The sequence below is a fragment of the Balaenoptera acutorostrata genome, chromosome 15, assembly GCF_949987535.1.
Source record: "Balaenoptera acutorostrata chromosome 15, mBalAcu1.1, whole genome shotgun sequence".
Classification (NCBI taxonomy): domain Eukaryota; kingdom Metazoa; phylum Chordata; class Mammalia; order Artiodactyla; family Balaenopteridae; genus Balaenoptera; species Balaenoptera acutorostrata.
The window spans coordinates 62,304,655-62,376,743 of NC_080078.1; the positions used below are offsets into that span (position 1 = coordinate 62,304,655).

At 38.2% G+C, this 72,089-nt stretch overlaps 1 protein-coding gene across 1 annotated transcript; it reads left to right on the forward strand.

The window, feature by feature from the left end:
* Window positions 1-13,783: 13,783 nt before the first annotated feature.
* LOC114239253 (beta-defensin 115) lies at window positions 13,784-54,674 on the forward strand. Its single transcript, XM_028169359.2, has 4 exons — window positions 13,784-13,877; window positions 21,672-21,788; window positions 29,721-29,731; window positions 54,651-54,674. Exons 1-4 carry the CDS (start codon window positions 13,784-13,786, stop codon window positions 54,672-54,674), a joined length of 246 nt encoding a protein of 81 aa, XP_028025160.2.
* The last annotated feature ends 17,415 nt before the right edge of the window (window positions 54,675-72,089 follow it).

Here is a 72,089-nt window from a genome sequence, read left to right on the forward strand (position 1 = left end):
TACTTTTGTGAATGGTGTTAGGGAGTGTTCTAATTTCATTCTTTTACATGTAGCTGTCCTGTTTTCCCAGCACCACTTATTGAAGAGGCTGTCTCTTCTCCATTGTATATTCTTACCTCCATTATCATAGACTAGTTGACCATATGTGCGTGGGTTTATCTCTGGGCTCTCTATCCTGTTCCATTGATCTATTTTCCTGTTTTTGTGCCAGTACCATACTATCTTGATTACTGTAACTTTGTAGTATAGTCTGAAGTCAGGAGCCTGATTCCTCCAGTTCCATTTTTTTTTTTCTCAAGATTGCTTTGGCTATTCAGGGTCTTTTGTGTTTCCATACGAATTTTAAGATTTTTTGTTCTAGTTCTGTAAAAAATGCCATTGGTAATTTGATAGGGATTGCAATGAATCTGTAGATTGCTTTGGGTAGTATAGTCATTTTCGTAATATTGATTCTTTTAATCCAAGAAGATTGGATTGTATGGTATATCTCACCATCTCTTTGTGTCATCTTTGATTTCTTTCATCAGTGTCTTATAGTTTTCTGAATACAGGTCTTTTACATCCTTAGGTAGGTTTATTCCTAGGTATTTTATTCTTTTTGTTGCAGTGGTAAATGGGGTTGTTTCTTTAATTTCTCCTTTTGATATATTGTTGTTAGTGTATAGGGGCATAAGAGATTTCTGTGCATTAATTTTATATCCTTCAACTTTACCAAATTCATTGATTAGTTCTAGTAGTTTTCTGGTGGCATCTTTAGGATTTTCTTTGTGTAGTATCATGTCATCTGCTCTGATAGTTTTACTTCTTCCTTTCCAATTTGTATTCCTTTTATTTCTTTTTCTTCTCTGATTTCTGCAGTTAGGACTTCCAAAGCTATGTTGAATAATAGTGGCAAGAGTGGACATCCTAGTCTTGTTCCTGATCTTAGTGGAAATTCTTTCCATTTTTCACCATTGAGAATGATGTTTGTTGTGGGTTTGTCATATATGGCCTTTATTATGTTGAGGTAGCTTCCCTCTATACCCACTTTCTGTAGAGTTTTTAATCATAAGTCGTTGAACTTTGTCAAAAGCTTTTTCTGCATCTATTGAGATGATCATATGGTTTGTATTCTTCAATTTGTTAATATGGTGTATCACATTGATTGATTTGCATATTTTGAAGAATCCTTGCATCCTTGGCATAAATCCCACTTGATCATGTTGTATTCTTTTTAGTGTGTTGTTGGATTCTGTTTGATAGTATTTTTGTGTCTGTATTCATCAGTGATATTGGTCTGTAATTTTCCTTTTTTGTGATATCTTTGTCTAGTTGTGGTGTCAGGGTGATGGTGGCCTCATTGAATAAGTTTGGCAGTGTTCCTTCCTCTGCAATTTTTTGGAAGAGTTTGAGAACGATGGCTGTTAGCTCTTCTCTAAATGTTTGGTAGAATTCACCTGTGAAGCCATCTGGTCATGGACTTTTGTTTGTTGGAAGATTGTTAAACACAGTTTCAATTTCATTACTTGTGATTGGTCTGTTCATATTTTCTATTTCTTCCTGGTTCAGTCTTGGAAGGTTAGACCTTTCTAAGAATTTGTCCATTTCTTCCAGGTTGTCTATTTTATTGGCACAGAGTTGCTTGTAGTAGTCTCTTATGATCTTTTGTATTTCTGCAGTGTCCATTGTAACTTCTCATTTTTCATTTCCTTTTTTACTGATTTGAGTCCTCTCCCTCTTTTTCTTGATGAGTGTGGCTAAAGGTTTATAAATTTTGTTTATCTTCTCAAAGAACCAGCTTTTAGTTTTATTGATCTTTGGTATTGTTTTCCTTGTTTCTATTTCATTTTTTTCTGCTCTGAACTTTATGGTTTCTTTCCTTCTACTAATTTTTGGGTTTTTAAAAAAAATTCTGCTTTCTCTAGTTCCTTTAGGTGTAAGGTTGGATTGTTTAGTTGAGATTTTACTTGTTTCTTGAGGTAGGATTGCATTGCTATAAACTTCCCTCTTTGAACTGCTTTTGCTGTATCCCATAGGTTTGGGTCATTGTGTTTTCGTTGTCATTTGTCTCTAGGTATGTTTTGATTTCCTCTTTGGTTTCTTCAGTAATCTCTTGGTTATTTAGTAGCATATTGTTTGGCCTCCATGTGTTTGTGTTTTTTACAGTTTTTTCCTTGTAATAGATTTGTAATCTCATAGCACTGTGGTCGGAAAAGGTACTTGATATGATTTCAATTTTCTTAAATTTACCGAGGCTTGATTTGTGACCCAAGATATGATCTATACTGGAGGATGCTCCATGTGCTCTTAAGAAGAAAGTGTAATGTGCTGTATTCAGATGGAATGTCCTATAAATATCTCTTAAATCTATCTGGACTATTGTGTCATTTAAAGCTTGTGTTTCCTTATTAATTTTCTGTCTGGATGTTCTGTTCATTGGTGTATGTGAGGTGTTAAAGTCCCTTACTATTATTGTGTTACTGTCAATTTCCCCTTTTATAGTTGTTAGCATTTGCCTTACATATTGAGGTGCTCCTATGTTGGGTGCATATATATTTATAATTGTTATATCTTCCTCTTGGATTTGTCCCTTGATCATTATGCAGTGTCCTTCCTTGTCTCTTGTAACATTCTTTACTTTAAAGTCTATTTTATCTAATATGAGTATTGCTACTCCAGCTTTCTTTTGATTTCCATTTGCATGGAATATCTTTTTCCATCTCCTCACTTTCGGTTTGTATGTGTCCCTAGGTCTGAAGTGGGTCTCTTGTTGACAGCATATATATGGGTCTTGTTTTTGTATCCATTCAGCCAGTCTGTGTCTTTTGGTTGGAGTGTTTAATCCATTCACATTTAAGGTAATTATCGACATGTATGTTCCTATTACCATTTTCTTAATTGTTTTGGGTTTATTTTTGTAGGTCTTTTTCTTCTCTTGTGTTTTCCTCTTAAAGAAGTTCCTTTAGCATTTGTTGTAGAGCTGGTTTGGTGGTGCTGAATTCTCTTAGCTTTCACTTGTCTGTAAGGCTTTTTATTTCTCCATCGAATCTGAATGAGATCCTTGCTGGGTAGAGTAATCTTGGTTGTAGGTTTTACCCTTTCATCACTTTAAATAAATCCTGCCACTCCCTTCTGGCCTGCAGAGTTTCTGCTGAACAATCAGCTGATAACCTTATGGGGATTCCCTTGTATGTAATTTTTTGCTTTTCCCTTGCTGTTTTTAATATTTTTTTCTTTGTATTTAATTTTTGTTAGGTCGATTAATATGTGTCTTGGTGTGTTTCTCCTTGTTCTTATCCTGTATGGGACTCTGTGTGCTTCCTGGACTTGTTTCACCGTTTCCTTTCCCATGTTAGGGAATTTTTCAGCTCTTATCTCTTCAAATATTTGTCAGACCCCTTCTCTTTCTCTTCTTCTTCTGGGATCCCTATAATTCGAATGATGGTGCGTTTAATGTTGTCCCATAAGTCTCTGAGACTGTCCTCAGTTCTTTTCATTCTTTTTTCTTTATTCTGCTCCACAGCAGGTGTTTCTACCATTCTATCCTCAAGCTCACTTATCTGTTCTTCTGCCTCAGTTATTCTGGTATTGATTCCTTTTATAGTATTTTTGATTTCAGTTATTGTGTTGTTCATCACTGTTTGCTCTTTAGTTCTTCTAGGTCCTTGTTAAGCATTTCTTTTATTTTCTCTATTCTATTTCTGAGATTTTGGATCATCTTTACTATCATTTCTCTCAATTCTTTTTCAGGTAGACTGCCTATTTACTCTTCATTTGTCTAGTCTTGTGGGTTTTTATCTTGCTCCTTCATCTGCAGCATATTTCTCTGTCTTCTCATTTTGTTTAACTTACTGTGTTTGGGACTCTCCTTTCTGCAGGCTACAGGGTTGTAGTTCCTCTTACTTCTTGTGTCTGCCTCCAGTGGGTGAGGTTCATCCAGTGACTTGTGTAGGCTTCCTGGTGGTGGTGGAGGGACATCTGCCTGCGTTCTGGTGGGTGGAGCTGGATCTTTTCCCTCTAATGTGCAGGAACATGTCCAGTGGTGTGTTTTGTGGTGTCTGTGAGATTCGTGTGACTTTACGCAGCATATCTGCTAATGGGTGGGGTTGTGTTCCTGTTTTGCTAGTTGTTTGGTTTGAGGCATCCAGCACTGGAGTTTGCTGGCCATTGGGTGGAGCCGGATCTTGGTGTTGAGATGGAGACCAGGTGAGCTCTCACCAATTAATATTCCCAGGGACCGGGTGTTCTCTGGCAGTCCAACATCCTGGACTTGGCTCTCCCACCTCAGAGGCTCAGGCTCAACCCCTGTCCAGAGCACCAAGACCCTGCAAATCGAACAGTGCAGAAGAATTGGGGGGGGGGGGGGAAGGAAGAAAACAAAAAGACAAGCAAAACCCAAAGACAAGTGGTAAAAGCAAAACCAAACAGACAAAAACACACAAAGAAACACACACACACACACACACAGAAAACAAAAAAGCAGAGAGCAACCAAACAAATAATCAAACCCCCAAATGAAAATCAACACTAAAAACTAAACTAACAAAAACAAAACCTGAAAACAAATCAAAACCAGAAAACAATTCTAGGTAGGTCTCTGGACCTGGTGTGGGCACTGTGGGGCCAGCTCAGCCTCTGACCTGGCCCAATTCCTGCATGTACTTGCCCCAAATGTCCACAGTTGCCCTCAAAGTCCACAACCTCAATTGTGGGAACAATCGTTGTCTCTTCAGATATTCCAGAGATGCAGGGTTTACCAAGCCAATTGCAGGGATTTAATCCACTGCTCCCGTGGCTGCACAGAGAGATTTCCCTTTCTCCTCTTTGGTCGCACAGCCCCTGGACTTCAACTTTGGTTTTGACCCTGCCTCTGCATGTGGGCCACCCTTAGGCATCTGTTCCCCACCTAGGTGAGAGGGGGCAAAAGCAGTGGCTGATTAGGGCTCACTTGCTCACTCAGGCCAGGGATGTGGAGGGATATGGCAGCCACAATTGGGATGTGTAGGGAGTGCCTGCAACAGCAGAGACCAGCAGGAAGTTGCAACTGCCTGAGGCAAGCTGTTCACTCTCCTGGGGAAGTTGGCCCCAGGTCACGGGACCCTCAGCATTGGCGGGCTGCACAGGCTCCCAGAAGGTGTGGACAGTGATGTGTGTTTGCTCACAGGATCATTCGTGGCAGCAGTGGTAGCGGTACCCATCGCTCCTGCCTCTAGGGTCTGAGATAGCGGCCACAGCTTGCACTCACCCCTGGAGCTCATATAGGCAATGCCCTGCCATCTGTGAGCACATGGAGCAAGAAACTCCTATGGCAGGCCCGCCCCTCTCCTCGTGCACCCCACAACAATGGTCCCTTGCCTCTCTGGCAGGCCCAGGCTTCTTCCCCGACTCCCTCAGCTGTGGCATACTCACCCCCTCAGGCTGTCTTCATGCAGTCAACCACAATCCTCTCCCTGGGGTCTGACCTCTGAAGCCCAAGCCTCAGGACCCAGCCCCCACCTGCCCTGGCAAGCAGAAAAGTGTTTCAGGCTGGGGAGTGCTGGTCGGCACCAATCCTCTGTGCAGGATTCTGTCTGCTTTGCCCTCTGCACGCCTGTTGCTGCACTCTCCTCTGAGGCTCCAAAACTCTCCCTTGTCCCCACCAGTGAGGGGGCTTCCTAGTGTGTGGAAACTTTTCTTCCTTCACAGCTCCCTCCCAGAGATACAGGTCCCATCCCAATTCCTTTGCCTCTTTTTTTTTCCTTTTTTCTTTTGTCCTACCCAGTTATGTGGAGATTTTCTTGCCTTTTTGGAAGTCTGAGGTCTTCTGCCAGCATTCAGTAGGCGTTCTGTAGCAGTTGATGCACATCCACCTGTAGATGTATTTTTGATGTATCTGTGGGGAAGAAGGTGATCTCCATGTCTTACTCCTCTGCCATCTTCCCCAAACTCTGCTTTTGCTTTCTTTTTGTCATTGCTGTTCCGGGTCCCCGGTAGCTTAATGATCCATCAATTCTCTCAATGGAAATTGACCTCCAAATTGATGCTAACTTCATATAAAATGTTAAAAACAGTATTTTCATTTGCTTCCTTTTTCCAGCTCCAGTCTGAAATACCCCATCTCTAGAGTTATGTTGTCCATGTTAGATATATGATTTGGTATGTTAGACATATTTTATATTTATATATATCTTCCATTCTCTAGGTTTCTTTTTCATTTTATTGATGGTATCTTTTAATGTGTAAGTTTTAAATTTCTATGAACTTCCTTTTGTTGTCACTTTTGCTTTTGGTGTCATATCTAAAAAATCATTGCTTAATTCAAGATCATGAAGATTTACTCTTGTGTTTTCTTCTGAGAGTTTTAATTTTAACTCCTACATTTAGCTCTTTGATCCATTTTAATTTAATTTGTGTATGATATAACACAGGAGTCTTAATTTGTTCTTTTGTGTGTGGTTCTCCAGTTTTCTCAATTCTATTCATTAAAAAGATGATTCTTTCTTCATTGAATTGTCTTGAAACCCTTAGAGAAAATCAGTTGACATAAGCATTAAGATTCATTTCTAGACTCTCAATTCTATTACATTGTTACATATGTCTAGGTATTTTGGAGTGTCCCCATCACCTCTCAGGTTTGATGATTCACCAGACCTAGATAAGCTCATGTGTACAATTTATTACCTTTAAAGTATACATACTGAAATCAGCAAAGGAAAAAGACATAGAAGGAGTCTAGAAGAAACTAAGTATAAGATTCCTAGTTGGGTCACATGGTCCCAGCTTAATTCTCCCAGTCATGATGTGTGATAACATATGCACAGTGCCGCCAGCCAAGGAAGCTCACTGGACCCTTGGTGTCTAGGGTTTTTGTTGGGGATCAATCATGTAGGCATGGTTTCACAATCATTTCACATGCATGAAATTAGCTACCTGTCTTCAAATCCTGCTTCTAGAATTCAAAATGATACAGCTTAGCCTAAAATCATATAAACCAGGTATTCACTGTATATCACATGGTTAGGATAAAATATCTGGCATGGTCCAAGTCAGGTATGCAAAGACAGTTTCTCAGGTGGGATATTTTAAGGGTTCAGAGGTTATTTGCCAGATGCTGGTCATGGAACAATTCTGATGATTTTTGAAATGTGTAGATTTGGTCAACCACAAGTCTGCTGTTAGTCATTTATTTCATAGTTTACACCCATGGCCTTTTGCCTAGGCTCTCTTAGAGAAAAATGATCCTGATTGAGCATTTACATTTAGTATAACATTTATGTAACATATATAGCAATAGTATCAGGGTGAATATGTGTAACTTTTGGAGAAGCCAGTGTGGGGTAGGAATAGACTTCAAGAAAACTTATCTACTATATAAAGCCATTATATGCATTTTAAATGTTTTTTTACATTATAATTTGATTACTTGTTTCCCCCTTGATCTACAATTTTACCTTATGATAAATGTGTGCCGAACTACTTAGTATAGAAATTAGTTTATGGTTGGGCAGAGCCATGAGTGACTGTCTCATATACAATTATAACAAAGAGAATAAAATACTTAGGAATGAATTTAACCAAAGAGATGAAAGACCTGTACCCTGAACACTATAAGACATTTTTAAAAATTGAACAAGTTGATTCACAATGTGGTGTTATTTTCTGTTGTACAGCAAAATGATTCAGTTATGTATGTTTGTTTTCTATGTGTCTGTTTCTGTTTTATAAATAAGTTCATTTGGATCATATTTTAGGTTCCATATATAAGTGACATCATATTGAGGCAGGAGATAGATGGGTTCCAGGTTAGGCATGTACAACTGGCCTCCTGTTTACATTTCATGGGGCAGGAAAAATGTGGGCTTCAGGATGGACACTTAAAACTAGCCTCCTGTTTGCATTGCCTGAGACAAGAGATAAGTGGGTTCCAGGTTAGGCATTTACAATCAGCCACCTGTTTGCTCTCCAAAATGGAAGTAACAACAGAAACAGGGTAAATAGCCAGGTTTCATCCCTATGGACACCTTAAGATAACTGTCATGGCAGGAACAAAGAGGGGCTAAACCCTGCTTGAGTAAAGGATCAAGAGATCACATATTTCCCCTCCTTGGGGCAAGGGAGACACTACACATGCACAGAAAGCCTCCTTGGAGGTCAAAAGTCAGGGGATGCCAGGTCATAAGTTGTCTTGCTTCTTTTCTGCCAGATGCCTTTGCATTGAAATCCATCTTGGCTGAGGGGTGCGTGTGCACCTAGGGGAGGGTCCTGAGACAAATTAGCCAGGTGGGCAAAACAAGATGATTGGCCAGAGGGAAGACAAAGACCCAGAAAACTGCCTCCTCATAAAGGATTTAAACTTCCCAAAGGCGTGACTCTCGAGCCTCTCTCGCAGAGTTCACCCGTGCGTCTTTCCACATCTACTCTCCTTTTCCAATAAACATTTTTCTTTTCTCTGTACTTTCTGCCTCCTCATCAGAATTTTTTCTTGTCAAGGTAGGCAAGGACTGGGGATTTAGGCCCTAGCTGCTGGCCCCTGTGGTATAGTGATTAGGACTCCTGATCAGGGAACTAAGGTCTCACTTCCAGATACTACTCACTGCTGCATGCATCCAAAATCAATATGATTTTCGTCTTTCTCTGTCTTACTTATTTCACGTAGTATAATAATCTCTAGGTCCACCCATGTTGCTGCAAATGGCATTATTTCATTCCTTTTTTTATGGTTGAGTAGTATTTCATTGTATATATGAACCACAATTTCTTTATCCATTCATCTGTTGATGGACATTTAGGTTCCTTCCATGTCTTGGCTATTGTACATATTTCTGTCATGAACTTTGGTGTGCATGTATCTTTTTGAATTAGAGTTTTCATTTTTTCTGGATATATGCCCAAGAGTGGGATTGCTGGATCATATGGTAACTCTATTTTTAGTTTTTTAAGGAACCTCCATACTGTTCTCCATAGTGGTTGCACAAATTTACATTCCCACCAACAGTGTAGAAGTGTTCCCTTTTCTCCACATCCTCTCCAGCATTTATTGTTCGTAGACTTTTTAATGACGGTCATTCTGACGGGTGTGAAGTGAAAACTCATTGTAGTTTTGATTTGCATTTCTCTGATAATTAGTGATGTTGACCGTCTTTTCATGTGCCTATTGGCCATCTTTATGTCTTCTTTGGAGAAATGTCTGCTTAGGTCTTCTGCCCACTTCTTGATTGGGTGTTGTTTTTTTGTGTGTGTGTTGTTTGAGCTGTTTGTATATTTTGCAAACTAAGCCCTTGTCAGTTGCATCATTTGCAAATATTTTCTCCCAGTCCATAGGTTGTCTTTTTGTTTTGTTTGTGGTTTTCTTTGCTGTGTGAAAGCCTATAAGTTTGATTAGGTCCCCTTTGTTTGTTTTTTCTTTTATTTCTATTGCCTTGGGAGACTGACCTAAGAAAACATTGCTACGATTTATGTCAGAGAATATTTTTCCTATAAAACACTGTGGAAAGAAATTGAAGACACAAATAAATGGAAAGATACTCTGTGTTCATGGATGGAAAACAGTATTATTAAATATTGTACAGCCACTATGGAAAACAGTATGGAGTTTCCTCAAAAAATTAAAAATAGAACTACTATATGATCCAGCAATCCCACTTGTGGATGTAATAAAATCACTGTCTTGAAGAGATATTTGCACTCTCATGTTCATTGCAGTATTTATCACAATAGTCAAGATATAGAAACAACCCAATTGTCTGTCGATAGGTGAATGGAAAGAGAAGACATATATATGTATGTATACACACACACTCACACACACACACACACAGTGACATATTAATCAGCATTTTAAAAAGAAAGAAATCTGCCTTTTGTGACAACATATATGGACCTGAAAAACATTATGCTAACTTAAATAAGTCAGATGAAGAAAGAAAAACACTGCATGATTACATTTGTATGTGGAATCTCGATAGTTAAACTCATAGAAGGCGAGAATAGATAGTGGTTACCAGGGTCTGTGTGGAGGGGGAAATGGGGAGATGTCAGCCAGTGGTACAAAGTTTCAGTTATGCAAGATGAATAAGTGCTGAAGATCTATTGTACAATAATGTTTCTATAGTTAACAATGTTGTATACTTCAAATTTGCTAAAAGAGTAGATCTTGTTTTCACCACAAAAAAGAAACAAATAACTATGTGAGGCAATGAATAAAAAAAAACATGAAATGGATTAAAAGAAAAAGCACAGACTGAGAGATATTATTTACAAAAAAATATCCAACAAAGAACTCATATATAGAGTTTATAACATTTAGGAAAATGAGGAAATGAAAAGACATTTCACCAAAGATGGTATGTGGATGGCAAATAAGTACATGAAAAGATGTTTAACATCACTAGCAATTAGGGAAATGCAATTTAAGATCAGGATGAGATAGTACTACATATCTATTGCAACAGCTAGAATTAAAAACCATGACAGTACCATATAGTGATGAGGAGAAACTGGATCTCTTGCACATTGCTGGTGAGAATGTTAAGTGGTGCAGGCACTCTGAAAAATAGTTTGGCAGTTTTTTTAAAAGCTAAATTTACAAATATCATGGAATTCATCAATCAAACCCCTAGGCATTTATCCAGAGAAATGAAAACATATGTTCACAAACAAACCTGTATGCAAATGTTCATAGCAGCTTTATTTGTAATAACCAAAATCTGGGAACAACCAAAATGTTCTATAATATGTTAATGGTTAAATAAACTGCAGTACATCCATACTATGGAATACTATGCAGCAATAAAAGGAACAAACTATTGATATACACAGTGATCTCAAAAGTCATATTCTGTATGATTCTTTTTATATAACATTCTCAAAATGACAAAATTAGAAAGATGGAGAACAAACAGTTTGTTGCCAGGGGTTAGGGATGCTAAGGAAGTAGGGGGTTGAGTGTTACTATAAAGGGGCAGCACAAAGAAAATCTTTGTGGTGATTGAATAGTTTTGCATATTGATTGCTTACACTAATCAACACCTGTGATAAAATGACATTGAAATATACATATATATTGTACCAATGTCAGTTTCCTTGTTTTGACATTGTACTATAGTTATTCAAAATGTAATATTTGGGGAAACTGCGTAAAGTGTACACAGGATTTCTTTACTATCTTTGCAAATTCCTGTTAATCTATAATAATTCCAAAATAAAAAATTAATAAAATAAATAAATAAAGACATAATTACAGCCAGAAGATTTATGTGTTTGGTGAGACAATATTCTCTGTTGTAGAGCAATGGCTTGGGAGTCAGGTGGACTAAAGTCCCATTCCTGACTCCATGGCTTACCAGCTGTGTGGCCTTCAGAAAGTCGACTGACCTCTCTGGCCTTCAGTTTTCTCTTCCAAAGAATGGTCTTTTTCAATTTTGTAGCCCAAACTTTAGCCATTTATATATCATCTTACAATTTTTTTGCATTATCATCCATAAGCTGTAGAATCATTTACTTAATATTTTTTATAGAAACCAACAGACCATTTTCTTAAATCTGTATTTGATCACATCCTAAGTGATGTTATCTGTAAAATCACCAGATCAAAGTCTAGTGATTTTTTTTCTCAAATAAGCATTAAAATAAAAATTATGAAAAACACATACTGCCAGTGACATGGGCAGTGACACATTGCAGAAAACACTTGTTTGGCCCAAATACTTTACTTTAACAGATGGAGAAAGTGATGTCTTACAGGCAAAAAGACAAAAACAAACTTTCAGATTTAAATGATCTCTTAAAATGTAAGTCACAATTCCCTATCATATATCAAATAAATTACAAAGTCCTTAATAGAGCCCTGCAAGATCTGACATACTGTAGTTCTGCCTGCCTGTATGATTTTTAGCTTCTTTTATTCATCCCCTCACTCATTCTACTGCAGGTACACTTGACTTTTGCTCTTCCTAACACACCTAGCACTTTCTTTCCTTAGAGCCTTTGCTCTTGCTGTTCTCTCTGCCTGGAGATTCTAGATATCCACGTGGCTCACTTCCTCAGTACATGTAGTTTTCTACTCAATATCACTTCCTCAGAGAGTCCTTCCCTGGACAACCTGTTCAAAATACACACACACACCATATATCATATTATTCTGTATCCCTTATCCTGCTTTATTTTTCTTTATAGTACTTGTCACCATCTGGCATTATATGTTTGTTGTCTGTCTCCCTAACCAGAGTGGCAGGACATTGCTCTGTTCTCCTTTTAGACCCAGTGCCTAGAACTGTGCCTAGTAAATAGATCCATATCCAGCGAACACAGCAGTGCTTCCTACAGAATCTGAGAGAAGTGGTCATACAGACTCAGTTTGCAGCATTTGGACATTGGGAGCCACCACTTCTCCCAGACTGCCCAATTGTTTCTGGATGACTTCAATCGTCAGAGGTCTTTCCAATTAGCTTAAACCTGCTCCCCCACAGTTTCCACCCAAAACTTTTAGTTCTGCCCTCTAGGCTTGCACAGAACATGCCTTTTCAGAAGATAACAATGATAACTCTCTTCAGCCCATTACTGCTTTTCAGGTTAAACAGGCCTCTTCTTCCTTCATTACGCAGGCATTGATCCTCTGGGACGATAGAAAGAACATATGCTCTGGGGACAGGTAAACCAGATCTAAATCCATACTTCACTCTAAACACTATGTAACCCTGAGCATATCGCATCTACCTGCCAGGGATCCTGTGAGGATTCTAAGGGGTCAAGTATGTAAAGTTTTTATCATAGTTACTGAGAGACAGGGAGATTCAGTGGATGGCTCCATGCTCACTGCTTTCCTGGACAACATGCTCTCTGGATATCAAGGGAAAAAGACTTCATGAACCCCATCAGGCTGTCCCTAATGCCTGCTAACTTCACAAAGAAGAGAGTATAATAGAAGAACACTGGACCTATTAAAAGATGTAAAATAACCATAAGACATACCAAGGACTCAAAAAAGAAAATCCAGTGGACTCACAGACAGACTTCCTGATGGGGCCAAGGCAGTGCCCCCTTCTCTACCATCTTTGTTGCTCTCTTCTTCAGAGCCAGAGTCCAAGAAAGGTCCCAAAGTGCTAATATCAAGGATTTGGAGTAGGTAATAAGGAGAAAAATGCAGAGTTAAAAAGAGCTGGACTACGAGTTGGGTTTTGAGAGCTCTCAGTCTTTTCTTTCTTGCCCATAGTGTAACTCTAGACAATTCTCTTCCACTCTGTGGGCCTGCATTTTCTTAGCTGAGAAATGCCAATTCTAAGATCTATGTGGCTATAAGTGAATACCATAATGCATTTATTCATTCATTGTTTTCAACAAGTGTTCACTGCACAGTCTGGACGTAAAGAAATCACAGCCAGTTCCTACTTTCAGAGGTCTCATGGTCTGTAAAAGTTGCCAGTGTCATCCAATAGAGGAGATAAATTAAAAAAATACTTAGTTCCAACTTATCATGATAAACATTATGACAGAAAAAAGGAAGCAGAGAGGCTGTGAGAATATAAGGGAGGGGGCTCAACTACCCAAGGAGAGGAGTGGGAAAGGCTTCTTGGAAAGTGGGTCCATTCTCTTCACAATGCCACAGACTTGTAGGACTTGTATGTCCTCTGCTAATGTCTTCCACCTTCCCAGATGATGTCAAGAGAAGGACTCTGAATACTGGATGATCAATTTACATTGCTGACCTATAGGTTGGTGTCCTGGGTGAAGGAACATGCTGTCCTTCTCTGATTTATTGCCTGTGACTCAGCCCTACCCAAGTCAATAAAGCACAGAGTGAAAACCTACCCTCCCTAGCACAATCAGTATGCTGCTGGATGGTTCCTCACCCCTCTCAGGATATATTAAACTCTTGTTCCTGGCCTTAGCTGTCCTTGTGGTCCTGACTCAGGCTTCCCCAGGTAACGAGATCATGGAGAGGAGGGAAAAAGGAATAACAGTGGGGTTCAACTCATAGAATCATCGGAAAACTAAACATATATGGGAATGAGGACAGCTCAGAGGGATGGTGCAGATCTGGTGAAAAGCCTTATAATGAATATGCCCCATCGTAAAGGCAGACTGTCACCTCGACCATGATGGTGCTTCTCATTGGGGAACCTGGCAAACATCAGCAGAGTCCAGGATTTCTTTTCTTTCTTTTTATTGGAGTATAATTTCTTTACAATGTTGTGTTAGCTTCTGCTGTATAACAAAGTGAATCAGCTATGCGTATACATATATCCCCATATCCCCTCCCTCTTGCATCTCCCTCCCACCTTCCCTATCCAACCGCTCTAGGTGGTCACAAAGCACTGAGCTGATCTCGCTGTGCTATGTGGCTGCTTCCCACTAGCTATCTATTTTAGTTTGATATTGTGCATACGTCAATGCCACTCTCTCACTTTGTCCCAGCTTACACTTCCCCCTCCCTGTGTCCACAAGTCCATTCTCTATGGCTGCATCTTTATTCCTGTCTGGCCCCTAGGTTCTTCAGAACCATTTTGCTTTATTTAGATTCCATATATATGCGTTAGCATATGATATTTGTTTTTCCCTTTCTGACTTACTTCACTCTGCATGACAGACCCTAGGTCCATCCACTTCACTACAAATAACTCAATTTCATTTCTTTTTATGGCTGAGTAATATTCCATTGTATATAGGTACCATATCTTCTTTATTCATTCATGTGTCGATGGACACTTAGGTTACTTCCATGTCCTGGCTATTGTAAATAGTGCTGCAATGAACATTGTGGTACATGACTCATTTAGAATTATGGTTTTCTCAGGGTATACGCCCAGGAGTGGGATTGCTGGGTCATATGGTAGTTCTATTTTTAGATTTTTAAGGAACCTCCAAACTGTTCTCCATAGTGGCTGTATCAATTTACATTCCCACCAACAGTGCAAGAGGGTTCCCTTTTCTCCACACTCTTTACAGCATTTATTGTTTGTAGATTTTTTGATGATGGCCATTCTGAGTGGTGTAAGGTGATACCTGATTGTAGTTTTGATTTGCATTTCTCTAATGATTAATGATGTTGAGCATCATTTCATGTGTTTGTTGGCAATCTGTATATCTTCTTTGGAGAAATGTCTATTTAGGTCTTCTGCCCATTTTTCTATTGGGTTGTTGGTTTTTTGGTATTGAGTTGCATGAGCTGCTTGTATAATTTGCAGATTAATCCTTTGTCAGTTGCTTCATATGGAAATATTTTCTTCAATTCTCAGGGTGTCTTTTCATCTTGTTTATGGTTTCCTTTGCTGTGCAAAAGCGTTTAAGTTTCATTAGGTCCCATTTGTTTATTTGTGTTTTTATTTCCATTTCTCTAGGAGGTGGGTCAAAAAGGATCTTGCTGTGATTTATGTCATAGGGTGTTCTACCACTGTTTTCCTCTAAGAGTTTGATAGTGTCTGGCCTTACATTTAGGTCTTTAATCCATTTTGAGTTTATTTTTGTGTACAGTGTTAGGAAGTGTTCTAATTTCATTCTTTTACATGTAGCTGTCCAGTTTTCCAAGCACCACTTATTGATGAGGCTGTCTTTTCTCCATTGAATATTCTTGCCTCCTTTATCAAAGATAAGGTGACCATATGTGCATGGGTTTATCTCTGAGCTTTCTATCCTGTTCCATTGATCTATATTTCTGTTTTTGTGCCAGTACCATGCTGTCTTGATTACTGTAGCTTTGTAGTACAGTCTGAGGACCAGTTGCCGATTCCTCCACCTCCGTTTTTCTTTCTCAAGATTGCTTTGGCTATTCGGGGTCTTTTGTGTTTCCATGCAAATTGTGAAATTTTTTGTTCTAGTTCTGTGAAAAATGCCATTGGTAGTTTGATAGGGATTGCATTGAATCTGTAGATTGCTTTAGGTAGTAGAGTCATTTTCACAATGTTGATTCTTCCAATCCAAGAACATGGTATATCTCTCCATCTGTTTTGTATCATCTTTAATTTCTTTCATCAGTGTCTTATAGTTTTCTGCATACAGATCTTTTGTCTCCTTAGATAGTTTTATTCCTAGGTATTTTATTCTTTTTGTTGCAATGGTATATGGGAGTGTTTCCTTAATTTCTGTTTCAAATTTTTCATCATTAGTGTATAGGAATGCAAGAGACTTCTGTGCGTTAATTTTTTTTATTGAATGGTTTTTTTTTCTTTAATTAATTAATTAATTTTGGCTGCATTGAGTCTCGTTGCTGGGCTTTCTCTAGTTCTGCTTAGTTGCAGTGTAGGGGCTTCTCATTGCAGTGGCTTCTCTTGTTGCGAGCACGGGCTCTAGGTGCGCAGGCTTCAGTAGTTGTGGTGCACAGGCTTTAGTAGTTGTGGCACATGGGCTTATTTGCTCTGTGGCCTGTGGGATCTTCGCTAACTAGGGATAGAACCCGTGTCCCCTGCATTGGCAGACGGATTCCCAACCACTGCACCACCAGAGAAGTCCCCTGTGCATTAATTTTGTATCCTGCTACTTTACCAAATTCATTGATTTGCTCTAGTAGTTTTCTGTAGCATCTTTTTTTTTTTTAATTTTTATTATTATTTTTTTTTAATGCTATTCTTGTCTGCTTACATTATTTTTATGTATGTATGTATGTATGTATGTATGGCTGTGTTGGGTCTTCGTTTCTGTACAAGGGCTTTCTCTAGTTGTGGCAAGCGGGGGCCACTCTTCATCGCAGTGCGCGGGCCTCTCACTATCGCGGCTTCTCATTGCCGAGCACAGGCTCCAGACGCGCAGGCTCAGTAATTGTGGCTCACGGGCCGAGTTGCTCCGCGGCATGTGGGATCTTCCCAGACCAGGGCTCGAACCCGTGTGCCCTGCATTGACAGGCAGACTCTCAACCACTGCGCCACCAGGGAAGCCCTGTAGCATCTTTAGGATTCTCTATGTATAGTATTATGCCATCTGCAAACAGTGACAGCTTTACTTCTTTTCTGATTTGGATTCCTTTTATTTCTTTTTCTTCTCTGATTACTGAGGCTAAAACTTCTAAAACTATGTTGAATAATAGTGGTGTGAGTGGACAACCTTGTCCTGTTCCTGATCTTAGAGGAAATGGTTTCAATTTTTCACCATTGAGAATGATGTTGGCTGTGGATTTGTCATATATGGCCTTTATTATGTTGAGGTATGTTCCCTCTATGCCTAGTTTCTGGAGGTTTTTTATCATAAATCAGTGTTGAATTTTGTTGAAAGCTTTTTCTGCATCTATTGAGATGATCATATGGTTTTTCTCCTTCAGTTTGTTAATATGGTGTATCACATTGATTGATTTGCATATATTGAAGAATCCTTGCATTCCTGGGATAAACCCCACTTGATCATGGTGTATGATCCTTTTAATGTGCTGTTGGATTCTGTTTGCTAGTATTTTGGTGAGGATTTTTCCATCTATGTTCATCAGAGATATTGGCCTGTAGTTTTCTTTTTGTGACATGTTTGTCCTGTTTTGGTATCAGGGTGATGGTGGCCTCATAGAATGAATTGGGGAGTGTTCCTCCCTCTGCTATATTTTGGAAGAGTTTGAGAAGCATAGGTGTTAGCTCTTCTCTAAATATTTGATAGAATTTGCCTGTGAAGCCATCTGGTCCTGGGCTTTTGTTTGTTGGAAGATTTTTAATCACAGTTTCAATTTCAGTGCTAGTGGTTTGTCAGTTTATATTATGTATTTCTTCCTGATTCAGTCCCAGAAGGTTGTGCTTTTCTAAGAATTTGTCCATTTCTTCCAGGTGTCCATTTTATTGGCATATAGTTGCTTGTAATAATCTCTCATGGACCCATGTATTCCTGCAGTGTCAGTTGTTGCTTCTCATTTTTCATTTCTAATTTTATTGATTTGAGTTCTCTCCCTTTTTTTTTGATGAGTTTAGCTAATGATTTTTCAATTTTGTTTATCTTCTCAAAGAACCAGCTTTTAGATTTGTTGATCTTTGCTATTGTTTTCTTCATTTCTTTTTCATTTATTTCTTATCTGATCTTTATGATTTCTTTTCTTCTGCTAACTTTGTTGTTGTTGTTTTTTCTCTTTCTCTAATTGCTTTAGGTGTAAGATTAAGTTGTTTATTTGAGATTTTTCTTGTCTCTTGAGATAGGATTGTATTGCTACAAACTTCCCTATTTCCCCTTCCATTTTTTGGTGTGGTGGGTTTTTACTTTTCTCCTTCATCTGCTGTGTATTTCTCTGTTTTCTCATTTTGCTTCACTTACTCTGTTTTGGGGTCTCCATTTTGCAGTCTGCAGGTTCGTAGTTCCCATTGTTTTTGGTGTCTGCCCCCAGTTGGTAAGGTTGGTTCAGTGGGTTGTATAGGCTTCCTGGTGGAGAGGACTGGTGCCTGTGTTCTGGTGGATGAGGCTGGATCTTGTCTTTCTGGTGGGCAGGACCACATCCGGTGGTGTGCTTTGGGGTGTCTGTGAACTTATTATTATTTTAGGCAGCCCCTCTGCTAATGGGTGGGGTTGTATTCCTGTCTTGCTAGTTGTTTGGCATGTGGTGTCCAGCACTGGAGCTTGCTGGATGTTTAGTGAAGCTGGGTCTTAGCGTTGAGACAGAGATCTCTGGGAGAGCTTTCACCAATTGATATTACATGGGACCAGGTGGTCTCTGGTGGACCAATGTCCTGAATTCGGCTCTCCCACCTCAGAGGCTCAGGCCTGACACCCAGCCAGAGCACTAAGACCCTGTCAGACACATGGCTCAGAAGAAAAGTGAGAAGAGAAAGAAAGAAAATACAATAAAATAAAGTTATTAAAATGAAAAATTTTTAAATTATTAAGATAAAAAAATTTTAAAAGTAATAAAAGAAAAAGAGAGCAACCAAACCAATAAACAAATCCACCAATGATAACAAGTGCTCAAAACTATACTAAGATAAACATAAAAATCAGAAACTGGTCAGTCGTATACAGCAAACCCCAAGTCTACAGTTGCTCCCAAAGTCCACTGCCTCAATTTTGGGATTATTTGTTGTCTATTCAGGTATTCCATAGATGCAGGGTACAGCAAGTTGATTGTGGAGATTTAATCCACTGCTCCTGAGCCTGCATGGAGAAACATCCCTTTCTTTTCTTTGTTCGCACAGCTCCTGGGTTCAGCTTTGGATTTGGCCCCGCCTCTGCATGTAGGTCGCCCTCTGGCGTCTGTTCTTTGTCCAGACAGGAGGGGGTTAAAGGAGCGGCTGAGTAGGGGGTTCTGGCTCACTCAGGCTAGGGGGAGGGAGGGGTACGGAACGTGGAGAGAGCCTGCTGTCGCAGAGGCTGATGTGATGTTGCAATAGCCTGAAGCGTGCAGTGTGTTCTCCTGGGGAAGTTGTTTCTTGATCATGGGACCCTGGCAGTGGTGGGCTGCACAGGGTCCTGGGAGGGTTGTGGATAGTGACCTGTGCTTGCACACAGGCTTTTTGGTGGCTGAAGCAGCAACCTTAGCATTTCATGCCAGTCTCTGGTGTCCACGCTGATATCCACAGCCCACGTCCATCTTTGAAGCTCATTTAGGTGGTGTTCTGAAGCTTGTTTAGGTGGTGTTCTGAATCCCCTCTCCTCGCCCACCCCGAAACAATGGTCTCTTGACTCTTAGGCAGTTCCAGACTTTTTCCCGGACTCCCTCCCAGTTAGCTTTGGTGCACTAGCCCCCTACAGGCTGTGTTCACGAAGTCCTCTCCCTGGGATCTGAACTCCGAAGCCCGATCCTCAGCTCCCAGGCCCCACCTGCCCCAGCGGGTGAGCAAACAAGCCTCTCAGGCTGGTGATGCTGGTTGGCACTGATCTTCTGTGCAAGTATCTCTCCTCTTTGCCCTCTGCACCCCTGTTGCTGCACTCTCCTCCATGGCTCCAAATCTTCCCCTCCCCACCCACCCCCTGTTTCCACCAGTGAAGGGGCTTCCTAGTGTGTGGAAACTTTTCCTCCTTCACAGCTCCCTCCCAGATGTATAGGTCTCGTCCCTATTCTTTTGTCTCTGTTTTTTCTTTTTTCTTTTGCCCTACCCAGGTACGTGGGGGAGTTTCTTGACTTTTGGGAAGTCTGAGGTCTTCTGCCAGCATTCAGTAGGTGTTCTGTAGGAGTTGTTCCACATGTAGATGTATTTTTGATGTATTTGTGGGAAGGAAGGTGATCTCCATGTCTTACTCCTCTGCCATTTGAAGGTCCTTCAAAAATGATCTTCTACAGCAGGTTTATCAGGCAAAATAAAGAATCTGAGCACTTGAAAGTTGATCTCTTGATACTAGTTATGAAGGGATCTTTATAGTCCTTTCTGGTGTCCAAGTTCTTCTGCTAGTTTTCAGCCGGTATTCCTGATGTATCCATGGAGAGAGGTGAACTCCACGTCCACCTACTCCTCTGCCATCTTGAATATCTCCAGTGTTTCTTGAATGAATCCCCTTCCATATGCAGAAGCAACCCCCAAATTCCTAGTGTCCTTAATATCCTTGTCCCAAATGTCAACATATTCTCATCCCAGGCATCTATCACTTCCAATTGATACCACTCCTGTACCACATCTTGCACTAGCTAGTCCCATTACTTTGCCTCTCCATTGTTGTTTGGCTTTGAATCCTCCTTCAAATCAGTCAGAGGAGGCATGTTGCTCTTGTCTTAGTATGTATAGTGAAAATTTTGTAGGTTGATGTTGGTTATCTACAGGTTTGTAAAACAGGCTCAAGGTATGGAGCTTGGGCTACGACAGAAGATTCTGGATTCCAGATTGAACGTGGCCAAAGCACTCTAACAATATAACAGACTTCATGGCCAAGTGGTGAATAACTTTCTAACAAAAATGTTTTCCAATTGGGGCTTCCCAGGGGTTCTAAAGTTTATGATTTCTAATTCCATGATTTCCCTTTGGGTCATTGCTGTTGGAAGTTGCGTCCTTTTTTGGATCAGCTTTTCAAACTGAAAGTATTTGTTAATTGTTCAGTTGTTCTAGAAGCAAAAGAAGATAATCATGGGCTAACCCTGAGTTGGCTTCAGCCTGCCTTAAACTACAGTGAGGGCAATTGGAATAGATGAGGGAGTGCAGTCATCCTGACTCTGATTTTTTTCCAGTCCAGATGTCCTAGTGAGAAAGAAAAAATTGGGAGTTATCTCCTAGGAGGGGAATTTGGAGGAAAAAACAAGTAAAGGTAATCATAATTTAAACCAAGATATTATGGTCTCTCAACTGAACTTAATGTGCTGAGGAAGCTGGGTCTATACTCTGTGTTCTATTGACCTATGTAGAGCTTAGAACGTCTGCCTGCTGGTCAGCAGTACAAATTGATCATTCAGTGTTCAAACTACTGCTCCAGACATCATCTGGGTCATGCACCTAGAACAGTGCGTGGCACATGGTAGGTGCTCAAAAAATCACTGTTGAGTGAATAATGAATGCAGAGGGAAAAAACAGGTAATTGAAGGCATAGTCTCATTCCTTGGCAAGCATCTAGATTTGGGAACAAGGAGGAACCAGTGTTGGTGAGACTGAAAAATGATGGAGATGGAAATATCCTAAGCATAAAAATAAAGTCCAATTAGATCTGGTTGGAGGAAGGGCAATAACTACTCATATCTAATACATATCAAGACCAGCAGTAAGCATTCTACATGCACAGCTTTATTTGATATTCCCAAGAATGCCATTACATTTCAGTAGTTTGTTCCAACCATTATTACTACAATTACCAATGTCTTTAGTATAATTGTCTTTACTTTTTCATGTATTTGTTTATTTTGATAGATGGATGGGCCAGGAAGTGTGGTTATGGAACTGGAAGATGCAGGAAACATTGCAAAGAAAATGAGAAGAAGAAAGAAAAATGTGGGTTAAGAAAGCTTTGCTGCATCCCTGCAAAGCATAAACCATCAGAACCTGCCAAGAAAGAAGAGATGACCTATTGGGCTATGGCAAGTACAGCTAAGTATCAACTTAAGACTTCTGACAAGAGAATTTTGGCAGTTATTGTAATGAGTCAGTAAGATGGCTATCCAGGTCACCTGCATGGTCCTTAGATCTTTAGTATCTAAGGATACTGGGTCCTTACATGATCCATTAAAAATATATGCTCATTCCAGCTATCATTCTTTCTTGTCTCTCCAGTCCTCTATAGCTTAACATCCCTAGGTTGTCCCAGGGTATGACTGGGATATCAGTTCTCCTGGTAAACCAGTTTTATAGAATCTGAATCCTGAATTCCTAAGCCTCTGACTAGATGCTATAGGTCTCTGAATGTGGAAGTTTTCCAGGCTAATGCAAATTCCACTGTGGTCACACATTCTTATCTAATGTCTCATCCTGGATTGTTGAGACAGGCCAGTGTGATCCAGAAGTCCTTTTTTGCCTCTTTGGCTCAAGGTTTACCCCAAGGTTCTGCTTTATTGTCTCACTCTTGGAATTTGCCCCTTATCCCAACCCCTTAATCACACTTGGCTTTTAAAAGATTGGCATGCCTTCTGACCAGGAGACAACAATTACCTGTTCCAAACAAGTGGAAGGGGAAAATAGTAAAACAAGAAAACTAACTAACTAAACAACAAAAAAACCCTCAAATTTTACTGAGAACTTACTGTGTGCAAGGCCTTGTCTTAAGCACTTTACATATATAACTTCATTTTACCCTAACAATAGCTCCATGAGGTAGGAAATAGTATTGTGTCCTTTGGGCAGAAGAGGAAACTAAGTCACAGAGAGTTTAAGTGACTTGCCCCAAGTGGTACAAATATCTAGCTCAGTAGCAGGACTTTGAACCCATGATGCCTGAACTCAGACATTATTCTTCCTTAAGGTGGAAAAATGATTGCTGCAGTAATAAAAGCTTCCCTTTACTCTTCCCACCCAGGATCTACTTCCTTAATGTGGAAGGTGTAGTGAAAGGGAAAGTTTTGTGAGCCCCCTTGTGGTTAAAATGTGTAACAAACCCAGCACTAAATCCAGGCACAAGTAGAAATTATCCCCAGTTGCAGTTAAGGAGGAAGTTGTTCCCATTTAGCAGACAGTCTTAGTTTAGAGGCCAATGCCAGTCAGGGGTAAAGTTGAAAATTATCCCTAAACTCTGTTGACATAATAACTGGAGAATGTACACTGAAAACAAGGTACATAAATCATCAAATAATGGCAGTTTCTAACCCTTCAACTCATTTCTCAAAGTACTTTCACTTCAGTTCTCTAGTTGTTTCCCACTGTAATAATATGAGGTAACATTCATATCCCAAACCTTAAAGGATGTCCTTGGGATATCTGGGGAGTGGCTTAGAGACTGGATCTCAGGTTACCTAGGCACAGTGATTCTAATTAACACTTCAATTCCAACCCAGACTACACCAATGGCTGCAGATAATACCTACAAGCCTACATGTTTTTGAACTAAGTGTTTTAATGTATTTTTTGGCTAGAGAAATTATGCCCACAAGTAGACCCAGGAGTCTTAGAGAGTTTCATAAACATGACTCCATGTCCACAGTCCCAAAGAAGTGAAAAGGATGCAGGGGAAATACAGATATGTTAATAGGATGGGACTAAGTCACCTTACTACTCACTTTGTCCATCCCCAAAATGGAAGTATTAGATTATAAAATCCATATGCCTTTCAACTCTTAAAGACTTTTTCACTCTTTAAATTATGGTGAAAATCCATTCTTTAGCTATGACTTCAGAAGATGCCATCTTAGATAGCAAAGGCATGAAGAATGAAAAGAGACTGAGAAACAGGAGAGTACTTTCAACATAAGTACTCAAACCATAATCCTAAAATACATCCTAGATACCTTCTTCTTCCTCACTGCTCCCTGCCCCCACTCATCATGTCAGCCACAAAGAGTTTCCAAGTCTGCCTCCACAGCACCTATTCTCCATCCCTACCTCTACTATTCTAATTCAGCCATCATCTTTCCTTGACCATTGTTATGGGCTGAATTGTGCCCCCTCAAAATTCATATGTTGAAGTCCTAATCCCCAGTACCTCAGAATGGGACTGCATTTGGAGATAGGATAAACAGGTAATTTAAAGAGGTAATTAAGTTAAAATGAGATCATTAGGGTGAGTCCTAATCCAAATGACTGACATTTTTATAAAACGAGATTAGGAAACAGACACACCACAGAAGGAAATCCATGAGAAGACAGAGGAGATGGACATCTACAAATCAAGGAGAGAGACCTCAGAAGAAATCAATCTCACCAGCACCTTGACTTTCAGTTTCCAGAATTGTGAGAAAATTAAGTTCTGCTGTTTAAAGCACCCAGTCTGTGGTACTTTATTATGGCAACCCTATCAGATTAATGCACGCATACTATAACATTTGCATCATATTGACCTCTTTGTCTCTCTTTATGCCTTTGACTCACTCCAATCTTTCCATACAGTTGCCAGGGGATCATTTCTAAAACCCAAATCTGACATTTTTGTTTTTCCTTCCAAACCCTTCAAAAGCTGTACAGTGATTACAGGAATCAATTCTAAACTCCCTTTGTGATAATCCCCTGCTCACCTCAGTAGTGTCCCTTTCAATGCCCACCATGGACCTCACAAGCAACTTGTGTTCTTGGGAATTAATATATTTCTTGCCCTTTTTTATACATGTCCCCTTTTGCTGAGAAGGTTCTTCTTGCAAACCAGACTTATGCTTCTCTGTAAGCAACACCCAAACAGTTCTTCTACCTTCCCTAAGCCATATATATTCATTCCTTTTTTTCCTCAAGAGGAATCTTTATTTATTTTTTTACAAATAAAAATTGTATATATATTTAAGATAACATCATGATGATTTGATATATGTATACATAATCAACTTAATTAACACAGCCACCACCTCATATTGTTGCCCTTTAAAATTTTTTTTGTTGAGGTATAGTTGATTTACAATGTTGTGTTAGTTTCTGGTGTATAGTGAAGTGATTCAGTTATACATATATATATTCTTTTTCATATTCTTTTCCATTATAGTTTATTACAGGATATTGAATAGAGTTCCCTGTGTTATACAGTAGGGCTTTGTTCTTTATCTATTTTATACATAGTAGAGTGTATCGGCTAATCCCAAATTCCTAATTTATCCCTCCCCCACCTCCTTTCTCCTTGGTAACCATAAGTTTGTTTTCTATGTCTGTGAGTCTGTTTCTGTTTTGCAAATAAGTTCATTTGTATCATGTTTTAGATTCCACGTATAACTGATATCATATGTTATTTGTCTTTCTCTTTCTGACTTACTTTACTTAGTATCTCTAGGTCCACCCATGTTGCTGCAAATGGCAATATTTCATTCTTTTTTTATGAGTAACATTCCATTATACATATAACGCAGGTTTCCACTAGCTATCTATTTTACACATGGTACTGTATATATGTCATCCCAATCTCCCAATTCATCCCACCCCCCTTCCCCACCATGTCCACATGTCCATTCTTTACATCTGCATCTTTCTTCTTGCCCTGCAAATAGGTCCAGCTGTACCATTTTTCTTTTGATTTGCCTTTCTCTGATAATTAGTGATGTTGAGCATCTTTTCATGTGCCTTTTGGTCATCCATATGTCTTTTTAGGAAAAATGTCTTCTGCCCATTTTTTTGATTGTCTTGTTTGTTTTTTGATATTGAGTTGTATGAGTTTTTTATATATTTTGGATATTAACTACTTATCAGTTGTATGGTTTTCGAATATTTTCTCCCATTCTAGAGATTGCCTTTTAACTTGGTTGATTGTTTCCTTTGCTATGCAGAAGCTCTTTAGTTTGATGTAGTCACACGTTTAATTTTGCATTAGTTGCCTGTGCTTTTAGAGTCAAATTCAAAAAACCCATTGCAGGACTAATTTCACATAGCTTTCCACTATGTTTTCTTCTAAGAGTTTCTTCTAAGAGTTTTATGGTTTCAGGTCTTACATTTAAGTCATTAATCAGTTTTGAGTTGATTTTGTGTATGGTGTAATATGTCTTTCTTTTTTTCCCTTGGTTAAGTTTAGCTAAAGCTTTGTTATTTTGTTTATGTTTTTTAAAAAATCAACTCAGCTTTGTTGACCTTTTCTATTGTCTTGCTAGTCTCTTTTTATTTCTGCTGTAATCGTTATTATTTCCTTCTTTCTGATAACTTTGGGCTTAGTTTGTTCTTTTCCCAGTTCCATAAGCCATAAAGTAGGTTATTGATTTGAGATCTGTCTTTTTTCTTAATATAAATAGTTGGCACTAAAAACTTCCATCTTAGAACTGCTTTTGCTGCATCCCAAGACTTTGGGTATGTTTAGTTTTCATTTTTGGTTGTCTCAAGTACTTTTCAATTTCCCTTTTGGTTTCTTCTTTGATCCATTGGTTGTTCTGGAATGTGTATTTAATTTCCACATATTTGTGGATTTTATAGTTTTTTTCCTGTTACTTATTTCCAGTTTTATTCCACTGTTGTCAGGAAAGCTACATGATATAATTTCTATCTTCTTGAATTTGTTGAGCCTTGTTTTGTGGCCCAACATACAATTGATCTATCATGGGAAATTTCCACATGTACTTTAAAAGAATATTTATTTTGTTGCTGTTGAGTGGAATGTTCTGTTAATGTCTGTTAGGTCCATCTGGTCTATCATATTATTGAAATCCAGTTTTCTTATTGATTTTCCATAGGGATGATCAATCTATTTTTAAAAGTGAGGTATTTAAGATCTCTACTATTATTGTATTGCTGTATATTTCTCCTTCAGTCGTGATAGTATTTGCTTTATATATTTGTGTAATACAATTTTAGGTGTATATATTCATAATATTTAATTGATCCCTTATCATTATGTAGTGACCACCTTTTTTTCGTTTGACTAATTTTTACTAAAAGTCTAATTTTTCTGATATAAATAGAGCCACCTCTACTCTCTTTGGTTACCACTTGCATAAAATATCTTTTTCCATCCTTTCACTTTCAGCCTATGTGTGTTCTTAAAGCTAAAGTGAGTCTCTTATAGGCAGCATTTAGTTGGATCTTGTTTTTTCAATGCACTCAGCCAGTCTGTGTCTGTGTGTTTGAGAATTTAATCCATTCACATTTAATGTAATTACTGATAGAGAAGGTGAGCCCAAGATGGGAGAGCTGGAAGACCCTGAGCTCACCTCCTCCAGTGGGCACACCAGAATCACAACTGTTTACAGAATAACCATCTATGAGACAGACCTGGAGACTAGCAGAAAAGATTTTCCACAACTAAAGATATAAAAAGGAAACCACAGCAAGATAAGTGGAAGGGCAGGGATACAGTATAGTCAAGATGCCTGATCCCAGGTAGATGACCCACAAAAAGGGGAGTATAATCACAATTGCAGAGGTATTCCCAAGGAGTGAAAGGTCCAAGCCTTATATCAGGCTCCACAGCCTGGGGTTCCTGCACTGGCAAGATGAGCCCCTAGAACATCTAGTTTTGAAAGCCAATGGGGCTTGCATATGGGAGAACTGGATAGCTGTAAGAAACAAATACTACACTTTTAAAGGGCACAGACAAAATCTCACAGACTCCAAGTCCTGGCACAGAGGCAAGAATTTGAAAGAAGCCTGGGTCAGACCCACTTGGAGAACCTCTCAGAGGGGCAGGAGGGAACTTGGACTCCCCCTGGGGACATAGATGGTGGTGGCAGCCATTTTGGGAAGTCATTTTACCACAGAGACACTGGTTCTAGCATCACCATTTTTGAGTCTCCCTCCTAGCCTATTACTGCTGGGGGCTTACCTTCCCACTATTGGGCCAGCTTCATCCACAGGACTGACTGGCCTCTGTCCAGAACCCCTAGACCTTACAGCCTGCCACCCTGGGACCTGGCCCCACCAACCAGTGGGCTGGCAACAGCCCCAGGTGTCCCTGGCCCCCAAAACAAGCTGTACTGTGGCACATCTCCACCCACCAGCAGGCTAGCACCAGCCATGGGCCCCAAGGGCCAGGCAGCCAACCACACTAGGACTTTTTCCCACCCACTAGTGGGCCAGCACCAGCTTCAGACACTCCAGCTGTGCTGGGACCAAGCCCCACATACCAGTGGGCCAGCAACAACCCTGGTCACCCCAAGCCACAGAGCCAGTCATGCCAGGAGTTGACCCCACCCATCAGTGGGCTGGCAGCCTCCACGTGAGACAAAGCATGGCAGCCAACCAGGCCAGGGGCCTACCCTGCCTACCACCATGCCCACAGTAGTCAGCCCTCTTGCAGAAGAAAGGCCAATGCAGTCCACATAGGAGGCACCCCTAGAGCATATACCACTGTTAACTGGAAGAAAATGTGCTGCTGAATCCCATAGGATACCTCTTACACAGGGCCACTTCTCCAAATTCAGGAAATGTAACTGACCTACCTAATACATAGAAATAAAAACAGAGAATTATGCAAAATGAGGAGACAGAGAATTAAGCAAAATGAGGAGACAGAGAATTAAGCAAAATGAGGAGACAGAGGACTATTTTCCAAAAGAAAAAACAAGACAAAAACCTCAGAATAAGAACTTTATGAAGTGGAGATAAGCAGTCTACCTGATAGAGTTCAAGGTAATGATAATAAAGATGCTCAATGAACTCAGGATAAAAATGGATGAAAACAGTGAGAAGTTTAACAAAGAGTTAGAAAATATAAAGAAGCAAACAGAACTGAAGATTACAATAACTGAAATAAAAATACACTAGAAGGAATCAAGAGTAGATTAGATGATGCAGAGGAAAAGATCAGTGACCTGGAAGAAAGAGTAGTGGAAATTACCAAGGTAAAGAGAAAAAAAACTATAAAAACAGAAGATATGTCCAAGACAACATCAAGCTTACTAACATTTGCATTATAGGGATCCCAGAAGGAGAGGAGAAAGAGAAAGTGGCAGAAAACTTATTTGATAAAATGATAGCTGAAAACTTCCTTAACCTGGGAAAGAAAGCGGCCATTCATGTTTAGGAAGCAGAGAAATTCCCAAACAAGATAGACCCAAAGAGGTACAAACCAAGAAACATTATAATTAAAATGGCAAATTTAAAGATAAAAAGATTTTCTTAAAAGAAGAAAGAGAAAAGCAACTACTTACATACAAAGGCACACCCATACCCACCACTGACTTTTCAGCACAAACTCTGCAGGCCAGAAGGGAGTGTCATGATATATTCAAAGTGATGAAAGGAGAAAATTTACAACTAAGGATATTCTACCCAGCAAGGTTATCTCTCAGTATTGAGGAAAAGATAAAGTTTTATAGACACGTAAAATCTAAAAGAGTTAACCACCAATAAACTGGCCGTGTAAGAAAGGTTAAAGGACTTCTCTAAACAAAAAAGAAAAAACCACAACTGGAAATAAGGAAATTATGAAAGGAAAAACTCACTAGTAAAGGCAAACATACAGTAAAAGTAGGAGATCAAATACCACCATCACCCTGATACCAAAACCAGACAAAGATGTCACAAAGAAAGAAAACTACAGCCAATATCACTGATGAACATACATGCAAAAATCCTCAACAAAATACTAGAAAACAGAGTCCAACAGCACATTAAACGGATCATACACTATGATCAATTGGGGTTTACCCCAGGAATGCAAGGATTTTTCAATATACGCAAATCAACCAACGTGATACACCATATTAACAAATTGAAGGAGAAAAACCATATGATCATCTCAATAGATGCAGAGAAAGCTTTCAACAAAATTCAACACTGATTTATGATTAAAAGCCTCCAGAAAGTAGGCATAGAGGGAACTTTCCTCAATATAATAAAGGCCATATATGACAAACCCACAGCCAACATCATCCTCAATTGTGAAAAAGTGAAACCATTTCCACTAAGATTGGGAACAAGACAAGGTTGCCCACTCTCACCACTATTATTCAACATAGTTTTGGAAGTTTTAGCCACAGCAATCTGAGAAGAAAAAGAAATAAAAGAAATCCAAATTGGAAAAGAAGAAGTAAAGCTGTCACTGTTTGCAGAGGACATGATACTCTACATAGAGAATCCTAAAGATGCTACTAGAAAACTACTAGAGGTAATTAATGAATTTGGTAAAGTAGCAGGATACAAAATGAATGCACAGAAATCTCTTGCATTCCTATACACTAATGATGAAAAATCTGGAAGGGATATTAAAAAAAACCTCCCATTTACCATTGCAAAAAAAGAATAAAATACCTAGGAATAAAGCTACCTAAGGAGACAAAAGACCTGTATGTGTAAAATTATAAGATGCTGATGAAAGTAATTAAAGATAATACAAATACATGGAGAGATATACCATTTCTTTGATTGAAAGATTCAACATTGTGAAAATGACTCTACTACCCAAAGCAATCTGCAGATTCAATGCAATCCCTATCAAACTACCACTGGCATTTTTCACAGAACTAGAACAAAAAAATTTCACAATTTGTACAGAAACACAAAAGACCCCGAATAGCCAAAGCAATCTTGAGAAAGAAAAACGGAGCTGGAGGAATCAGGCTCCCTGACTTCAGACTATACTACAAAGCTACAGTAATCAAGACAGTATGGTACTGGCACAGAAACAGAAATATAGACCAATGGAACAGGATAGAAAGCCCAGAGATAAACCCACACACATATGGTCACCTTATCTTTGATAAAGGAGGCAAGAATATACAGTGGAGAAAAGACAGCCTCTTTAATAAGTGGTGCTGGGAAAACTGGACAGCTACATGTAAAGGAATGAAATTAGAACACTCCCTAACACCATACACAAAAATATACTCAAAATGGACTAAAGACTAAATGTAAGGCCAGACACCATCAAACTCTTAGAGGAAAACATAGGCAGAACACTCTATGACATAAATCACAGCAAGATCCTTTTTGACCCAGCTCCTAGAGAAATGGAAATAAAAACAAAAATAAACAAATGGGACCTAATGAAACTTAAAAGCTTTTGCACAGCAAAGGAAACCATAAACAAGATGAAAAGACAACCTTCAGAGTGGGAGAATATATTTGCAAATGAAGCAACTGACAAAGGATTAATCTCCAAAGTATACAAGCAGCTCATGCAGCTCAATATCAAAAAACAAACAACCTAATCCAAAATTGGGCAGAAGACCTAAATAGACATTTCTCCAGAGAAGATATATGGATTGCCAACAAACACATCAAAGGATGCTCAACATCACTAATCATCAGAGAAATGCAAATCAAAACCACCATGAGGTATCACCTCACACTGGTCAGAATGGCCATCATCAAAAAATCTACAAACAATAAATGCTGGAGAGGGTGTGGAGAAAAGGGAACCCTCTTGCCCTGTTGGTGGGAATGTAAATTGATACAGCCACTATGGAGAACAGTATGGAGGTTCCTTAAAAATCTAAAAATAGAACTACCATACGACCCAGCAATCCCACTACTGGGCATATACCCTGAGAAAACCATAACTCAAAAAGATTCATGTACCAAAATGTTCATTGCAGCTCTATTTACAATAGCCATGACATGGAAGCAACCTAAGTGTCCATCAACAGATGAAGGGATAAAGGAGAGGTGGCACATATATACAATGGAATATTACTCAGCCATAAAAAGGAATGAAACTGAGTTATTTGTATTGAGGTGGATGGACATAGAGTCTGTCATACAGAGTGAAGTAAGTCAGAAAGAGAAAAACAAATACCATATGCTAACACATATATATGGAATCTAAAAAAGAAAAAAAAAAGGTTATGAAGAACCTAGGGGCAAGACGGGAATAAAGACCCAGACCTACTAGAGAATGGACTTGAGCATATGGGGAGGGGGAAGGGTAAGCTGGGACAAAGTGAGAGAGTGGCATGGACATATATACACTACCAAACGTAAAATAGATATCTAGTGGGAAGCAGCCGCATAGCACTGGGTGATCAGCTTGGTGCTCTTTGACCATCTAGAGGGGTGGAATAAGGAGGGTGTGGGGGAGGGAGACGCAAGAGCGAAGAGATATGGGGACATATGTATATGTATAACTGATTCACTTTGTTATAAAATGGAAACTAACGCACCATTGTAAAGCAATTATACTCCAATAAAGATGTTAAAAAAAAAAGCCATACACGGGATACATACCGTATGATTCCATTTATATGACGCTCTACAGTAGGCAAAACATCTATGGTGAATTCTGTTCAGTGGATGCCTGAGGTGGGGTGGGGAAAGGCTGACTGCAATGGGCAACAGGGGAATTTGGGGATGGTGACAGAAATATTCTACATATTGACTGCAGAGATGATTACACGGGTGTAAACTTATGTCAAAACTCAGTGATTACACATTTAAAATGTGTGCATCGGACTTCCCTGGTGGTGCAATGGTTAAGAATCCGCCTGCCAACGCAGGAGACACAGGTTTGAGCCCTGGCCCAGGAAGATCCCACGTGCCGCGGAGCAACTAAGCCCGTGTGTCACAACAACTGAGCCTGTGCTCTAGAGCCCGCGAGCTACAACTATTGAGCCCATGTGCCACAACTACTGTAGCCTGTGCACCTAGAGCCCGTGCTTCACAACAAAAGAAGCCACTGCAATGAGAAGTCCGTGCACCACCACGAAGAGTAGTCCCTGCTCGGCACAACTAGAGAAAGCCCGCGCGCAGCAACGGAGACCCAACGCAGCCAAAATTAAAATAAAATTTTTTAAAAATTAAAAAAAAAAAGTCTATATGGTTTAATGTGTCATATAAGGCCTGTGTTTTCTTATTGTTCTTCTGTCTGGATGAACTGTCCATTGATGAAAGTGGGGTGTTAAGTCCCCCACTATTATTGTGTTACTGCTGTTTCCTCCTTTATGGCTGTTAGTGTTTGCCTTATATATTGGGGTTCTCCTATGTTGGGTGCATATATATTTACAGTTGTTATAGCTTCTTCTTGGACTGATCCCTTGATCATTGTGTAGTGTCCTTCTTTGTCTCTTGTAACAATCTTTATTTTAAAGACTAGTTTGTCTAAGTATTGCTATTCCACCTTTCTTTTGATTACCACTTCCATTGAATACCTTTTCCCAACACCTCACTTTCAGTCTGTATGTGTCCCTTGATCTGAAGTGGGTCTCTTGTAGACAGCATATATACAGGTCTTGTTTTTGTGTCCTTTCAGCCAGACTATGTCTTTTGGTTGGAGCATTTAGTCCATTTACATTTAAGGTAATTATGGATATGTATGTTCCTATTGCCATTTTCTTAATTGCTTCAGGTTTGTTTTTGTAGGTCTTTTTTCTTCCCTTCCTCTTTTGTTCTCTCCTTTTGTGGTTTGATGACTAACTTTAGTGTTGTGTTTGGATTCATTTTTATTTTTTGTGTGTGTATCTATTGTAGATTTTCATTTTGCAATTACCATGAGGATTTGATATAGCAGTCTATATATAAGCAAGATTATTTTAATTTGCTGGTCGTTTAATTTCAAATGCATTTCCAGTATCCTGCATTTGTGCTCTCCTCTTCTCACAATTGCTGATTTTGATATCATGTTTGTGTGCAGATGATTTCCTGCTTTTACTTTATATTTGCCTTTACTGGTGAGCTTTTCCATTCATAATTTTCTTGTTTCTAGTAGTGGCCTTTCCTTTTCAGCTTAGAGTATTTCCTTTAGCATTTGTTGCAAAGCTGGTCTGGTGGTGCTAAATTCTCTTGGCTCTTCCTTTTCTGTAAAGCTTTTGATCTCTCCATCAAATCTGAATGAAAGCCTTGCTGGGTAGAGTATTCTTGGTTGTATCAAAGCCTTTCATCACTTTAAATATATCATGCCATTCCCTTCTTGCCTGTGGAGTTTCCGCTGAGAAATCAGCTGTTAACCTTATGGGAGTTCCTTTGTATGTTATTTGTCATTTTTCCCTTGTTGCTTTTAATAATTTTTCTTTGTCTTTGATTTTTGTCAATTTGATTACTATGTGTTTCAGTATTTTCCTCCTTGGGTTTATCCTGCCTGGAACTCTCTGTGCTTCCTGGACTTGGATAACTGTTTCCTTTCCCACGTTAGGGAAGTTTTCAGCTATTATCTCTTTGAATATCTTCACAGGTCCTTTCTCTCTCTCTTCTCTTCCTGGCTCCCCTATAATGTGAATGTTGGTGCTTTTAATGCTGTCCCAATGGTCTCTTAGACTGTTTTCATTTCTTTGCATTCTTTTTTCTTTATTCTGCTCCATGGCAGTGATTTCCACCATTCTGTCTTCCAGATCACTTATCCTTTCTTCTGCCTCAGTTACTCTGCTATTGATTCCTTCTAGTGTATTTTTCATTTCAGTTATTGCATTGTTCATTTCTGTTTGTTTGTTCTTTAGTTCTTCTAGGTCTTTGTTAAATGTTTCTTGCATCTTCTAAATCTGTGCCTCCATTCTTTTTCCAAGATCTTGTATCATCCTCACTATCTTAAGTCTGAATTCTTTTTCTGGTAGATTGCCTATCTCCACTTCACTTAGTTGTTCTTCTGGGGTTTTTTATCTTGTTCCTTCATCTGGGACATATTCCTCTGCCACCTCATCTTGTCTAAATTTCTGTGATTGCAGTTTCCCTTCTGCAGGCTGCAGGGTTGTAGTTCTTCTTGCTTCTGCTGTCTGCCCTCTGATATACCACATCTTCTCTATCCATTCCTATTGATGGACCCTTAGGTTGCTTCCAAGTCTTGGCTATTGTAAATAGTGCTGCTATGAACATTGAGGTGCATGTATCTTTTTGAATTAGAATTTTCATCTTTTCTGGATATAGGCCCAGGAGTGGAATTGCTGGCTCATATCGTAACTCTGTTTTTAGTTTTTTAAGGAAGCTTCATACTGTTCTCCACACCCACTCCAGTATGTATTATTTTTATACTTTTTGATGATAGCCATTCAAACTGGTATAATGATACTTCATTGTAATTTGATTTGCATTTCTCTAATAGCCAGCAATGTTGTGCATATTTTCATGTACCTATTGGCCATCTCTATGTCTTCTTTGGAGAAATGTCTATGTAGGTCTTCTTCACATTTTTGGGGTATTTTTATTTTATTTTTTGGGTTATTTTAACTCTTTGGGTTATTTTTATATTGAGTTGTATGAGCTGTTTGTATATTTTGGAAATTAAGCCCTTGTCAGTCACGTCTTTTGCAAATAGTTTCCATTTCTTAGTGTTTTTACTATTTTAATATATAACATACATATAAAAAAATGCACAAATCAAGACTGTAAAGATTTATGAAATTTCACAATTTCATACCCCTGGAACCAAGAAAATGAATATTACCAACAGTCTAAATTTCGCATTATATTTCATGACTAAAAAGTAACCATGATCCTGACTTTATCAACATAAAATAGTTTACTTGAAAAAAATATTTACAGAAATAAAATCATTCAGAAAATAGTCTTTTGCAATTGGCTTATTTTGCTCAATATTATGCCTGTAGATTCATAAATGTTAAGTATAGCAATAGTTTTGTCATCGTTGTTGTATAGTAGTCCATTATATGAACACTCCAAAAGTTATTTATTCATTCTAATTTTGATAGACATTGGGTTGTTTCCATTATGTGACTATTCAAAATTGCACTGTAATAAACATCCTTGTAACATGTGTTATGGTGAAATATGTCCATATTGTTGTTGAGTATATATCTATATATATCTATATAGTATATATCTAGGAATGCTTGATCACAAGGTTTGTAATTTTTCGCTTTTAGTAGATATGTCAGTTTTCCAATTTGATTGAACCAATTCTACTTCCACCACAATGGGGGTACTCATTGTTTCACATCCCTGCCAATACTTGTTATGCATGTCTTTTCAATTTAACTATCTAGTGACTATGTTGGTGTATCACAATATGACTATAATTTGCATTTTCCTAATGAACAAATTAACACAGTTTTATATATTCATGAACCATTTGGCTACTCTCTTTTGTGAAATATCTTTTCAAGCCTTTGCCTATTTTTCTATTGGCTTGTTTTTCTTTCCCTATTGATTTGTAGGAGTTATTTTATATGAATTCTCTGTAAGATTATAGGTATATGTATTATAAATATTTTCTCTAATTGTATACCTTGCCTTTTCTTTCTTTCAAGCATATCATTTAATGATTTTTTTCCTTTTGGTCAGCACTGAGAAAGAAAAAACACAGCTGACATCTGGAGGCTGCCCTAGTTGCTACCAGTTGGGCCATGGTGTATCCCTTATGAACACAAACAATTTAACAGAATATTAAAGTCAGGGAAGCACTCTGCACCAAATTGGAATACAATGTCTTGTATCCTTATGGTTAAATGTGTTCCTTGTAAGCAACATATAGATAGGCTTTGTTTCCTCTTCACTCTGGAAATCTTAGTTTTTTACTTGGAGCACTGAATTGATTTGCATTTAAATTAATTTGCTGGATTTATATCAACCATTGTGAAATTGCTTTCTATTTTTCCTTTTATGTTTTATGTTCTTTTATATTGTATATTTTTGGCCTAAACATTTTTATTGTTCATTTTCTTCTTTTAACTTGTTAGTTACATGTTCTTTTATAATTTTTTTTAGTGGTTACCCTAGAGATTACAGCATGCGTCCTTTACTTTTTACAGTCTAACACAAATTAGTTTTATGTATACAGCATAGTTACAGTATTTTTATGGATTATATTCTATTAAAAGTTATTACAAAATAAAAGAATGTATATATGTGCATAACTGAGTCACTTTGCTGTACAGCAGAAATTAACACAACATTGTAAATCAACTATATTTCAATAAAAAAATAGAGAAAACGTTATTACAAAATAATTCTTAAAATTCCCTGTACTGTACAATACGTCCTTGCTGCTTACCTATTTTGTACATAGTAGTTTGTATCCCATACCCCTATCTTGCCCCTCCCCTCTTCTCTCTCCCTACTGATAATACTAGTTTGTTTTCTATATCTGTGAGTCTGTTTCTTTTTTGTTAAATACATTCATTTTTTTTTAAGATTCCACAAATAAGTGATATCATACAGTATTTGTCTTTCTCTGTCTGACTTATGTTACTAGCATAATATTCTCACCATTACTATTACAGTCTTGAAGTAGTGTCCCACATAGGGAGCATCCTTATGCAGATTGCATATGTTATACTTTTGGTGAGAGAGCTGGATTTGTCATGGATGCAAGTCACATCTTTCCTCAGGGTGTGCTGGTATCTATCACCTTTGTAGGTGGTGGAGCTAGAGATTGAGGGGTTAGAGCTGGAGCCAGGTGTGAGGTGGGGCTTCCCCTCTGCTCAGTGGCCATCACCACCTATTCAGGGTGGGGTCTGATCCTAAGCTGTTGGAGCAGAAGCCCTGAGGGTCAGGCCCAAGCTAGCTCTTTTCCCTTTAAGTGTGTGTGCTTTCCCCTCTTCTGGCACAAGGACAATTTCCCCAGAGGAGGAGAGTGCTGAAGCAAGTGGCGTCCATGATCAGATAGAGATCTGATGTGCTGCCTGTGCAGGCATTCATGGCTCTGCTCAGATGCAGCCTCAGATGCAAGTCCCCTATTGGTGTGTATGGAGGTGTGAGCTGTGGTGAAGCAGTCACCGTCAGAGATATGGGCTGCTTCTAATGCACTGCTTGAGTAAGCACCAACAATGGCCACTGCCATCCCACCCAAACACCTTTCTGGGACCATGTTGCCTCTGTGTCCCATGTCCAAGCTTTCTCCCCAGTAATGGCAGCCCTAGATCCAGTGTTGTGCTGTGAAATGGAGTAAGTGGGGCTGGAGTTTTCACTCAGCTCAGGCTGGGGCACAATGCTAGGCAGGCTCTGGAGTAGTCTTCACTCCACCCTCTCCACCCTGTCCTGGGGCAAGCCAGTACCCACACACTCCTCACCAGCAGATTCCAGGCTTCCCAAAGCCTTCCTGTTAGTCACAGTAGTCCTCCAATCAGTTAAGTGTGCTCTTCTGCCCTGTATAGAACCCCAGGGCCAGGGCACCAAATCTGTGGCTCCAATTGCTCCCTCCCCAGTGTGGGTCTCTGCCCATGTAATTACACCTTTCCTCCGAGTCCCCACCCAGGGACACAGGTCCTACCTGATCACTTCTCTTTCCTTCCTACTTGATTGCCTGTGGATCTTTCTTACAGCCTTGATTGTACAGGAATGTGTCTACCAGTTTCCAGTTTTCAGCAAGAACTGTTACACATGTAAATGTATTTTTGATGTGTTTGTGAGGGGAGGTGAGTTCCATGTCCTTCTACTCCACTATCTTGATCAATCTCTCTTAGAACACTTGCACTCTAATAACCTCCATCTTACCTTTTATATTATTATGGTTATGCAGTTTAATTTTCTAAATATTATATTGCCCAGAAAACATAATTATAATTAGTTTTTGCAATCAATATTCATTTATATTTACCCAAATAGCTACCATTTACATTGTTCTTCATTCCTTCATGTATTTCCATGCTTCTAACTAGGATTATTTTCATTCTGATCAAACAACTTCACTTAGTATATTTTTTACTTCATGTCTCCATTTCCAAAGGATAATTTTGCTCAATATAGAATTCTAGGTTGTCAGGGGTGGCACTTCAAAAATAGCATTTCATGCTCTTTTGGCTTCCTATTATCTGTAGAAAAGTCAACCAACAATTTTATTGTTAATCTTTTGAGGGCAGTGTGTCATGTGTCTCCATGTATTAGTTCAGTTCAGTGTGCCATAACAGAATACCACAGACCAGGTAGCTTAAACAACAGAAATTTATTTATTTTCTTACAGCTCTGGAGACTGGAAGTTCAAGATCAAGTTTCCATCAGTGTTGGTACCTTATGAGACCTGTCTTTCTGGCCTGAGATGATCACTTTGTCACTGTGTCCTCACATAGTCTTTCTTTTGTGCACACATGGGGGAAGGTTGGTGTCTTTCTTCTTATAAGAACATTATATCATATCAAGGACCCACTTTTATGTCATTTAACATATGTTATCTCTTATAGGCTCTGTTTCCAAATACAGCTACATTGGGAATTAGGGCTTCAACGTATGAATGGGGGGAGGGGGATAAAATTCACTCCAGAACACACTTCTTGCTCCTTTTAAGATTTTTTCTTTATCTTTGGTTTTTAGCAATTTTTTTTAGTTGTTTTGTTTGTTTGTTTTTTTATACTGCAGGTTCTTATTAGGCATCAATTTTATACACATCAGTGTATACATGTCAATCCCAATCGCCCAATTCAGCACACCACCATCCCTACCCCACTGCAGTTTTCCCCCCTTGGTGTCCATATGTTCGTTCTCTACATCTGTGTCTCAACTTCTGCCCTGCAAACCGGCTCATCTGTACCATTTTTCTAGGTTCCACATACATGTGTTAATATACGATATTTGTTTTTCTCTTTCTCACTTACTTCATTCTGTATGACAGTCTCTAGATTCATCCACATCTCTACAAATGACCCAATTTCATTCCTTTTTTTTAAATTAGAGTTCTGAAAATGCTTATTCATTCAGTTCAGCAGTACAGCCAGTTACCAGAAACCTGTACTTGTCAGAGTCTTTTCCATGACTTTCTTGAAGATGAAACCCTTTTATAGGAACAATAGTGGTGAGAGTGGGCATCCTTGTCTTGTTCCTGATCTTAGAGGAAATGCTTTCAGTTTTTCACCATTGAGAATGATGTTTGCTGTGGGTTTGTCATATATGGCCTTTATTATGTTGAGGTAGGTTCCCTCTATGCCCACTTTCTGGAGAGTTTTTATCATAAATGGGTGTTGAATTTTGTTGAAAGCTTTTTCTGCATCTATTGAGATGATCATATGGTTTTTCTCCTTCAATTTGTTAATATGGTGTATCACATTGATTGATTTGCGTATATTGAAGAATCCTTGCATCCCTGGGATAAATCCCACTTGATCGTGGTGTATGATCCTTTTAATGTGTTGTTGGATTCTGTTTGCTAGTATTTTGTTGAGGATTTTTGCATCTATATTCATCAGTGATATTGGTCTGTAATTTTCTTTCTTTGTAGTGTCTTTGTCTGCTTTTGGTATCAGGGTGATGGTGGCCTCATAGAATGAGTTTGGGAGTGTTCCTTCCTAGGCAATTTTTTGGAAGAGTTTGAGAAGGATGGGTGTTAGCTCTTCTCTAAATGTTTGATAGAATTCACCTGTGAAGCCATCTGGTCCTGGACTTTTGTTTGTTGGAAGATTTTTAATCACAGTTTCAATTTCATTGCTTGTGATTGGTCTGTTCATATTTTCTGTTTCTTCCTGGTTTAGTCTTGGAAGGTTATACCTTTCTAAGAATCTGTCCATTTCTTCCAGGTTGTCCATTTTATTGGCATAAAGTTGCTTGTAGTAGTCTCTTAGGATGCTTTGTATTTCTGCAGTGTCTGTTGTAACTTCTCCTTTTTCATTTCTGATTTTATTGATTTGAGTCCTCTCCCTCTTCTTCTTGATGAGTCTGGCTAGTGGCTTATCAATTTTGTTTATCTTCTCAAAGAACCAGCTGTTAGTTTTATTGATCTTTGCTATTGTTTTCTTTGTTTCTATTTCATTTATTTCTGCTCTGATCTTTATGATTTCTTTCCTTCTGCTAACTTTGGGTTTTCTTTGTTCTTCTTTCTCTAGTTTCTTTAGGTGTAAGGTTAGATTGTTTACTTGAGATTTTTCTTGTTTCTTTAGGTAGGCTTGTATAGCTATAAACTTCCCTCTTAGAACTGCTTTTGCTGCATCCCATAGGTTTTGGGTCGTCGTGTTTTCATTGTCATTTGTCTCTAGGTATTTTTTGATTTCCTCTTTGATTTCTTCAGTGATGTCTTGGTTATTTAGTAACGTATTATTTAGCCTCCATGTGTTTGTCTTTTTTACGTTTTTTTCCCTGTAATTCATTTCTAATCTCATAGCATTGTGGTCAGAAAAGATGCTTGATATGATTTCAATTTTCTTAAATTTACTGAGGCTTGATTTGTGACCCAAGATGTGATCTATCCTGGAGAATGTTCCGTGCGCACTTGAGAAGAACATGTAATCTGCTGTTTTTGGATGGAATGTCCTATAAATATCAATTAAATCTATCTGGTCTATTGTGTCATTTAAAGCTTCTGTTTCCTTATTTATTTTCATTTTGGATGATCTGTCCATTGTTGTAAGTGAGGTGTTAAAGTCCCCCACTATTATTGTGTTACTGTCAATTTCCTCTTTTATGGCTGTTAGCAGTTGCCTTATGTATTGAGGTGCTCCTATGTTGGGTGCATATATATTTATAATTGTTATATCTTCTTCTTGGATTGATCCCTTGATCATTATGTAGTGTCCTTCTTTGTCTCTTGTAACATTCTTTACTTTAAAGTCTATTTTATCTGATATGAGCATAGCTACTCCAGCTTTCTTTTGATTTCCATTTGCATGGAGTATCTTTTTCCATCCCCTCACTTTCAGTCTGTATGTGTCCCTAGGTCTCTTGTAGACAGCATATATATGGGTCTTGTTTTTGTATCCATTCAGCAAGCCTGTGTCTTTTGGTTGGAGCATTTAATCCATTCACGTTTAAGGTAATTATCGATATATATGTTCCTATGACCATTTTCTTAATTGTTTTGGGTTTGTTTTTGTAGCTCCTTTTCTTCTCTTGTGTTTCCTACTTAGAGAAGTTCCTTTAGGATTTGTTGTAGAGCTGGTTTGGTGGTGCTGAATTCTCTTAGCTTTTGCTTGTCTGTAAAGCTTTTGATTTCTCCATCAAATCTAAATGAGATCCTTGCCGGGTAGAGTAATCTTGGTTGTAGGTTCTTCCCTTTCATCACTTTAAGTATATCATGCCACTCCCTTCTGGCTTGTAGAGTTTCTGCTGAGAAATCAGCTGTTAACCTTATGGGGGTTCCCTTGTATGTTATTTGTCGTTTTTCCCTTGCTGCTTTCAATAATTTTTCTTTGTCTTTAATTTTTGCCATTTTGATTACTATGTGTCTCGGCGTGTTTCTCCTTGGGTTTATCCTGTATGGGACTCTCTGCGCTTCCTGGACTTGGGTGGCTATTTCCTTTCCCATGTTACGGAAGTTTTCGACTATAATCTCTTCAAGTATTTTCTCTGGCCCTTTCTCTCTCTCTTCTCCTTCTGGGACCCCTATAATGCGAATGTTGTTGCATTTAATGTTGTCCCAGAGGTCTCTTAGGCTGTCTTCATTTCTTCTCATTCTTTTTTCTTTAGTCTGTTCTGCAGCAGTGAATTCCACCATTCTGTCTTCCAGGTCACTTATCCGTTCTTCTGCCTCAGTTATTCTGCTATTGATTCCTTCTAGTGTAGTTTTCATTTCAGTTATTGTATTGGTCATCTCTGTTTGTTTGTTGTTTAATTCTTCTAGGTCTTTGTTAATCATTTCTTGCATCTTCTCAATCTTTGCCTCCATTCTTATTCCGAGGTCCTGGATCATCTTCACTATCATTATTCTGAATTCTTTTTCTGGAAGGTTGCCAATCTCCACTTCATTTAGTTGTTTTTCTGGGGTTTTTTTCTTGTTCCTTCATCTGATATATAGCCCTCTGCCTTTTCATCTTGTCTATCTTTCTGTAACTGTGGTTTTTGGTCCACAGGCTGCAGGATTGTAGTTTTTCTTGCTTCTGCTGTCTGTCCTCTGGTGGTTGAGACTATCTAAGAGGCTTGATGGGAGGCTCTGGTGGTGGGTAGAGCTGACTGTTGCTGTGGTGGACAGAGCTCCGTAACACTTTTATCCACTTAACTGTTGATGGGTGGGGCTGGGTTCCCTCCCTGTTGGTTGTTTTGCCTGAGGCAACCCAACACTGGAGCCTACCTGGGCTCTTTGATGGGGTTAATGGCAGACTCTGGGAGGGCTCACGCCAAGGAGGACTTCCCAGAACCTCCGCTGCCAGTGTCCTTGTCCCCACGGTGAAACAGAGCCACCCCCTGCATCTGCAGGAGACCCCCCAACACCAGCAGGTAGGTCTGGTTCAGTCTCCCCCAGGGTCACTGCTCCTTTCCCTGGGTCCCGATGCGCACACTACTTTCTGTGTGCCCTCCAAGAGTGGGGTCTCTGTTTCCCCCAGTCCTGTCAACGTCCTGCAATCAATTCCCACTAGGCTTCAAAGTCTGATTCTCTAGGAATTCCTCCTCCCGTTGCCGGACCCCCAGGTTGGGAAGCCTGACGTGGGGCTCAGAAGCTTCACTCCAGTGGGTGGACTTCTGTGGTATAAGCGTTCGCCAGTCTGTGAGTCACCCACCCAGCAGTTATGGGATTTGATTTTACTCTGATTGCACCCCTCCTACCGTCTCACTGTGGCTTCTCCTCTGTCCTTGGACGTGGGTATCCTCCTTGGTGAGTTCCAGTGTCTTCCTGTCGATGATTGTCCAGCAGCCAGTTGTGATTCTGGTGCTCTCGCAAGAGGGAGTGAGAGCACGTCCTTCTACTCCGCCATCTTGGTTAATCCCTGGTTTTTAGCAATTTAATATAATGTGCCTAGGTACATGTTTTGCTAATCAGGATTTACAGAACTTCTGATATTTTTGTCTTAATACCTTTATCAATTTTGGAAAATTATCAGCAAATATATCTTTAAATATTCCTTATATAATATTGTCTACATCTCTCCCATATCCTACTTGAACCTCAATTATGCTTTTCACACTGTGGCATATGTCTCTTTTGCTTTTTCTGTATCCTGTTTTCTCTCTGAGCTTCAGTCTGGATTTTTTTTAAACTGATGTATAGTTGATGTACAATATTGTGTTACATTTGGGTGTAAAACAAAGGGGTTGTTAGCTATCTATATTTTTTCAGATTATTTTCCATTTAGGTTATGAAAAAATATTGAATATTGCTCCTTGTGTTATCAATTAAAATTTTATTGCTTATCTATTTTATGTATAGTAGTGTGTATCTGTTAATCACATACTCCCAATTTGTCTCTACTCCCCCTCTGTTCCCCCTTCATAGCCATAAGTTTTTTTTTCTGTGTCTGTGACTCTGTTTCTTTCTCATATATAGATTCATATGAATTATATTTTAGATATCACACATAAGTGATATCATATGATGTTTGTCTTTCTCTGTCTGACTTACTTCACTTAGTATGGTAATCTCCAGGTCCATCCATGTTACTGCAAATGCCAATATTTCGTTCATTTTTAAAGGCTGAGTAATATTGTATTATATATATGTGATATATAGATAGATAGAGACATAGATATTGATATCACATTTTCTTTATCCATTAATCTGTTGATGGACACAGATTTCTTCCATGTTTTGGCTATTGCAGATAGTGCTGCTATGAACACTGGGGTGCATATACTTTTTCTTTTTCTTTTTTTAACATCTTTATTGGAGTATAACTGCTATACAATGGTGTGATAGATTCTGCTTTATAACAAAGTGAATCAGCTATACATATACATATATCCCCGTATCTCCTCCCTCTTGTGTCTCCCTCCCACCCTCCCTATCCCACCCCTCTAGGTGGTCACAAAGCACCGAGCTGACCTCCCTGTGCTATGCGGCTGCTTCCCACTAGCTATCTATTTTACATTTGGGAGTATATATAAGTCCATGACACTCTCTCACTTCGTCCCAGCTTACCCTTCCCTTCCCCATGTCCTCAAGTACATTCTCTACATCTGCGTCTTTATTCCTGTCTTATGCCTAGGTTCTTCAGAACACTTTTTTTTTTTAAGATTCCATATATATGTGTTAGCATATGGTAATTGTTTTTCTCTTTCTGACTTACTTGACTCTGTATGACAGTCTCTAGGTCCATCCACATCACTACACATAACTCAATTTCGTTTGTTTTTACTTTTGAGTAGTATTACATTGCATATATGTGCCACATCATCTTTATCCATTCATCTGTCGATGACACTTAGGTTGCTTCCATGTCCTGGCTATTGTAAATAGAGCTACAATGAACATTGTGGTATGTGACTCTTTTTGAATTATGGTTTTCTCAGGGTATATGCCCAGCAGTGGGATTGCTGGGTGGTATGGTACTTCTATTTTTAGTTTTTTAATGGACCTCCATACTGTTCTCCAAGGTGGCTGTATCAATTTACATTCCCACCAACAGTGTAAGAAGGTCCCCTTTTCTGCACACCCTCTCCGGCAGTTATTGTTTGTAGATTTTTTGATGATGGCCATTCTGACTAGTGTGAGGTGATACCTCATTGTAGTTTTGATTTGCATTTCTCTAATGATTAGTGATGTTGAGCATTCTTTCATGTATTTGTTGGCAGCCTGTATATCTTCTTTGGAGAAATGTCTATTTAGGTCTTCTGCCCATTGTTGGATTGGGTTTTTTTTGTTTTTTTGATATTGAGCTGCATGAGCTGCTTGTAAATTTTAGAGGTTAATCCTTTGTCAGTTGCTTCACTTGCAAATATTTTCTCCCAATCTGAGGGTTCTCTTTTCATCTTGTTTATGGTTTCCTTTGCTGTGCAAAAGCTTTTAAGTTTCATTAGGTCCAATTTGTTTATTTTTGGTTTTATTTCCATATCTCTAGGAGGTGGTTCAAAAAGGAACTTGCTGTGATTTATGTCATAGGGTGTTCAGCTGTGCTATTGGATTCTGTTTGCTAGTATTTTGTTGAGGATTTTTGCATCTATGTCCATCAGTGATATTGGCCTGTAGTTTTCTTTCTTTGTGACATCTTTGTCTGGTTTTGGTATCAGGGAGATGGTGGCCTCATAGAAGGAGTTTGGGAGTGTTCCTCCCTCTGCTATATTTTGGAAGAGTTTGAGAAGGATAGGTGGTAGCTCTTCTCTAAATGTTTGATAGAATTCACCTGTGAAGCCATCTAGTCCCAGGCTTTTGTTTGTTGGAAGATTTCCAATCACAGTCTCTATTTCAGTGCTTGTGATTAGTCTGTTTATATTTTCTATTTCTTCCTGGTTCAGTGTAGGAAGGTTGTGCTTTTCTAAGAATTTGTCCATTTCTTCCAGGTTGTCCATTTTATTTGCATAGAGTTGCTTGTAGTAATCTCTCATAATCCTTTGTATTTCTGCAGTGTCAGTTTTTACTTCTCCTTTTCCATTTTTAATTCTATTGATTTGAGTTTTCTCCCTTTTTTTATTGATGAATCTCATTAATGGTTTATCAATTTTGTTTATCTTCTCAAAGAACCAGCTTTTAGTTTTATTGATCTTTGCTATTGTTTCCTTCATTTTTTTTCATTTATTTCTGATCTGATCTTTATGATTTCTTTCCTTCTGCTGACTTTGGGTTTTTTTCTTTTTCTTTCTCAGATTGCTTTAGGTGTAAGGTTAGGTTGTTTATTTGAGATGTTTCCTGTTTCTTGAGGTAAGATTGTATTGCTATAAACTTCCCTCTTAGAACTTCTTTTGCTGCATCTCATAGGCTTTGGGTTGTTGTGTTTTCATTCTCATTTGTTTCTAGGTATTTTTTTATTTCTTCAGTGATCTCTTGGTTATTAAGTAGTGTATTGTTTAGCCTCCATGTGTTTGTATTTTTTACAGTTTTTTTCCTGTGATTGATATCTAGTCCCATAGAATTGTGTTCAGAAAAGAAACTTGATACGGTTTCAATTTTCTTAAATTTACCAAGGCTTGATTTGTGACCCAAGATATGATCTATCCTGGAGAATGTTCTATGAGCACTTGAGAAGAAAGTGTATTCTGTTGTTTTGGGATGGAATGTCCTATAAATATCAATTAAGTTCATCTTGTTTAATGTATCATTTAAAGCTTGTGTTTCCTTATTGATTTTGATTTTGGATGATCTGTCCATTGGTGAAAGTGGGGTTTTAAAGTCCCCTACTTTGATTGTGTTACTGTAAATTTCCCCTTTTATGGCTATTAGCATTTGCCTGTGTACTGAGGTGCTCCTATGTTAGGTCCATGAATATTTACAATTATTATATCTTCTTCTTGGATTGATCCCTTGATCATTATGTAATGTCCTTCTTTGTCTCTTGTAGTAGTCTTTATTTTAAAGTCTATTTTGTCTGATATGAGAATTGCTACTCCAGCTTTCTTTTGATTTCCATTTGCATGGATTGTCTTTTTCTATCCCCTCACTTTCAATCTGTATGTGTCCCTAGGTCTGAAGTGGGTCTCTTGTAGACAGCATATATACAGGTCTTGTTTTTGTATCCATTCAGCCAGTCTATGTCTTTTGGTTAGAGCATTTAATCCATTTACATTTAAGGTAATTAGCGATATGTATGTTCCTATTACCATTTTCTTAATTGTTTTGGGCTTGTTATTTCAGGTCTTTTCCTTCTCTTGTGTTTCCTGCCTACAGAAGTTCCTTTAGCATTTGTTATAAAGCTGGTTTGGTGGTGCTGAATTCTCTTAGCTTTTGCTTGTCTGTAAAGGTTTTAATTTCTCCATCAAATCTGAATGAGATCCTGCTGGGTAGAGTAATCTTGGTTTTAGGTTTTCCTCTTTCATCACTTTAAATATGTCCTGTCACTCCCTTCTGGCTCACAGAGTTTCTGCTGAAAGATCAGCCATTAACCTTATGGAGATTCCCTTGTATGTTATTTGTCGCTTTTCCATTGCTGCTTTTAATATTTTTTCTGTGTATTTAATTTTTGATAGTTTGATTAATATGTGTCTTGACATGTTTCTACTTGGATTTATCCTGTATGGGACTCTCTGTGCTTTCTGGACTTGATTGACTATTTCCTTTCCCATTTTAGGAAAGTTTTCAACTATAATCTCTTCAAATATTTTCTCAGTCCCTATCTTTTTGTCTTCTTCTTTGGGGACCCCTATAATTCGAATGTTGGTGCATTTAATTTTGTCCCAGAGGTCTCTGAGACTGTCCTCAATTCTTATCACTGTTTTTTTCTTTATTCTGCTCTGCAGTAGTTATTTCCACTATTTTATCTTCCAGGTCATTTATCCGTTCTTCTATGTCAGTTATTCTGCTATTGATTCCTTCTAGAGAATTTTAAATATCATTTATTGTGTTGTTCATCTTTTTTGTTTGCTCTTTAGTTCTTGCCGGTCCTTGGTAAATGTTTCTTGTTTTTTCACCATTCTATTTCCAAGACTTTTGATTTTCTTTACTCTTATTGCTCTGAATTCTTTTTCAGGTAGACTGCATATTTCCTCTTCATTTGTTTGGTCTGGTTGGTTTTTACCTTGCTCCTTCATCTGCTGTGTGTTTCTCTGTCTTCTCATTTTGCTTAACTTACTGTGTTTGCAGTCTCCTTTTCGCAGTCTGCAGGTTAGTAGTTCCCGTTGTTTTTGGTATCTGCCCCCAGTGGCTAAAGTTGGTTCAGTGAGTTGTGTAGGCTTCCTGGTGGAGGGGACTAGTGCCTGTGTTCTGGAGGATGAGGCTGGATCTTGTCTTTCTGGTGGGCAGGACTGCATCCGGTGTTGTGTTTTGGCATGTCTTTGACCTTATTATGATTTTAGGCAGCCTCTCTGCTAATGGTGTGGTTGTGTTCCTGTCTTGCTAGTTGTTTGGCATAGGGTGTCCAGCACTTTAGTTTGCTCATCGTTGAGTGGAGCTGGGTCTTAGTGTTGAGCTGGAGATCTGTGGGAGAGCTTTTGCCATTTTATATTACGTGGAGCTGGGAAGTCTCTGGTGGACCAGTGTCCTGAACTCAGCTCTCCCACCTCAGAGGCACAGACCTGACACCCGGCCAGAGCACCAAGACCTTGTTAGCCACATGGATCAGAAGAAAAGGGAGGAAAAAAAGAAAGAAAAATAAATAAAATAAAATAAAGTTACTAAAATAAAGAATATAAAATAATTATTAAAAATAATGAAATTTAAAAGTAATAAAAAAGGAAAAATAAAGGAAAGAAAAAAGAGAACAACCAAACCGAAAAACAAATCCTCCAATGATAACAATCGCTAAGTCTATACTAAAAAATCAATCAAACAAACAAACAAACAAACGGACAGACAGAACCCTAGGACAAAATTCTTAAAAGTGAAGTGAATTCTTAAAAGTGAAGTAAATTCTTAAAAGTGAAGTAAAAGTGAAGCTATACAGACAAAATCACACAAAGAAGGATACACATACACACTCACCAAAGGTGAAAAGGGAAAAAAATATATATCTATATATTTTTAAAAAGGAGGAAGAGAGCAACCAAATCAAAAAACAAATATACCAGTGATAATAAACTCTAAGTGCTAAGCTGAGATAAACATAAAACCAGGAACAAATTAGATGCAGAAAGCAAACCCCAAGTCTACAGTTGCTCCCAAAGTCCACTGCCTCAATTTTGGGATGATTCGTTGTCTATTCAGGTCTTCCACAGATGCCGGGTACATCAAGTTGATTGTGGAGATATAATCCGCTGCTCCTGAGGCTGCTGGGAGAAATTTCCCTTTCTCTTCTTTGTTTGCACAGCTTTTGGCGTTCGGCTTTGGATTTGGCCCTTCCTCTGTGTGTAGGTCGCCTGAGGGCGTGTGTTCTTCGCCAAGACCGGATGGGGTTAAAGGAGCAGCTGATTCGGGGGCTCTGTCTCACTCAGGCTGGGGAAGGGAGGGGTACAGAATGCGGGGCCAGCCTTCAGTGGCAGAGGCCACCGTGACGTTGCAACAGCCTGAGGTGTGCTGTGTGTTCTCCCAGGGAAGTTGTCCCTGGATCACAGGACCCTGGCAGTGGTGGGCTGCACAGGCTCCCGGGAGAGGAGGTGTGGAGAGTGACCTGTGCTTGTACACAGGTTCTTGGTGGCTGCAGCCTCAGCCTTAGCATTTCATGCCTGTCTCTGGGGTCTGTGCTCATAGCCATGACTCACACCCATCTCTGGAGTTTGTTTAGGAGGTGCTCTGAATCCCCTCTCCTTGCACATCCAGAGACAATGGTCTCTTGCCTCTTAGGCAGGTCCAGACATTTTCCCAGACTCCTTCCCAGCTAGCTGTGGTGCACTAGCCCCCTTTAGGCTGTGTTCATGCAGCCAACCCCAGTCCTCTCCCTGGAATCTGACCTCCGAAGCCCAAGCCTCAGCTCCTGGCCACCAGTGAGTCATGGCAGTGAGCAGACAAGCCTCTTGGCCTGGTGAGTGTTGGTTGGCACCAATCCTCTGTGTGGGAATCTCTCCGCTTTGCCCTCTGCACCCCTGTTGCTGTGCTCTCCTCTGTGGCTCCGAAGCTTCTCCCTGCCACTGCCCATCTCCGCCAGTGAAGGGGCTTCCTAGTATGTGGAAGCTTTTCCTCCTCACAGCTCCCTCCCAGAAGTGCAGGTCCCATCCCTATTCTTTTGTCTCTGTTTTTTCTCTTTTCTTTTGTCCTACCCAGGTACATGGGGAGTTCCTTTCCTTTTGGGAAGTGTGAGGTCTTCTTCCAGCATTCAGTAGGTGTCCTGTAGGAGTTGTTCCACACATAGATGTATTTCTGATGTATTTGTGAGGGGGAAGGTGATCTCCACGTCTTACTCCTCTGCCATCTTGAAGGTGTCCTCCTACCCATTTTTGAGTTTTTTTTTTTTTGGTTTTTTGATATTGAGTTTTATCAGCTGTTTGTATATTGTGGAAATTAACCCATTATTGGTCACCTTATTTGAAAATATTTTTTCCCATTCCGTAGGTTGTCTTTTCATTTTTTAAATGGTTTCCTTTGCTATTCAAAAGCTTTTATGTTTTGTTAGGTTCCTTTTTTTGTTTGTTTGTTTGTTTTTGTTTTTGTTTTTACATCTTTATTGGAGTATAATAGCTTTACAATGGTGTGTTAGTTTCTGCTTTATAGCAAAGTGAATCAGTTATACATATACATATGTCCCCATATCTCTTCCCTCTTGCGTCTCCCTCCCTCCCACCCTCCCTCCATTTGTTTATTTTTGCTTTTATTTCTTTTGCCTTGGGAGATGGGCATATTGCTACCATTTATGTCAGAGAATGTTTTGCCTATGTTCTCTTCTAGGAGTTTTATGGTGTCATGTCTTATATTTAGGTCTTTAAACCATTTTGAGTTTATTTTTGTATATGGTGTGAGGGAGTGTTCTAACTTCTTTGATTTGCATGAGGCTGTCTGGCTTTCCCAGCATCATTTGCTGAAGAGACTGTCTATTCTCCATTGTATGTTCTTGGTCAAAGATTAATTGAATGTGGGTGTGTTGGTTTATTTCTGGGCTTCCCATTCTGTTCCATTGATCTATATGCCTTTGCCAATACCATGCTGTTTTGATTATTGTAGCTTTGTAGTAGTGTCTGAAGTCTGGGTGGGTTATGCCTCCTGCTTTGTTCTTTTACCTCAGGATTGCTTTGGCAATTCTGGGTCCTTTGTGGTTCCATATAAGTTTTAGGATAATTTGTTCAAGTTCTGTGAAAAATGTCATGGGTATTTATAGGGATCATATTAAATCTGTAGATTGCTTTGGATAGTATGGACATTTTATCAATATTAATTCTTCCAATTCAAGAGCATGGGATATCTTTCCATTTCTCTGAATCATCTTTAAGTTCCTTTATCAATGCTTTATAGTCCACAGGATAAAGGTCTTTTACCTCTTTGATTAGGTTTATTCCTAATTTTTTTGGACACAATTATAAAAGGGATTGCTTTTCTACTTTCTCTCTGTGATATTTCACTGTTGGTGTAAATAAATGCAACAGATTTTTTGTATCTTAATCTTGTATTCTGCTACCTTGCTGAATTCATTTTTTAGTTCTAATAGTTTTGGAGTGAATTCTTTAGGGTTTTCTATATTATGTCATGTCATCTGCATATAATGACATTTTACATCTTCCCTTCCAATTTGGATACCTTTTATTTCTTTCTCTTGTCTGATTGCTGTGGTTAGGACTTCCAATACTATGTTGAATCAAAGTGGTGAGAGTGGGCATCCTTGACTTGTTCCAGATTTTAGTGGGAAGGCTTTCAGCTTTCACCATTGAGTATTATGTTGGCAGTCGGTTGGTCATAAATGTCTTTTATTATATTGAGATATGTTCCCTCTGTACCCACTTTGGTGAGAGGTTTTTTTTTTTATCATGAATGGATGTTGAATTTTGTCAAAAACGTTTCCTGCATCTATTGAGATGATCATGTGGTTTTTGTCTTTTCTTTTGTTAATGTGGTGTATCACACTGATTGATTTGCATATGTTAAACCATCCTTGTGACCCTGAAATTAATCCCATTTGATTATGATGTATGTTCCTTTTTATGTACTATTGGATTCAGTTTGATAATATTTTTTTGAGGATTTTAGCCTCTATATTCATCAAAGATATTGGCCTGTAATTTTCTCTTTTTGTAGTGCCTTTGTCTTGTTTTTGTATGAGGGTGATGATTGCTTCATAGAATGACTTTGGGAGTGTTCCTTGCTCTTCAGTCTTTTGGAAAAGTTTGAGAAGGATAGGTATAATTTCTTCTTTGTATGTTTGGTAGAATTCTCCAGTGAATCCATCTGGTCTTGGACTTTTGTTTTTCAGAGATTTTTTTTATTACAGACTCTATTTCAATTCTAGTAATCAGTCTGTTGAAATTATCTGTTTTTTCTTGACTAAATTTTGGCAGGCTGTACGTTTCTAGAAACTTGTACATTTCTTCTAGGTTGTCCAATTTGTTGGCATATAACTATTCATAGTATTTTCTTATGATTTTTTTGTATTTCTGTGATATGTTATTATTTCTCCTCTTTCATTTCTTATTTTGTTTATTTGTGTCCTCTGTATTTTCTTCTTGGTGAAACTGGCTAGAGGTTTGTTGGGTTTTTTTTAATCCTTTCACAAAACCAGCTCTTGGTTTTTTTTGAACTTTTCTATTGTTTTTTTATCTCTATTTAACTCCTCTCTGATCTTTATTATTTCCTTCCTTCTACTGACTTTGGATTTATTTGGTCTTCTTTTTCTAATTCTTTTAGGTAATAGGTTAATTTGTTTATTTGAGATTTTTCTTGTTTCTTGAGGAAGGTCTATATCACTATGAACTTCCCTCTTAGATCTGCTTTTGCTGTAACCCATAGAGTTTGTAAAGTTGTTTTTATTGTTGTTTGTCTCAAGGTTTTTTCTGATTTCCTCTTTGATTTCATTAATGACCCATTGTTTTTTTTTACCAGCATGTTGTTTATTCTCCAAGTAATTTTGTTCTTTTTACTATTTTTCTTTCTGTGGTCAATTTCTAGTTTTATACCACTGTTGTCAGAAAAGATGCTTGAAATAATTTCTATCCTCTTAAATTTGTTGAGGTTTGTTTTGTATCCTAATATGTGGTCTATCCAAGAGAATATTCCATGTGTACTTGAAAAGAATGTGTATTCTGTTTTTGTTTTTTTAATGTAGCGCCCTGTAGGTATCAATTAAATCCAACTGTTCTATTGGGTCATTTAGGATCTCTGTTGCTTTATTAATTTTCCATCTGGATGATCTGTCTATTGATGTCAGTGGGGTGTTAATGTACTCTACTATTATTGTTTTACTGTCAATTTCTCCCTTTATATCTGTTAGTATTTGTTTTATGTGTTTAGGTGCTCCTGTGTTGGTGCTTGTATGTCAATGAGTGTAATATCCTCTTCCTGTATTGATCCCTTTATCATTATATAGTGTTCTTCTGTGTCTTTATTGTTTTAAAGTCTATTCTGTCTGACATGAGTACTGCTACTCCTGTTTTCTTGTCATTTCCATTTGCATGAAATTTCTTTTTCCATTCCCTCACTTTTGATCTATATGTGTCTTTTATCTTAAAGTGAATCTCTTGTAAGCAGCATATTGTATGTTCTTTTTTTTTTAATCCAATCTGCCACTCTGTCTTTTAATTAGAGTATTTAGTCTATTGACATTTAAATTATTGACAAGTATGTATTTACTGCCATTTAAAACCTTGTTTTTCATTTGATTTTGTATTTATTTGTTCCTTTCTTTTTCTTTTGTTTTTCTTTTTGTGATTCGATGGTTTTCTTTTGTATCACACTTTGGTTCTCTTCTTTTTCATTTTTGTGAGTCTATTGTTTGTTTTTGATTTGTAGTTACCCTGGTTTTCAAGTATGTTAACCCATAAACATGTCTACTTGCTTTAGACTGATAGTCATATAAGTTCAAACACATTCTAAAAGGTCTACATTTTTTACTCCCCTACCCCACATTTTATGACATTGCTGTCCTATTTACATATTGATTTTTATCCTTGTTTTTGTAGTTACAATCGCTTATACAAATTTTTTAAATTCTTTTTTAGCCTATGTTCTGGTTTATTTAAGTGATCTTCAATCCTTTTATATATTCACCTTTCCTAATGTGTTTTACCCTTTCCTATAGATTCTTACTTCTTTTCTATTTAGAGAAGAACTTTCAATATTTCTTTCAGGTTAGGTTGAATATTGCTGTATTCTTTTAGTTTTACTTGTGAGAGATTTTATTTCTCTCCCCTTCTATTCTAAATGTTAATCTTGCTGGGTAGAGTTTCCTATGTTGCAGGTTTCTCCCTTTCAGCATTTTAAATATATCATGTCACTCCCTTCTGGACTGCAAAGTTTCTGTAGAGGGGGTTCCCTTGTATCTGACCTTTTGTTTTTCTCTTGCTGCCTTTAGAATCCTCTCTTTAATATCATTTTAATTATGATATGTCTTGATGTGGGTCTCTTTGGGTTCATATTGTTTGGGATCCTCTATATTTCCTGTACCTGGATATCTGCTTCCTTCTTTAGTTTTTGGACGTTTTCAGCCACAATTTCCTCAAATACATTTGCAAACCCCTTTTCTTTTTCTTCTCCTTCTGGAATCCTTATTATGCATATGTTAGCATGCTTTATATTATCTCATAGATCTCATATGTTACTCTCATTTTATTCATTTGTCTTTCTATCTGCTGTTCTTATTGGGTGATTTCCATTATTCTATCTTTCAGATCTCTTGTTCTTCTGCTTGATTTAGGCTGCTATTCAATGTTTTTTTTTATTTTTTTATTCACTGTTTTTAGATTGGTTTTTATCTCGACAATTGAGTTGTCTAATATTGATTGCTTCCTCTTTATAGTTTCTAGTCCTTGTTACAGTGACATACATTTCTGTTGAAAATCTTTCTTAATTCCCCTAGCATTTTTATTGCTAAAAATAGCTCTTGAGGTCTAGTAGACTGGAGAGGTCTACAAACAAAGAGTTTCATTCTTTGTTCTTTCAGAGGATTTCTCTTGTTCTTTTAATTGGGAGTAGTTTTTCTGCTTTTTTATTTTACTTAACTTTCTCTGTCTCTATGAATTTAGAAGAAATAGTTATCCACTGTGATCTTAAAAGGCTGTTTTCATGTGGGAGCATTCCTTTGTGGACTGTTGGTGCCAAGGCTGGTATTTTGTTTGTTTGTTGTTTTTGTTTTTTTGTTTGGGTTTGTTTTGTTTTGGTATGAATGCCTGTCACATCTTTCCTCAGAGTTTGCTGGTCGTTATCCTCTTGATAGGGATTGTGATTGGTGTTGTGGTGAACAGAGCCTGCACTGGATGTTGGGTGCAGCCTCCTCTTTTATCTGTGGCTATCACAGCCTTCCCAGGGTTGTAGTCTGCACCCCAGTTGTTGAAGTAGAAACCTTGAGGGTCAGGTTTGATAAGGCTTCATTGCCCTTAAGTGTGTGGTCTGTCCCCAAGGAGGTGAGTGCTGAAGTAGATGAGGCCTGTGTGGTCACAGTGAACCTATGCATTGCCCATGCAGTCTTCAGTGGTTCTGCCCAGAAGCAGCCCAAGGTCATGTCCCTTTTTCCATTGTGTTTATCCCAGACCTAGTGCTGGCTGACACTGGGGGCCAGGATGTTGTGCCTGCAGAAACTGAGGTGGTTGTGCTGCCATCGAGGACCTGGGCTGCCTCTGTGATAAGGCTCTCTCAGGGCCTGTCTGCTCCAGATCCAGCTCCAAGCTGTGGTGTGAGGTAGGCAGAACTGGAGCACTCCTGGCAGGAAATGAACCACTGAGTACTCCTTTCCAGGGCCTGTCGACCAGGGAAGTGCTATTCTATAACACCACCAGCCATCCAGCCTTCACACCAACAAAGTCCACTGCCACTGGACCCACCCCCACTGTTGGAGCACTGATAATGGGCTCCCACTTCAGCTCCCCACCCCCACAGTGTTAGCACTCACAAATCCCTTCACAGCTGGAGCCATGTCCTGTGCTGAGCAAGCTGACAATGGGGTTCTTATGGTGGACCTGCACACTGCCCTGCTTGTGCTGATAATAGGGCTCCTATACTAGACCCACACCTCACATGCATGTGCTGATAGTGGGGCTCCTATGGCGGACTCATACCCCTCCCCGCATGGACTAACAATGGCAGTCTGGAGCACACTCTAGACCTTCTCAGCTGTCTCCTCGCAGCTAGACTGAATCATTTTGCAGGGTCCATCCACTGAAGCCCGAGTTTCAGTGCTTGTCCAATAAGCTTACTAGCAGCCACACCCAACATATGTTTTGTGCTGGGAAGTATGGCTACATGGCAGAAGTCGGCGCTGGTCTCTCTCCACCCTGATTGCTAGCAATTCAGCATGCATACTCTACTCACACGCAGGGTCCAGGCCCCTCCAGCTTCTCTATCTGTCCTGGCAGACCTCCCAGCCAATGAATGGGGTTGCCAGGATGAGGGAACCTTTCCTCTTTCACAGTTCCCTCCCAGGGGTGCCAGTCCCATCCTGATGCCTTTTTCCCCATCCTTTCAAGTTATATGGGGATTTTTCTTGCAGCTTTGGTTGTATAAGAGATCTTCTGTCACTTTTCACGTTGGTTTTCTGTGAGAATTGTTCTACATATAGACGTATTTTTGATGTATTTGTTGGGGGAGGTGAGCTCCACGTCCTTCTACTCTGCCATCTTGATCTCCGCTGGATATTTTTATTTGCTTGACTTTTACTTCATGTTCTTCTGGGTCTTATCTACAGTTAAACTTATCTATTGCTCTTAATTTCAATTGTTTTATTTTTAAATTCTAAAACTTCCATTTGGATCTATTTACTAGATTCAAATTTTTGTCAAAATTCTCATTCTTTCCATCAGTTTTCTTCTTTTCCTCTATTTTATCCATCATACTCATTGCAGTTAACCCACTTGTGAAATAATGCCAATATCTGATTCAACCATCTGTTTCTATTTACCTACTCTGTTTTCTCTGTTTGAAATTATTTAGTCATTTATTATGGTATGCCTGCTAATATGTTGTTGATTTCCAGACATAATGTATGTCTAGAAATGTATGTAGAGTTTTAATGATATTAACATTATTCAGAGAGGGTCCACTCTTTCCTCTGCTAGACAGATGGAATAGAATTTGATGACTACAATTCAATCAGCAAAGGTGCTGACTGAAAACTAGTTTGCAGTTTTGATAAGGTACTGTCTACTTCTGAAGTACGTCTTTTGTCTCTCTGTCCACTCCTTCTACCTATGAAACTGTTTTATACTCATTTAAGGAGTATGACCTCACTATAATTGAATATATCATATAATTCATAGTTGTCCAATAATATAGTTTGTGCTGTTTTTAGATACAATGTGTGGTAGTAATTAGGAGCCTGTTGTTTGATGCCAGAAAAAAATAATGTTATGTCCCTGCCCTGCCACTTTTTTTGACAATGTATTGATATAAACTTTCTGAGCCTCAGATTCCTTTTCTATAATGTGGTTATTATTTAATATCACCTTTCTCAGAATACTGTAAATACAAAATATAGTGTACAACACACTTAATGTGGTGCCATGCCCATTAAGTGGAACATATGATAGATAAATTATTGTATTTTAAAATAAAAAACATAGGTTCTGTCCTAGAATATATCACAAATTCAGATTGTTTCTGATTCCCATTGTTCTTTCATGTGCCTGATTTTTCCATAAACCCTCTCTTCTCTTTTCCCTTGTGATCAATATTCTAGGTCTCTATAAATAGTTTCTTAGAAGCAATGTTTGTATTTCTCTTAAGTTTTTTCTCTACACTGGAAATGTGAAGATAATTTTTCCCCTTATTTTTTATTAAAATCAAACTAATCATGCCTAACATACTTGTGAAAATGCTAGTAGGTAACAATAAAGTACAAATATCCTTGATTAGTTTTATATATTTAATTGTAAACACAATCTCAGTCATCTTATGTAAAAATAATTAATGTCTGATTACTGATCACTGAAGTTATCAATTTCTGCCTAAATATAAGATTCAGGAAGATATATTCTTTCTAATGTTTGTACTGGATGTGAGACTTCCAGAAGAGTTGAATGAGGAGCTCAGCAAACCCTTTCTCCCAAAGTAAATTATAAAAATGAAGGGGAGAATGGGAAAAATAACCACTTCAGGGCTCAGGAAATTGAGAAAAGGCATACAACAAATTGAGGTGTTATTTATTTAGGAAAATCTATCAAACCTTGATGGGAACAGCAGAAGTCTGCAGCAATATACGTTTTTCCTACCATGCTCCACCCTTCCTTTTGAGTCTTCCTTAGCAGAACAGATTGTGGTAGAAATGTGGATATTAAAGACTCTACTAGTGAGGGGTCAGGAGGAAATAAGGAACATGTTATTGGAAACTAGACAAAAGGTAATCCTTGTTATATAGTGGCAGAAAGCTTAACATAATTGTTTCCTGAAGTTATGTGGAAAGTATAACTTTTAAACAGGAAAACTGGTCACTTAGCTGAGATTTAAGCAAAGCATTGAAGGTGCAGTTGTTTCTTCTTTCTGCTAACAGTAACATCTGAGAGGAAGGAGACAAGTCCAGAGAAGAAATGTTAAACAAAAAGGAAACAGGACTTGATAATTTTGGAAATTCTCAGTCATTTATTGGAAAAGATGCTAAAATTAAGAGATTCACTGTCAGCAAAAAATGCTCTAGAGAAAAAACTGAGGATATGGCTGAAGAACCCTTTCTGAAAGCTCAGAAAAATTGAACGGTCAAAGTGTTTGGTCACACAAAGGCTCTTTGAAAATATTAATTGTTTGATTTGTACAGTCTCTCATCTAGTTCAGCAAAAGCCAAATATAGAGATGGGACTATGTAGGAAAGACCTGTGGAGAAGACTTTTGTCTAATGGAGTGAATTTCTGTGATATACACTGGAGACTCACAAGATTCTTGAGACTATTATGCCAGGAAAAACATTTTCAACTTAGACTGAAGGAGAGAGAGAAAGAAGACAAAGTGACAGAAGGCTGTCAGACCACCCCCCTCAAATTACACAAGCAATAAATAGACTAATAAAACTACTCAACTGAAAAAAAAACCCCACTACTCAACTGAAAACATGTGCTGCATTTAATAAAAAAGAAAGAATGACTCAGAGGACAGAGTCTCAAGATCAGAGGGCGGAGATTTTAACAAAGAGGAGCCTAATCCCAGTAGATTATTCCCAGGAATTGAAACAAATGGATTGCCCAGCTAGATTTCAAACTTGGTTGGGATAGTTGACTCCTTTTTTTCCTTCTTATTTTCTTCTTTGAACTGGAATGTCTATAACTGTGGTCCTATGCCTTTCCCATGATTGTATTTGGGGAGCAGGTAATTTTTTCTTAACTTTTATGGGTTTATAGATGGAGAAGAATTGCACCCTAGGATGTCTTATACCTAGAGTCTAAATGATACATTATTTAGATCATGTAAATAATGGGATTTGTGAATTTTTGTCGATTTTTTACTGTGTTGAGATTTTGGAAGTGGTTGAGATGTGATGAATTTATTTTCCATGTGAGATGAAATCTTTGGGAATTAGAATGTGGACTTTAGTAGGCAGAATAATGACCTCCCAAAGATGTCTACGTCTTAATCCACATAACTTGTGGATATGTTACATGGCATAGGAAAATGGAAATAAGGTTGTAGATGGTATTAGAGTTGATAATCAGCCAATCTTAAAATAAGAAAATAATCCTAGTTTATCTGGGTTGGGGACTGATATAATCATGTGTCCTTTAATATGGAAGCAGAAGGCAGAATAAGAAGTTAGAATAGTGTGATATGATAAGACCCACTGTTAGTGGCTTTTAAGATGGAATAAAGACAAGGAATGTAGAAAGTCTCTAAAAGATGGAAAGGGCAAGGAAACAGAGTATCTCCTAGGGCTTCCAGTAAGAAATTCAGCCCTGACAAAACTTTTATTTCACCCCAGTAGGATTCATTGTGAACTTCTGAAATACATAACTGTAAAAAAATTAATTTTTGTTGATTTAAGTTACTAAGTTTGTTGTAACTTATTACTGCAGCCATAGAAAACTAAGACAGTAGGCAAGATATTGGACTAAGCAGAGAAAGACTTCAATGCAGTTATTATAAATATGTTCAAATAACTAAAACAAACCATGTTTAAGTAATTAAAATAAAATATGATGATGATAGCTTATCAAATTTGTTTGAGTTCATTTATTGAGTGGTTTCAGGATCATGGGTACAGCAATAGCTTGAGACTCAGTGCATAAGAACTTTTCAAGCCTATGCTTGTATTGTTTTTGTTAACATCCCATTGGCCTAAGTAAGTCACTTGGCCAAGACCACAGTCAAGTAGGTACCTTTAAATGGGAGGATATACAACATCCCATTGCAAGGGCATGGCTGCTGGTGGGGGTGGGGGAGAATCTGTAGCCTTTATACAGTCTTGTGTAGGAACAGAGAGTTTTTTAATGGATTACCTTCATCTTGATAAATATGCTATTTTTATTAATAACTTACTTTGAGGCCTTAAATTCTGAGTGATAAATAAATACTTGATATATTAATACATTGAAATTTCAAAGTTTGTTACCTCAGCTTAACTGAAAAGATGTAGGATAAAGCCTTCCTCTCCTGGATAGATGTGTGACTAACTTGTATACTGAGAAGTTTCAGGAAAAAAAACCCATGTCCTTAAAGAATAGAGCCATAAGAATAGGAAGTTCGCATGATGTGAATAGTCCTACAGAGAATTCTGGCCATAACCCTAAGTCTCTTGGGTCTTTTTAAAAAATAATCATTTTACTTGAAGCATAACATATCTATAAAACAGTGCAAAAAGCGTAAGTATATAGTCTGATGAATTATCACAAAAGTAACAAGTCCACGTCACAAATACCCAGGTCAAGAAATAAAATTACCAGGATTATAGACATTCAATTCATTTTCCTTTGCAAAGGTTATCACTATCCTGATTTCTAATGCCATATAACAATTTTTATTCTTTTTAAACTCTATGTAAAAGGGAATCATGGTTTTCTTTACTCACCATTGTGTTAGCGAGTTTGATCCATGTTATTGTGCAGAGAAACAGTCTATTAATAGTCATTGTAATGTAGTATATTTATTCTCTTGTTAATGCACTTTACAGCTAAGAAAATGCTTCTACGAACATTCTTGTACATGCCTTTTTGTGAACATATGTACTCATTTCTGTTATGTATATGTATATGGTGAAGCATATGAGATGCATATGTTGCGTTTTTCATTTATATACCTACAAGGAGTATATAAGGGTTCCAGTTCCTCCGCACCCTTAGCAACATATGGAATTATCATATGTTCAGCCATTTGTCATATGTTAAGTAACACCTCACTGATGTGGTTCTTTTTTTTAAATATATATTTATTTATTTATTTAATTTTGGTGACATTGGGTCTTCGTTGCTGCACATGGGCTTTCTCTAGTTGTGGTGATTGGGGGCTAGTCTTTGTTGTAGTGCATGGACTTCTCATTGCGGTGGCTTCTCATTGTGGATCACAGGCTCTAGGTGCATGGGCTTCAATAGTTGTGGCATATGGGCTCAGTAGTTGTGGCTCATGGGCTCTAGAGCATAGGCTCAGTAGTTGTGGCGCACTGGCTTAGTTGCTCCATGGCATGTAGGATCTTCCTGGACCAGGGCTCGAACCCATGTCCCCTGCATTGGCAGGTGGATTCTTAACCACTGCACCACTAGGGAAGCCCCTCACTGATTATTTAATTGAGTTTTACTTGATAGCTAATGAGTATTGACACCCTGTTTAGTGACCATTTAGATACCCAATTTTGTGACTTGCTTGCTCATGTTTTTTTTCACACTCTGTGGTAAGCAAGCAAGATATAATCTCCCTTCCTCTGTATTCTCTACATCTACTGAACTATCCCAGAATTTTATTTGTTTTTTTTTTCTGGAACATTTTACCAAATTCTATGGCTTCCTCCCAACTTTCCTCCTCTAATCATGAATCTTCATAGAGTAAAAGACAGACCGAGGAGGCTGGAATGAAATTTAATAATGAAAAAAAAATTGACAGGAAGGTTTTCAAAAGGGGAAAAGGTTGATAATCTTCAGTAAGTAGGTTGACTTGTGGTGACTATAAATTTTGACCAGTTAATATTCTCCTCTACTACATGAGAAAGCATGGTCGAATATGATTTCATACAGCACTTTTTGCCATTTGCACAGTAGTGCAGTTCAACTTCATAAGTTCTGCATTTCTTTCTGCATAATCCTTGGTCTTTCTCACATGTACTTCCAAAATCTGTCTTCTGATTTCTTAGTAAGTTCTTCATGCTTCCTGAGAAAGATATGACTATGGTTAATCTCTATGCAACATGATACCAGAAGACATACAATGTTAAGTGCATAGGAGCTGTAATAAAAATCATCTAGATTCAAACCTTGACTCTGTCATTTACTAGATCTTGGTCTTTGAACAAGTAACTTAAGCTCTCTGTCTCTCTATTGTTCTCATCTCTACAATGGCAATAATAATAAACTACATTTTAAGGTTATCGTGAGTTAATGACATGAGTTAATGTCTTTTAAAATGTTTAGAATAGTGCCTGGCACTTACTAAGAGGTAACCAAACTTTAGCTTTTGTTGTTGTCCCTAGTGTTATTATTATTACATAAAGGTATTTTCCTGAGAGTTTAAGAAAACAATATTTGCCTATGTGAGCATTGTTGGGCAAGATGTCATTTGCCTGAACAGATGTCTGCTCCTAATGCTCAACTACTTCAAGATAGCCAGGGTCTACTTCAAGTCAGGACACACATATATTTGCTCACATGTTTATCAATACCTCCATGCTTTTAAACAATAAACATGTACTACGTATGAAACACTTTGTGCACTGAGAGAGGTACAGTATATCAATGGGCACATTGGCATGTATACATGTGTACAACTCAATTTATTTACAGATCCATAATCACACACAAACTGAACATGGACATAAGGGCTTACTATACACACCCATTGGTGTGCCTTCATAACCATGTATCAATCACATGCCAACAAATCAGTCACTCAGATATATACCTGTGTATACAAGACTTTTGACTAAAAATACTTTAGTGATACAGTTCCTGACATATTCTATAAGCATTAATTATTAGAAATATTTAGGTTTCTTAAAAGAAAAAGAGGACTTTAGAAAGAAAATAATGACAATTATCAAACATTTAACACTACTTGTGCCAAGAATTTTTATTGAATATTGACTTTTCAATGAAAACTTACAACAACCTGTCATTATCTCTATTTTTCAAATAAGAAAACTGAAGCACAAAAAAAGACCATGTTCCTGCTAAGACCACCAAATTGATAAGGGAGAGAGCCAAGATTTAATTTCTGGTCTACATGACTCAAAACTGTGGAGTGACAACTCTCTTGGGAGAGGGAAAGGAGGTGGGGCAAGATATGTGTAGGGTATTATGAGGTGCAAACTATTATGTATAAAATAAATAAGTAATAAAATATATTGTACAGCACAGAGAAATGTATCCATTATTTTGTAATAACTTTAAATGGAGTACAGTTTATAAAAATATTGAATCACTATGTTGTACACCAGAAACTAAATAATATTGTAAATAAACTATACTTCAACTTTAAAAAACGATTTCAGGGTAATCATAAAAAGGCTCAATGAAGAAGAATGGATTAACACCATGAGAAGTTGAAATAGGAGTTAGAAAATAGAAACAAGAACCAAAGAGCTGAAGTGTACAAAAACTGAAATAAAAAATACACCAGAAGGAATCAACAGTACATTAGATGATACAGAAGAATGGAACAGCAACTGGAAGGCAGAGTAGTGGAAATCACCCTAGTAGTACCACAACAAAAATAATTTTAAAAATGAGGACAGTTTAAGAAAACTCTGGGACAACATCAAGCATAATAACATTCACATTATGGGGATCCCAGAAGAAGATAGAAAAAAAGGGACAGAGGGCATATTTGAAGAAATAAAAGCTGAAAATTTTCCTATACTGGGAAAGGAAGAGACATCCTTACCCAGGAAGCACAGAGAGTCCCAAACAAAAACAACCTAAAGCATTCCACACTGAGGCACCTTATATTCAAAATGACAAAAATTAAAGATAAAGAGAGATTATTAAAAGCAGCAAGTGAAAAGGCAACTGCTTATGTACAAGAGAACTTCCGTAAGACTATCAGCTGACTTTTCAATGGAAAAGTTGCAGGACAGAGGGAGTGGCAAATACATTTAGAGTAATGAAATGGAAAAACTTACAACCAAGAATACTCTACCCAGCAAGGCAATCATTCAGATTTGAAGGAGAGATAAAGAGTTTTACAGATAAGCAAAAGCTAAAGTTCAGCACCACTAAACAAGCTTTGCAAGATATTAAAGGGATTCCTATTAGTGGGGGGAAAAAAGACCACAACTAAAAATATAAAAGTTGTGAAAGGAAAAATCTCATTGGTAAAGGCAAATATACAGTAAAGGTAGTAGATCAACCTCTTATAAAAAGTGAGTAGAAATGTTAATAAAACAAAATCTATATACACAGAAAGTAGTAAAGAGATACACAAAGCAAAAAGATGTAAAATACAGTGTCAAGCATAATTAATATGGGGAGGTAGTAAAAATGCAGGATAGTCAAAATGAATTGAATTTAAGAGATCAACTTAAAATAATCCCATATATATGTTGTTATATATGAACTTTATGGTAACCAAAAACCGAAATATCTGTAAGATGTAAACACACCAAAAAGAGAAAAGAATCCAAACATAATAGTAAGATAGTCATCAAATCACAAAGGAAGACAGAAAAAGAAGAAAGGAACAAAAAAGAACTACAGAAACAAGTCAAAAACAATTAACTAAATGGCAATAAGTACATAACTATCAATAATGACTTTAAATGTGAATGGATTAAATGCTCCTATCAAAAGACATAGAGTGGCTAAACAAATAAAAGAAACACACACACACACACACATATTGCCTATGAGAGACTAACCATATATAAAAACACACACAGATGGAAAGTGAGGGGATGGTAAAATGTAATCCTCACAGATTGAAATTAAGAGAAAGCTAGGGTAGCAATACTTATATCAGACAAAATAGACATTAAAACAAAACCTGTAACAAGAGACAAAGCAGGACATTACATAATGATAAAGGGATTGATCCAACAAGAAGATGTAACTTTTGTAAATATATATGCACCCAACATAGGAACACCTAAATACATAAAACAAATATTAACAAACATTAAGGGAGAAATTGACAATAATATAAAAATAGTAGAGGAATTTAACTTATACTTACATCATGGACAGATCATCCAGGCAGAAAATCAATAAGAAAACATTGGCCTTAAACAACTCATTAGACAGGATGGACTTAATATATATGTAGAACATTCTATCTAAAAGTAGCAGAATACACATTCTTTTCAAGTGCTCATGGAACATTCTCCAAGATAGATCACATGCTAGGCCACAAAACAAGTCTCAATAAATTTAAGAGGAGTGAAATGACACAAGCATCTTTTCTGACCAGAACACTATGAGACTAGAAATCAACTATAACAATGAAACCCTGCCAAAAAAAAAAAAAATTGACGCCTAAACATATGATACTAAAAACCAATAGGTTACTGAAAAACTCAAAGAGGAAATAAAAATACCTAGAGAAAAAATGAAAATGAAAATACAATGATCCAAAATCTAGGGACTTCCCTGGTGGCACAGTGGTTAAGAATCCGTCTGCCAATGCAGAGGACATGGGTTTGAACCCTTGTCTGGGAAGATCCCACATGCTGCAGAGCAACTAAGCCCGTGCATCACAACTGCTGAGCCTGTGCTCTAGAGCCCGCGAGCCACACCTACTGAAGCCTGCATGCCTAGAGTCTGTGCTCCGCAACAAGAGAAGCCACTGCAATGAGAAGCCTGCACAGAACAATGAAGAGTAGCCCCCACTTGCTGCAACTAGAGAAAGCCTGCACACAGCAACAAAGACCCAACACACCCAAAATTAAAACTAATTAATTAATTAATTAATTAATTAATACAAAATCCATGGGTCACAACGAAAGAAGTTCTAAGGGGAAAGTTTATAGTGATACAAGCCTACCTTAAGAAACAAGAAAAATCTCAAATAAACAACCCAACATTACACCTATAGGAAAAAGAAAAAGATGAACAAAGAAATCCCAAAGTCAAGGAAAAAGAAATATTTAAGATCAGAGCATGAATAAATGAAAAAGAGACTAAAACAAAATAGAAAACATCAATGAAAATAAGAGTTGGTTCTTTGAAAAAATAAACAAAATTGATAAACATTTAGCCTGACTCATAAAGAAAAAAAAAAAAACAGAAAGGGTTCAAATCAATAAAATCAGAAATGAAAAAAAAAGATATTCTGACACCACAGAAATGCACAGAATTATAAGAGATTACTCTGAACAATTATACACCAATAAAATGGACAACATAGAAGAAATGGGCAAATTACTAAGAATGTACAATCTCCTAAGACTAAATAAGGAAGAAATAGAAAATATGAACAGACCAATTACTAGTAATAAAATTGTATCAGTAATTTTAAAATAACTTACAAACAAAAGGCCAGGACCAGAGGGCTTCACAGGTGAATTCTACCAAACATTTAGAGAAATAGGAAACATCTATCTTTCTGAAGCTATTCCCAAAAATTGCAGAAGGAACACTTCCAAACTCATTCTATGAGGCCACCATCACCCTTATACCAAAACCAGACAAAGATATCATGAAAAAGAAAATTACAAGTCAGTATCACTGGTGAACATAGCCCCAGAAATCCACAACAAAATACTAGCAAACAAACTCCAAAAATGCACTTAAAGGCTCATACACCATGATCAAGTGGGATTTATCCAAGGGATGCAAGGATTTTTCAATATCCACAAATCAAACAATGTGATACACCACATTAACAAATTGAAAATAAAAGTCAAATGATCATCTCAGTAGACGCATAAAAAGCTTCTGACAACATTCAACATCCATTTATGACAAAAATCTCTCAATAATGTGGTTATAGGCAGACTATACCTCAACATAATAAAGGCCATATATGACAGGCCCACCGCTAACATCATACTCAATGGTGAAAACCTGAAAACATTTTCTCTAAGATAAGGAACAAGACAAGGATGTCCACTACCACCTCTTTTATTCAACATAGTAAAGGAAGTCCTAGCTCCAGCAATAAGGGAAGAAAAAGATATAAATTAATCTGAATTGGAAATGAAGAAGTAAAACCATCACTGTTTGCAGATGACATGATACCTTATATAGACAATCTTAAACATGCTTCCAAAAATTCATTAGAAGTAATACATAAATTCAGTAAAGTTGCAGGATACAAAATTAATATACAGAAATCTGTTGTGTTTCTATACATTAACAATGAACTATCAGAAAGAAAAGTTAAGAAAACAATCTTATTTACAATTGCATTCAAAAGAATAAAATACCTGGAAATAAATCTAACCAAGGAGGCTCCAGGCTACCAGTGGGCTCCTGTGAATTCAGGCCTTCTGCTCACCTCAGTGCCTGACAGCTCCAGTGGTCCCAGGCAGCCCCTGCTGCCCCAAGCAATATCTGTGGCACCAGGTTCCTGGCAGGCTCCTGCAAATCCAAGCCCCCAACTCATCCCAGCATCTGCTGGCTCCTGAAGCCCCAGGCAGTGTCATTGGCATAGACTACTAATAGGTCCTGTAAATCGAGGGCCCCAGCTCAATCTGGCATGTACTGGCTCCAGGCAACTTCCATGGAGCCAGGTGGTTTCCATAGCACTAGGCTTCCTGTAAGCTCCCACAAACCCAAGACTAATCAAAAAAAAAAAAAAAAAAAAAGGCTGAATGCATTAAAAACAACAACAACAAAAACAAGACCCAACTATATGCTGCCTATAAGAGATTCACTTCAACATTAAAAGAACACATGAGCTCAAAGTGAAGAGATAGAAAAAGATATTCCATGCAAACAGAAACCAAAAGACAGAATGAGTATCTATTATAATATCAGACAAAATATATTTTAACTCAAAAACTATCTCAGGAGACAAAGAAGGTTATTATATAATGATATAATATCATATACTAATGGTATATGTTATTATATAAGTCAATTCATCAAGAGGACATAAAAATTGTAAATGTATATGTACCCAACATGAGAACACCTAAATATGTTATGCAATTACTACCATATCTGAAGAGAGAAATAGACAACCATACAATAATAGAAGGGAGCTTAATACCTAACTTTCAATAATGGATAGATCATCCAGACAGAAAATCAATAAGAAAGCAAAGGACTTGAACTATACCTTAGACAAAATATATCTAACGGACACATATGGAACATCCCAACAGCAACAGAATACACATATTTCTCACACACACACAGAACATTCTCCAGAATAGATCATACATTAATTCATAAAACAAGCCTTTGCAAATGTAAGAAGATTGAAATAATGCCAAGCATCTTTTACAACCACAATAGTATAAAACTAGAATCAATAATAGAAGAAAAATAGAAAAATTCAAAAATGTGTGGAAATTAACACACTCCTGAACAACCAATGAGTCAATGAATAAATCAAAAACAGAAATCAGAAAATATCTTGAAACAACTGAAAATGGAAACAAAACATATCAAAATTTGGGGATGCAGCAAAAGAAGTTTTAATATGGAACTTTAAAGCAATAAATGTCTACATTAAGAAAAAAGAAATCTCAAATAAGTGACCTAATATTATACCTCAAGGAATTAGAAAAAGAATAAAAAACGAAGCCCAACTAGCAGAAGTAAGGAAATAAACATCTAGTGAGAATAAATGAAATAGGAACAAGAAAAAAAATTAAGAAAGATCAATAAAACTAAGAGCTGGTTTTTTTAAAGATAAACAAAATTGAGAATGCTGAGCTATAATAATTAAGAAAAAAAGGAGAAGAATCAATTAAATAAATAAATAAGAAATTAAGGAGAAAAATTATAACTGATGCAACTAAATATAAGGAATCATAAGGGATTACTATGAACAATTATAGGCCAAAAAATTGGATAATGTAGAAAAAATGGATAAATATCATAAATATACAACCTATTATGACTGAACCATGATAAAATAGAATATTTAAACACACCAATAATAAGTAGGGAGATTAAATCAGTAATTTAAAAAAACAAAACAAAAACAAAACCCATCAAGAAAAAGCCTGAGATGTTATGATTTCATTGGTTAAAGAAAAACTAACACTTATGCTTCTCAAACTCTTCCAAAAATTCAAGAGGAGGGAACACTCCCAAACTTATTTTATAAGACCAGCATTACTCTGATACCAAAGACAGATAAGGACACTACAAGCAAAAACAAAAACCAAACAAACAGAGGAGACCTTCAGGATGGCGTAGGAGTAGGACGTGGAGATCACCTTCCTCCGCACAAATACATCAGAAAAACTTCTACATGTGGAACAACTCCTACAGATCACCTACTGAATGCTGGCAGAAGACCTCAGACTTCCCAAAAGGCAAGAAATTCCCCACGTACCTGGGTAGGGCAAAAAAGAAAAAAGAAAAAACAGAGAAAAAGGAATAGGGATGGGACCTGAACCAGTGGGAGGGAGCTGTGAAGGAGAAAAAGTTTCCACACAATAGGAAGCCCCTTCATTGGTGGAGACAGGGGGTGGCAAGGGGGAACCTTTGGAACCACGGAGGAGAGCACAGCAATAGGGGTGCGGAGGGCAAAGCAGAGAGATTCCCGAACAGAGGATAGGTGCCGACCAGCATTCACCAGCCCGAGAGGCTTGTCTACTCATCCGCTGGGATGGGTGGGGGATGGGAGCTCAGGCTCGGGCTTCAGAGGTCAGATCCCAGGGAGAGGACTGGGGTTGGCTGCGTGAACACAGCCTGAAGGGGGCTAGTGCAGTACAGCTAGCTGGGAGGGAATCTGGGGAAAAGTCTGGACTTGCCTAAGTGTCAAGAGACCATTGTTTCAGGCTGCGCAAGGAGAGGGGATTCAGAGCACTGCCTAAATGAGCTCCAGAGACTGGGGCGAGCCACGGCTATTAGCTCGGACACCAGAGACGGGCATAAAACGCTAAGGCTGTGGCTGCAGCCACCAAGAATCCTGTATGCAAGGACAGGTCACCATGCACACCTCCCCTCCTGGGAGCCTGTGCAGCCCGCCATGGCCAGGGTCCCCTGATCCAGGGACAACTTCCCAGGAGAACACCTAGCACACCTCAGGCTGTTGCAACGTCATGCCGGCCTCTGCCACTGCAGGCTTGCCCCGCATTCCAATTATAACTACCGTACCCCTCCCTCCCCCTGGCTAAGTGAGCCACAGCACCCTAATCAGCTGCTACTTTAACCCTGTCTTGTCTGAGTGAAGAAAAAAGGCCCTCAGGTGACTTACACACAGAGGCAGAGCCAAATCCAAAGCTGAACACCAGGAGGTGTGCGAAAAAAGAAGAGAAAGGGAAATTTCTCCCAGCAGCCTCAGGAACAGCCGATTAAATCTCCACAATCAACTTGATGTACCCTGCATCTGTGGAATACCTGAATAGACAACGAATCATCCCAAAATTGAGGCGGTGGACTTTGGGAGCAACTGTAAACTTGGAGTTTGCTTTCTGCATCTAATTTGTTTCTGGTTTTATGTTAATCTTAGTTTAGTATTTAGAGTTTATTATCACTGGTAGATTTGTTTATTGATTTGGTTGCTGTCTTCCTTTTTTAAATATATATATATATATTTTTTTCCTTTTTCTCTTTTTGTGAGTGTCTATGTGTATGCTTCTTTGTGTGACTTTGTCTGTATAGTTTTGCTTTTACCATTTGTCCTAGGGTTCTGTCTGTCCAGGGTTTTTTTTGTTCTTTTTTGGTTTTCTTTTTTTTTCTTTTTAGTATAGATTTTAAGTGCTTGTTATCATTGGTGGATTTGTTTTTTGGTTTGGTTGCTCTCTTTTTTCTTTCTTTCTCTCTTTTTTCTTTTTTTAATTACTTTTAAATTTTTTTCCTTTTAATAGTTATTTGTTTATTTTTTATTTTAATAACTTTGTTTTGTTTTATTTTATATTTTCTTTCTTTCTTTCTTTTTTATCCCCCTTTTCTTCTGAGCCATGTAGCTGACAGGGTCTTGGTGCTCTGGCCAGGCATCAGGCCTGAGCCTCCGAGGTGGGAGAGCCAAGTTCAGGACACTGGTCCACCAGAGACCTCCTGATTCCATGTAATATCAAACAGTGATAGCTCTCCCAGAGATCTCCATCTCAACACTTAGACCAACTCCACTCAATGACCAGCAAGCTACAGTGCTAGACACCCTGTGCCAAACAACTAGCGAGACAGGAACACAACCCTACGCATTAGCAGAGAGGCTGCCTAAAATCATAATAAGGTCACAGAACCCAAAAACACACCACCAGAGATGGTCCTGCTCACCAGAAAGACAAGATCCAGCCTCATCCACCAGAACACAGGCCCTACTTCCTACCACCAGGAAGCCTACATAACCCACTGAACCAAATTTAGCTGGGAGCAGACACCAAAAACAAAGGGAACTATGAACCTGCAGCCTGCAAAAAGGAGACCCCAAACACAGTAAATTAAGCAAAATGAGAAGACAGAGAAACACACAGCAAATGAAGGAGCCAGGAAAAAACCCACCAGACCAAACAAATGAAGAGGAAATAGGCAGTCTACCTGAAAGAATTCAGACTAATGATAGTAAGCATGACCGAAAGTCTTGCAAATAGAATGGAGGAAATACAAGAAACGTTTAACAAGGACCTAGAAGAACTAAAGAGCAAACAAAAATGATGAACAACACAATAAATGAAATTAAAAATTCTCTAGAAGGAATCAATAGCAGAATACCTGAGGCAGAAGAACGGATAAGTGATCTGGAAGATAAAATAGTGGAAATAACTACTGCAGAGCAGAAGAAAGAAAAAAGAATGAAAAGAACTGAGGACAGTCTCAGAGACCTCTGGGACAACATTAAACGCACCAACATTCGAATTATAGGGGTCCTAGAAGAAGAAGAGAAAAAGAAAGGGACTGAGGAAATATTTGAAGAGATTATAGTTGAAAACTTCCCTAATATGGGAAAGGAAATAGTTGCTCAAGCTCAGGAAGTTCAGAGAGTCCCATACAGGATAAATCCAAGGA

Bases quoted from the DNA above. Each gene is read 5' to 3' on its own strand.
- LOC114239253 (XM_028169359.2), top strand. From the start codon at position 13,784: ATGCTGCTGGATGGTTCCTCACCCCTCTCAGGATATATTAAACTCTTG. The intron at 13,878-21,671 runs GTAACGAGATCA...TTATTTTGATAG, and splicing joins CCTGACTCAGGCTTCCCCAG to ATGGATGGGCCAGGAAGTGT.